Consider the following 72,089-nt stretch of genomic DNA (forward strand, 5'->3'; position numbering starts at 1 on the left):
GGACACAGATCTGTAGTACTTGCTTAGATTAATTAATCAAATCAAACAAGAAGAAACAAGGGCAATAAAAAATCTGCAACAAATTATGCTAAAAATAAAAGATGTTAATCATGTATTAGGATTCCGAGAAATGGAGGCGAAGCTCCATAAAAGTGCCACCATAACAACTTGGAAGGTAATTAGATACGAAAAAACATATAAATAACGGAACTATAAGTGTAAATAGATGTCAGATGTTTAAAAGAATGGCCAGATTTCATTCCACAAGGGACTTTTTTTTTTTTTTAGTGAATGATATAAAGTAGAGGAAAAAGAGTTTAAACTAATAAAACAAAAAAATAAAAAATAAAAAAATATGTCATTTGCGCAAACCCTAGTTTTAGTTTGGGGAATCTAGAAATCAAAGAAACGGACACAGATTGTGGTACTTGCTTAGATTAATTAATCAAATCAAACAAGAAGAAACAAGGGCCATAAAAAATCTGCAACAAATTATGCTAAAAATGAAAGATGTTAATAATGTATTCGGATTCAGAGAAATGGAGACGAAGCTCCATAAAAGTGCCACCATAACAACTTAGAAGGTAATTAGATACGAAAAAACATATAAATACATACCTTATGCCTGCTGAAGGAAGAGGTGAGGGAGAGGGAGAGAGAGACTTCTGACAGTCGAACGAGAAGCTGCGATTTGGAGATTTGGAGAGAGAGAGAGCGAGATTAGTTGACCGAAAGAGAAAATTAGGAATTTGGATGACAATGGTATTAGTAGGAAATATTAAATTTTCAGGTGTTTTCTACTTTGGATTTATTTATAATTAGTTTTAAAGCCCATTTACATTATTACAATGATATGATATGTCTAAATTTGATATTGACGATGTTTTGCTCTAATTCTTAAAAAAAAAAAACAAAAAACAAAAACAAAACGAACAAAAAAAGAAACTTATTGTTTGTTATCTGTTGTATATTTATTTCTAAATTAAGAATAAGAAGAAGAGAAGAAAATAAAACCATTGTTTTGCTTTTGGCAATTTAAAAGTCTATATTGTTTTTGTTATTTCTTAAATTTATTTTCCATTGTGTATTATAATCGAATTAAAATTTGATGAAATCTTAAAAATCAGTTTACTAGGAAGGAAAGTATGGAAGACTCAAAATTGTAGTAAATATTATTTTACTAATAATAGTATGAGATGTTCATTGAGTCTCTTTGCAATAGTGAGAAACCCTCCTCCAATCCAATAGGTCCAGGCAGAGTAATGACTCGCAAATTGCATAGGAAGTTAATCCTCATACCGTAGTACTAACACCAATAAAGTATCTATCTAGTCGAGTGTAGGCGACATTAGGTTCAGTTTCTCTCATCCGGTCGGAACTCTAATATCTCATTTGTTGAGTAAGGTTTCTAAAGACCATAAGTTTTTTTTTATAATCTTCACAATAGAAAGTATGGAAAATCTTGATCAAATAAGTCCCATGAATTTTCATCTCAAGAAATCAACTCACCCTTTTGCACCACAAACTATGTGACACACCGAGGTTGGTTTTCTTATTGTGTTTGACTGAATTAAGGTTATTAATGCACTTGCAACCTTGGAGATACTTTATATATATATATATATATATATTCACAATGCAATTATGTTATTCGGCTTCAAATTAAGCCCAATCAAGGGTGAAAATCTACAAGGGTGTAAAGATGCAGAGATGCGGTAGCTGCCAATTATAGTCTGCTGTTGCCAGGCTAACATCGACGTGCAAGAGAATAAATTTGTTTGGTTCTTCTCAAATTTGTTTGTTTATTTCTATTGTCATGTCTCTTAATTGTTGATTGGCGTATTAGCACACAAGGAATAAAAATATGGGATGTTGCATGTTTTTATTGCTTTTTAGATTTGTTTGATGGGTTTGTTGCTAGTCACAAATTATGTTCTATCTCGTTCATTCTAGTTATGTTTATTCTTGTTGTAGTATTCTTAATTATTTTGTGACTATTGCGTTGTTCATTTCTTTTTGGTGATATGTCACATTGAAGACAATTGGATTCTTGATCAACTTGGTTAATTGTTCGTTTATTTCATAGGAATATACTATATTTAGAATATGCATTTGATCAGTGAAACTTTTAACACTTTTACCTGTTAATGTATTGTTTTTTTTGCCAAACCTCTCAAGGCAGCATGTCTTTATAATATTGTAACTTATTTTTAAATTACAGATTTATAGTATTTGTGCAATTAAGATCATCATAAATTGGTTTAGAGTTATTTATTTCTTCTGGCTTGTCATTTGTGCGATTAAGATCTTCATAGATTGCTTTAGAGGTATTGATTTTTTCTGGTTCTCTTCATTTACAGTTATTGATTTTTTCTGGTTCTCTTCATTTACAGTTATTTGGTTTGGACTGATTGCGACTGTTATCAAGGAGTTAAATGCAATTAATTATGGTAAATCAAATGCATCACATACTTTACTTTAGATATCCAACGATTAGCTTAGGGTCCCACTATTCATCATATTTGGAATGACCAAAAAAGGTGTTCACTACAATAATATTAATGGGCTTAAACAAAAAATAAAAATAAAAAATTTCAAACAAAACCCAAGCAGAAAACACCTCAAGAATATACCATTAATCCCGATTTTCTCTTTTTCGTCATCTTCTCTCCCTCTCCAAATCCCAAAAACTCAGTCGCATTTTCTTGTCGGAAGTCTCTCCCTCTTCTTCTCACTCTCCCTCTCCTTCTCTCCCTAGCGAAATTTCCCCGAATCCACCTGAATTTCACGAACAGAGCTCAGAGGTGTGTATGTGTTTCTGTGTATCCATCGACCTTTCAAGTTGTTTTGGAGCCACTTTTATCGAGCTACATCTCTATTACTCTGAATCGGAAAGAATGATTAAAAAATCTTTGCTTTGTAGCTTAATTTCTTGCAAATTCTTGGTCGCCCTTGTTCTTCTTGTTTGATTTGATTAATTTAAGCAAACACTACAGATTTGTATCCATTTCTTTGAGTTTTAGATTTCCACAAACTATAACTAGGGTTTCACTTGGTGAATTTTTTATTTTTATTTTATTTTACTTTTTTTTGAAAGAAAACTCTTCCTCTTGTACTTCATTTTATTTTTTATTTCTTTTAAAGTTCCTTCATTTTGATTTTGACTGTAACATACAAAGGGGTAAATATAATAAAGATTAGAAGGATTTTTTTTTTTTTTTTTTCTCAAAACAAGTCCCTTGTGGTATGAAATTTGGGCGTTTATTTCAATAACATCTATTTACACTTATAGGCCCCCTTATTGTTTGTATCCCAACCTTTTATGAGAGGTTTGTATTTTTTTTTTTTATATGTCATGCTACTGCATTCTTAGAACTTTTATTCCAGATTATATTATCCAATGGCCATTTCAATCTTTTTTACAAGATGTTGACGTTTGACTGCTTTTGCAATGCATATAATATTACAACGGCCGATTTTTTGAATTACCTACCAACGGAGATCGTTCTTACAATCCTTTCGCTATTGACTGATCGCCTAGACTGATTCGAATATCTTCCGTTAGTGGCACCTTGTACCATTTTGGTGAGTTATTTAAGTGCACACATTTATTTTTATTGAAGTTCTTAAAAGAAAAAAGACAAAACAAAGGCAATTGATCATTATATGTTACATACGATCTTCTTGTATGCTAGCCTTATTGATTTCAGCAAGTAAGAAATTAATTTTGACATGTTGCATTTATGTAATTATCATACAGTGTGAAGTTATGACCTACTTAACCTTTACATTTATTTTTGCAACACCTACTCAATGTTTCTATTACCATTGACAAACTCTAGTGTAAATATTCGATTTTCGCATGATCACTAATTCTTCACATGAATGTTACATGATTTAGAATAGAATTAGAAAATACTGAAACAAATGGCAAAGCATGACTGCCACGAATATTAAAATGAACGGTAAAATTACTATTGTTTAGATATATACAAAATTTATAGCCTATAGGCACTTTACTAGTTTCAGCGACAACATAATAAGATTTCTAATATTTTTATTGACCGTAACATACGAAGGGGTAAAGATCAGTAATTTCTGCGAACACAACAAGGGTTTTCTCTCAAAACAGGTCCCTTGTGGTATGAAATTTGGCCATGCATTTCAATAACATCTATTTACACTTATAGGCCCTGTTATTGTCTGTATCGCAGCCTTTTATCAATGTTTTGTATCTCTTATATTTATATGTCATGCTACTACATTCTCAGAAATTTTATTCCAGATTATCCAATAGTCACTTCAATCTTTCTTACAAGATGTTGACGTTGATTACTTTTGCAATCTATATGATATTACAATGGCAGATTTCTTGGATTATCTACCACTTGTGATTGTTCTTACATTTTTGTAATTTATTTATTTATTTTAGAAAATGAATTTCTATAGTCCTCCAACTTTTATTTTTTAGATCAAGTTTATTTCTCAACATGATCATGGATGTACTTTTTCGAACTTCGTCTCCTTTTTTTTTTCTTTAGCTGAATGAATGATTAATTTATTCATCGATGTTTTCTATCTCAATTTCTTGCAGATATTTGGCGGCATCGTGCTCTTCTTGTTTGATTTGTTTTTTATTTGGGTGATCTAAGCAGGTATACATATGTGATCTTCTTTCTTTAATCTCTTAGATTTTCAGAATTAAAACTTGTGTTTCAAGAAATGAAATGCTTATTTATTTACTTTTATATATATAAATATATAAAAAGAAAAACCCATCTTCCTTTACCTAATATTATATTCTCTTTCTTTTCAAAGTTCTTCGATTTTCATTAATGTTATTTTTTTATTATTATTTTTCAATATGTGATGTTTTGGAAGTTAAGTTTCACCCTTCGATCAACATAACTAAATTTATTTTTGCACATTGTGTTATGTTGACCTCTTTGCGCTTATTTTTTACTCTAGGAATATATTGTTTTAAAAGAAAATAATTTTTAGCTACATAAGTATCTCCCTGATCTTAATCTTATGCATTGAGTAGATTTTTATTGTATTGGTTGGAGTTATGACTCACTTAACTTTCATATTTGTTTTCTTTTTCCAACACCTACTCAATGTTTCAACAAATGTTTGATCAAATATTACATAGTTTGATAGTATTTTATTATTTGATGTAGTATAAACATTTGTTAACTTAGATTCTTAGAAAAGTATAAAGTTTCAATTACACATGTTCATTAATTTTTCATAACCATGTTTTGGATATGTAAGTAATTGGGATATGCTTCATTATCTTAAATATTCACATAAATGTCCCGTGTGTAAGAATATAATAAAAAAAAACATAGGAAAAAAAATCTTATTTTTTCATCAAAAGACATAAGTGATTTTGAAGCTTTTGCCATTGCTAAGTATTAAATTTACTAATACTCTATTATCTCCCAACATTGCGGCTATATTTTTTGAGGGAGCTTGCTTATATAGAAAGAGAGAAGGTTGTTGGTATTTACATTTTGATTTTATATAGTTACATATTTTGTTAAACATAACAAAGTACTTGATTATTTGATAGATGAACAACTAGGGCTGTTTGTATTTTATATTTATTTTTATTTATAATTTCTTGAAATAGTGTAAATGAAGCATTTGTTCTTTTAAAGGTTCAAAGTGAATGTTGTTATATATGTCCTTACATTCTGATATATCTTGCTTTCTATTATTGAAGTATTACTATTATTATTATTATTATTATTATACATATTTTTTATAAATGTCATATAGTAATATAAATATATAATTAGATTCTTCTGCCGGAGGAACTCTATCTGTCCTACGTGATATATATACACACTAGACATTTACATGTTCTTTTCACTTATGAAATGTTATTTTGCTTTGGAAGGACTTCATCTTTCTTACATATTATATAACATACACGCTTATAGTTGGATGTTTGTCCTTTGGTATGTAGTATACTATTTTGGGATCGGAGCCGATAAGTTTTTTGAATAAGTTTTCATGTGTATCTTCATGTTGTCAGAAGCAACAAGTAATGGGTAAATTCTGACACTCTAAGATATTGAACGCAATCTAAAGGAAATTAAAGATCCAAATGTCCATTTAATTTTTTCACGGCATCTAAGGAGTGCGGATTTATTGCTAGTAACATGCATGGTGTCTTTTTTTTCTTTTTTTCTTTTTAAGCATTTCACTATATTTAACCCCTCTATATTTTTATGTAGAATAATCATCAATCAATGGATAAGAGAAGGGAATTGCCATCTCCGTCAATGACCAATATGGACGACGGAAGGGCTGGTTCATTGAGCACTGGCAGAGTCCAAAGACATGACGAAAGACACATTTCTTTTGACAATAAGGTGCTAATAGATTAACAAAGTTTATAAAATGAGCTCAATGATTCAATTAGTACGCACAAGTAGATATTGAATGCCTTTTCTGAACAATTTCCTCACTAAATATGCATTCCGAATCTTTTATTCGATACTCAAATTGAACTTTCATGGCCTTCCGGTCGATGAAGAGCTTCAAACAGCTCAAACTGAAGGATGCCCGGAGCCCGAAATCTACACGGATTTGCAAAAGTGGCGGGGATGGAGAAGATATGCCGTATTCGCTTAAGGAGATGACGAAGTTTATGACGGGGGCTAAAGCGAAGAAGCTGAAGCCTAAAAGATTTGACATCTCCAAAATCCTGAGGGAATCTATTCTCGGACAACCGTCTCGATCAATGCATACTGGAGAAGGGAGTGGGGCGGCAGAAGCAGCTGAAGGCTACCCTCCTCTTCCAAAGAAGTTTCGGTTTGAGGACGATGTCGTGCCACTCACAGAAGAGGGACAGAGACAAGCTGAGCGGGCGGAGGAGATGGAAGACTTGTTTGAAGAGTACAACTTTAGTTGTGCTGTTGAGGAAATACGAACAACTGCCAGCCGTGAGGTAAGTAAACCATTTCCAGCACTTGTGTAGAATAATTCAATATTCAAACAATAGACAAGAACTGATTTGACATGGATTGAGAACTAAATCGGCACTATTATTATAATTATTCAGAAAGTGAAATGATCACTAATGATCAATTCATGGCCTGCAGGTTCTTGGAGTAGACGATGAGGAGGACGAAGAAACTCAGGAGCGCAGGTGTGCTCGAGGGCTGCATGAATTGATATTCGAAGACGATCGAGGATGGTTTTGTATCTACTGTCAGCATGTGGCGATTCAACCGAAGGATGTAATTCCTCCATAGGTAAGTATATATCAATTTCTTCCTTAAATAACTGAAATCAGAAAACCATCGGACTATGGGGAACATCAAAATTGTTCCTTTTAATTAATTATCCACCATCCCTAATTCTATACTAATTTGTTATCTGAATGTAGGTCAGTGCAATTTTAGGTTGATTTAAAATTTGTGCAGCTACCCTTATTCATACCACTTCTTCTTCTTTCTATCGCAGGCGATCAAAGCTCGTAATGCTTCCGGAAAGAAGAAGCAGGAGAAAGGGAAGGGTCTGGATCTTAGCGCCGTTAATCTCCCAGAAGCTGATGCAGCGGATATAAGCAGCTGGACTAGCGGCTCAGTGTGGAGCATCAAGGCTGGTGTGCGGGAAAGTATGTACGAACACCAGCAAGAAGGATTTGAGTTCCTCTGGAGGAACTAGGCAGGCAGTACCGATATTGCCGATTTAAAGAACTCAAATATAGCTGGAGTGGGCGGATGCATCATTTCTCATGCCCCAGGGACAGGAAAGACACGACTCATGATCGTATTCCTCGAGACATATCTAAAGATGTATCTAAACAGTCTGCCGATGATCATCGCCCCGGCTGGATTGCTTCAGAACTGGGAAGGGGAGTTCAGTAAGTGGAATTCCGGGTTTAATTTCCACAACCTGAACAATCTTACAATTATCGGTGACGAGATCGCGGCTGCTGATCATCTCCTTCAAGGAACGAGTATCAGATGGAGGGACATGGAGGCAATCCGGATTGTAAAGATATATTCATGGAAGAGAGGGGGAGGCCTTTTGGGGATTAGCTACAGTCTGTTTGAGAAACTGACGGCGCAGAAAAACGTGGAAGCAGATGCAGGCGAAGAGGGGCAGAGGTCGGGTGTTGAAAAGAACTTCGAAATTCTGAGGTCAATACTTCTTGAGATGCCTGGACTGGTGATTCTTGATGAAGGCCATACTCCACACAAAGTAAAATTGGACTTCACTGGTCCAGCTCAAGACCGAAAAGCGTGTTATATTGTCTGGGATTCTTTTCGAGAACAACTTTAGAGAGCTGTTCAACTCATTGAACATCGTAAGGCCTACAGTTGCAGAAGCAGCTATGCAGGACCCGACATTCACTGAGATTCTGCATTCAGATAGGAAATGCCGGAGATCTAGGCATGCTTTGCTTCTGGAATCCATCAACCATGCAGTGGAGAGGCTTAAAGTCTCAATGTCGCCGTTTGTGCATGTGCACAAAGGCTCTATCCTGCAAAAGAGTCTTCCCGGATTAAGAGAATGTGTCGTCCTCTTGAAATCGACTGGATTGCAAAAGAATCTGATCGACTGGTTGGAAAGGGAACGACTAAGGAAAACAATTAAGAGTTAAGATTTTGGATTTTCTTTGGTATCTGTTCATCCGGGCCTTATCCAACGATGCAAGTCGCAAGTGCCAACTGATGGAATTGATATGCAAGGCTAGAGAAAGAGCTGCTCTGAGGGCAACGCCAGAATGTGATCAACGCATTCAACGATCCAGAAAATGATTCGAAGATCATGCTGGCGTCGACGAAGTGCTGCTCTGAAGGCATTAGTCTGGTTGGGGCTTCCAGGGTCATTCTTCTGGACGTTCTCTAGAATCCTTCTGTCCAGCAGCAGGCAATCTGTGAAGCTTATAGGATTGGGCAAAACAAGTTTGTTCATACCTACCATCTTATGACTGCTGGCACGACTGAGGCGGACAAATATTGCCGGCAAGCTGAGAAAGAGCGGCTATCCGAATTAGTGTTTTGCTCTTCTTCAAATGAGAAAGCTATCTCAAAGCAGCCGATGCCGGAGATTGAGGACAAGATTCTTGAGGCGATGGTCAAGCACGGAATGACAAAAGACTAATGTTTCTTCCTCCTCTGTCTCTGAAAATTTTTTCTTGGATGGACTGTCGGACAGGTATAGTTATTTCATGAAATGAGAGCAGCCAAGACAACAGCAGTCCCATCTTGTTTGTGGACACCAAGCCTAAGGATGATATCCCAATGTGTCCACTTTAACATAACAAAGACTCCTCTCCTCGATATGTAGTAAGTACAAGTACAATATTTTTGTTTTCTTCATACATGCTCCCTGTCTCACTCTCTCTCTCTCACTATATATTATTTTCTTCACAGCAGAAACAATAAATGATGGATTGTAGTTCGTATAGGTTTCTTATATTTTTAAAATTTTATTTTTCGACGGATGGTTGGTCTAATTTTGCTAAATCTGTGTACCGGGAAAGTGATGCGGGTGAAAGGACAGTGATCCTTGTGATAAAGCAAAGAAACTTACTGGCAACCGCCTGTCATCTAGAGCTAACTGCAGACACCCGACGGTCTGTCTGTTTCTCTGTTTTTTATCCGTAAGTAGAAGTGAACACTAATGTTTTCTTGAAGCTATCCGGTTTCTCTGCTGTCGCTGAATATTTTCTTGGATGTAGAGGCATAGTTATTTCATGAAGACTGTGGACGAGAGCAGCCAGACAGCACCCAGTCCTATCTTGTTTGTGCGCACAAAGGCTAAGTATATTAACAAAACAAGGACTCGTCTCCTCAATACTTAGTAAGTACAAATACAATACTTCTGTTTTTCTACATACATGCTTCCTCTCTCACTCTCTCTCACACAATACATTATTTATGTGATGGGTTATATTGTTTCCGAAAGAAGTTTTGAATTTTTAAATTTTTTTCAACGGCAGAAACAAAAAATGGTGGATTGTAGTTCATATAGGTTTCTTATGAGTTCTAAATTTTGCTTTTCGACGGATGGCTGGTTTGACATTGTTAAATCTGTGTACCAGGAAAGTGCTGCGGCTGAAAAGAAAGTGATCGTTGCGATAAAGCAGGGAAATTTGCTGGCAACCGAAGGTGCGCTGTTTCTTGTCCTTAAGTAGAAATGAACTGTAATATTTTCTGAAGTTATTCCCTTCCTCCTCCGTCGCTGAATATTTTATTGGATGGACTGTCCGACAGGCATGGTTATTTCATTAAGATGGTGGACGTGAGCAGCCAAGAAAGCCGCGGTCCCATCTTGTTTGATGACACAAAGCCTAAGGATGATATCCCAATGTTTCAACATAAACAAAACAAGGACTCCTGTCCTCAATATGTAGTAAGTACAAGTACAACACTTCTCTTTTTCTATATACATGCTTCATCTCTCTCTCTCACACTATATATTATTCCTGTGATGGGTTATATTGTTTCCGAAAGAAGTTTCAATTTTTTTCATTTTTTTTCCATGAAAGAAATAAAACGTGGATTGTAGTTCATCCAGGTTTCTTATGAATTTTAAAATTTTGTTTTTTTTATTGATGGCTGGTTTGATATTTCTAAATCTTTGTACCAGGAAAGTGGACGGCTGATTGGATTCCAGAGTCCAGGTCCAAAATCCAAGAAGGCCCAAATGCGATTTATTTTTTATTTTTCCAGGCCCATATTAAAGATATGGCTGGTCCCGTCCAGGGAGAAAAAAGGCAATATGTTGTAACAACCTAGTGTTGTATTGTGATTTCTTGAAAAGATAGATAATCTTGCTGAAGGCCCAATTTAGTTGGATAGATAATCTTGCTGAATGGTGTTAGCAATTCTTGAGGGAGATGAACACAGCTATGTGTAAGCTTAACTTGTTTTCGATTTAGCTAAGTCGTGCCTGGGTTGGAATCCCCCAGATGTAGGTCTTTTATGACCGAACTGGGTTATCAATTTCATGTCTTTTATATTTGATCTCGTAGAGTGTGCCTGTATTCTTTGATCTGTTCATGAACTGTCCTTTGAAAAATCTATGTTGGTGTTGTGTTTATCTGCTTTTCGTTTTTTGTTGTGCTTTTAATTGGTTGCTGCTTGATTTTTGAACGAATTTGAGGCCAACAATAAAAAATTTGAGGCTGATGACAGCCGTGGAGGGAAGGGGAATCTGCCTCAAAACATCAATAACTGCTGAAGGTTGGTGCCTAAGTATTAGTCTGCCCCTTTCAACTGTCTCTATGTCGAAGGCCGGTTCGAGGGACTGGCCGCGGATGCTCACCCGATGCAGGCTGCAACAATTAACCAATATATAGTGGTAAGTGATGCCCAAATTTTTTGGGTTGAATAAGATTGATCTCTATTGTTCTCTGTGCACATTTACATGCAGTATTACAAAGGCAAAGGTTGTTTAAGTACCAATGATAGTATAAACTATTCCTTGGGTCTCTTTGCACCATCCCCAAGAGTTCGATCTTCAGAAACCCTCCCACACATAGAACTGGTTCAGGCAGTGTAAATGTTTGCTTGAGGAGACTCTGGCCATATGCAATTCATATTAGAGCAAATGTAAGTTATTATTTTCAACCAAAAATCATTTGGAATTAGGACAACTGCTAGTGCATAACCTGTTCCATGGGGAATTGAGGCGATGTATAACCCCAGACGACGTGGTCATCCTTTATATCCCCCGGCAAGTTAATGTCCTGGTGTGTTTGATATTTTGGCAACGTACTATGCCCCATGCTGAATTGGAGTGACATAGCAGAGAATATATATTGTCTATTACCATAATGTCCTGAAAGGGAATGCAAATAGGATAGAAGAACTCAGTTAGGATTCCCAACATAAAATAGGATGAACATAAATGTGTCGAGACACTGGAAAGTATAGAATACCAGGAGAAGGCTGGATTTGAATGTCTGATACAATGCAAACTCCGCCATTGAGTTTGAAAAGTATGGTCTCAGACACATTAGCGTCGGTGTGCCCTTTGCTCGACCAATACATTTTGTTTGGGAGGAGTGCATGAATGATGCTCTTTCCTATATAATGGCTTGTAGAAGAAGCTCCGATGACAAACCAATGCAATTCTTTGGATTAATCATACTTGCTTTCTACAAAAAGCAAGGAGGCTTGAGTACAGTTTGTGTTCCTTCCGAAGATCATTGAATCTTTGAAGATGGTGCTTCTTCTTCTGGTTCATAATTGGGTCGCAGTAGTTTGTATTCTTGAGCATTGGAGCTCTCCTTAGACAAGCTGTTTTTGCAATTGCATTTTGGACAACTGAAAAAACAAAACACAACGTGTGTAAAAATGGATAAGAGTAATTTTCCTAGCTAACATAATGATAAGCTGCGTATATTAAGTGTTTACACATTTCATTCTGCTTGAATATAATAATAATAAAAATAAAAATTCAGCAATAGACTTGAAAGTAAAGATAAAATAAATAATGAAAACAAAAATTTAGTATGTTGTATCTAACGGCCGTAAATTGCAATTAGGGTGTGCTTTTTGACAAACTTTACAAAAGTTTACTATTCCTCAAAATTCATATTTTATATATTCTTCTAAAAATCAAATTTATATTCAAAACACTATATCAATATCTATTCATATCATGTCATATAATTATTTAAATTAAATTTATAAATATTCAAATCGTAAACCAAAATCCAATGCCCCTCACAAACACACCTCTATGTGCATTGCATAGGACAGTAGATTGTTCAACAAAGTAACCATATCAATTGTTGTGACGCTTTTAAATATCAGAAATGTTATCATATTGTCTATGAAACTAGTAAAGTGCCTATAAGCAATAAATTCTTGATATATCTAAACAATATTATTATTATTATTATTATTACTATTATTATTATTATTATTATTATAATAACATGAGAACATGCAGCCACTACCTCGGGTGCGCTTTGGGTAAACCCCCGGCCGAACATAAAAGCCTACAAAATTGGCCCGACAAGGCAAGTCGCGCTAGACGAATCACGTGTGGTAGGCACTACATAGAGGCAGCGGGCTTTGATAAACAACAGTAATTCTGATTGTGTTATATATAGTTTATTTGAGTATTATTGTTAATTGTGTAACATTCATGTCAAGAATTAATAATCACGTGATAATCGAATATTTAGATTGGAATACATCAAATAATAATATATTACTAAACATATGTAATATTTGATCAAAAGGTTGTAGAAACATTGAGTAGATGTTCATAAAAAAATAATAATAATAATAATAAACAATTTAAAGGTTAAGTTGGTCATTACTTCATCCTACATGATAATTACATACATACATGTCAAAATTAAGTGCTTGGTTGATGAAATCAATAAAAAAATCTTGATCCCCAGCTACCCGACAAGAAGATCGTATGTAACATATAATGATCAAGTGTCTTTGTTGAGTCTATTTGACAGGAACTTCAATAACAATGAATGTGTGCATTTAAATTACTCACCAAAATGGTACCATGTACGAGTAACGGCTGACATTCGGATCATGGCCACGGGATCAATCAATAGGGTAAGGATTGTAATAATGATCTCCATTGGTAGATAATCTAGAAAGTCTGCCATTGTAATATTATATTCACTGCAAAAGTAGTCAACGTCAAAATCTTGTAAGATAGATTGAAATAACTATTGGATAATTTGAAACTAAAAATTCTAAGAAATCTATAGCATGACAGCATGACATATAAGTAAAAGAGATCGAAAACAATGACAAAGTGCTGCCATTCAGACAATAATCGAACTATAAGTGTAAATAGATGTCACATGTTTAAAAGAATGGCCAAATATCGTACCACAAGGAACTTTTTTTTGAGGAAATAATATAAAGTAGAGGAGAAAGAGTTTAAACAAATAAAAAAAAAGATGTCATCTACAGAAACCCTAGTTTTAGTTTGGGGAACCTAGAAATCAAAGAAACGGACACAGATTTGTAGTACTTGCTTAGATTAATTAATCAAATCAAACAAGAAGAAACAAGGGCAATAAAAAATCTGCAACAAATTATGCTAAAAATAGAAGATGTTAATCATGTATTAGGATTCCGAGAAATGGAGACGAAGGTCCATAAAAGTGCCACCATAAAAATAGAAGATGTTAATCATGTATTAGGATTCCGAGAAATGGAGACGAAGGTCCATAAAAGTGCCACCATAAAAATAGAAGATGTTAATCATGTATTATGTTCTATCTCATTCCTTCTAGTTATGTTTATTCTTGTTGTAGTATTCTTAATTATTTTGTGACTATTGCGTTGTTCATTTCTTTTTTGTGATATGTCACATTGAAGACAATTGGATTCTTGATCAACTTGGTTAATTGTTCGTTTATTTCATAGGAACATACTATATTTAGAATATGCATTTGATCGGTGGAACCTTTAATACTTTTACCTATGAATGTATTTTTTTTTGCCAAATCTCTCAAAGCGTGTCTTTATAATATTGTAATTTATTTTTAAATTACAGATTTATAGTATTTGTGCAATTAAGATCATCATAAATTGGTTTAGAGTTATTTATTTCTTCTGGCTTGTCATTTGTGCAATTAAGATCATCATAGATTGCTTTAGAGGTATTGATTTTTTCTGGTTCTCTTCATTTACAGTTATTTGGTTTGGACTGATTGCGACTGTTATCAAGGAGTTAAATGCAATTAATTATGGTAAATTGAATGCATCACATACTTTACTTTACATATCCAACGATTAGCTTAGGGTCCCACTGTTCATCATATTTGGAATGACCAAAAAAGGTGTTCATTACAATAATATTAATGGGCTTAAATAAAAAATAAAAATAAAAAATTTCAAACAAAACCCAAGCAGAAAACACCTCAAGAATATACCATTAATCCCGATTTTCTCTTTTTCGTCATCTTCTCTCCCTCTCCAAATCCCAAAAACTCAGTCGCATTTTCTTGTCGGAAGTCTCTCCCTCTTCTTCTCACTCTCCCTCTCCTTCTCTCCCTAGCGAAATTTCCCCGAATCCACCTGAATTTCACGAACAGAGCTCAGAGGTGTGTATGTGTTTCTGTGTATCCATCGACCTTTCAAATTGTTTTGGAGCCACTTTTATCAAGCTACATCTATCTCTATTTCTCTGAATCGGAAAGAATGATTAAAAAATCTTTGCTTTGTAGCTTAATTTCTTGCAAATTCTTGGTCGCCCTTGTTCTTCTCGTTTGATTTGATTAATTTAAGCAAACACTACAGATTTGTATCCATTTCTTTGAGTTTTAGATTTTCACAAACTATAACTAGGGTTTCACTTGGTGAATGAAAATTCTTCCTCTTATACTTCATTTTATATTCTATTTCTTTTAAAGTTCCTTCATTTTGATTTTGACTGTAACATACAAAGGGGTAAATATAATAAAGATTAGTAATTTTCATTAACAAAATAAGGGCTTTTTTTTTTTTTTTCTCAAAACAAGTCCCTTGTGGTATGAAATTTGGGTGCTCATTTCAATAACATCTATTTACACTTATAGGCCCCATATTGTTTGTATCCCTGCCTTTTATCAAAGGTTTGTATTTTTTTTTTTTTTATATGTCATGCTACTGCATTCTTAGAACTTTTATTCAAGATTATATTATCCAATAGTCATTTCAATCTTTTTTACAAGATGTTGACGTTTGACTGCTTTTGCAATGCATATAATATTACAACTAGTGATTTTTTGAATTACCTACCAATGGAGATCGTTCTTACAATCCTTTCGCTATTGACTGATCGCCTAGACTGATTTGAATATCTTCCGTTAGTGGCACCTTGTACCATTTTGGTGAGTTATTTAAATGCACACATTTATTTTTATTGAAGTTCTTAAAAAAATAAAGACAATACAAAGGCAATTGATCATTATACGTTGCATACGATCTTCTTGTATGCTAGCCTTATTGATTTCAGCAAGTGAGAAATTAATTTTGACATGTTGCATTTATGTAATTATCATACAGTGTGAAGCTTTACATTTATTTTTTCATTACCTACTCAATGTTTCTATTACCATTGACAAACTCTAGTGTAAATATTCGATTTTCGCATGATCACTAATTCTTCACATGAATGTTACATGATTTAGAATAGAATTAGAAAATACTGAAAAATGTGGCAAAGCATGACTGCCACGAATATTAAAATAAACTGTAAAATTACTATTGTTTAGATATATACAAAACTTATAGCCTATAGGCACTTTACTAGTTTCAGCGACAACATAATAAGATTTCTAATATTTTTATTGACCGTAACATACAAAGGGGTAAAGATCAGTAATTTCCACAAACACAACAAGGGTTTTCTCTCAATACAGGTCCCTTGTGGTATGAAATTTGGCCATTCATTTCAATAACATCTATTTACACTTATAGGCCCCGTTATTGTCTGTATCGCAGCCTTTTATCAATGTTTTGTATCTCTTTTATTTATATGTCATGCTACTATATTCTCAGAAATTTTATTCCAAATTATCCAATAGTCACTTCAATCTTTCTTACAAGATGTTGACGTTGACTACTTTTGCAATCTATATAATATTACAATGGCAGATTTCTTGAATTATCTACCAATTGAGATTGTTCTTACATTCCTCGCGCTATTGATTGATCCCCTACACTGATTCGATTGTCTTCCGTTTGTCGCACCTGGTACCATTTCGGTGAGTTTTTTAAATGCACACATTTATTGTTATTGAAGTTCTCATCAAATAGACTCAACAAAGGCAATTGATCATTATATGTTGCATACGATCTTTGTCTACTAGCCTTATTGACTTCAGCAAGTGAGCACTTAATTTTGACATGTTGCATTTATGTAATTATCATATAGTGTGAAGTTATGACGGACTTAACCTTTACATTGTTTTTTCAACACCTACTCAATGTTTCTATAACCGTTTGAGGTACTCTAGTGTAAATATTCAATTTTCACATGATCATTAATTCTTCACATCAATATTACATGATTAAGAATATATTAGCAAATACTAAAACGAGAAATAGCAAAGCATGACTGCCACAAATACTAATATATTCATGCAGACTGAAATGCTAAACACTAGTACAAACAAAAATAGCAAAAACAAAAACGAGAAACACCTGGAGAAGATTCCGCTGCAATATCAGTTACCTCTTTTACTTGCATTCGACTTTGGCTTCCTATTGTCTGCACAGCAGGGCACACCCGATCGAAAAACCAAACAGAAACGCAAATTTCATCGACAAGACCAATCAAACATAGGTAAAATCGAAGAGGAACCTGAACCTGAACCTGAGCATCCTTCCTAAGCAGGCGAAACCAGCAAGTCATTTCTTAACCCTTACCTTCCCCTCCAAACACTTTTTTCACCTCCAAAAACTTTGATCTCCAGCTCAAACCCCACCAAATTCATTGATTATGACCCAATTTCGGTTTTGGTCATGTTTCGGAAAAAATTCGAAACACTTTATTCGTCTTAGCCCCTCTCCCTTCCACCCTCTTATTCTCACCAGAATACCTTTCAGGAGCCCTCCTTCAAATCAACAATTTGTCAAAGGAAAGTTTGCAGCCGGTGCTGAAAGATTTTTGATTGATGATTAAAAAAGAAATTACAAAGCCTATTTATACACAATTTTTTCCTGGAGCTAATGTTTAGCCATGAATGTGTCTTAGACAAATCCAAAGTAATGACATGATATAGGCTAATTTCCTGCATGGGGTTACATTTTTGTAATTTATTTATTTATTTTAGAAAATGAATTACTATAGTCCTCCAACTTTTATTTTTTAGATCAAGTTTATTTCTGAAAATGATCATGGATGTACTTTTTCGAGCTTTGTCTCCTTTTTTTTTTTTGCTTTAGCTGAATGAATGATAAATTTATTCATCAATGTTTTCTAACTCAATTTCTTGCACATATTTGGCGGCATCGTGCTCTTCTTGTTTATTTGTGTTTGATTTGGGTAATCTAAGAAGGTATACATATGTGATCTTCTTTCTTTATCTCTTAGATTTTCAGAATTAAAACTTGTGTTTCAAGAAATGAAATGCTTATTTATTTACTTTTTTGCACATATAAAAAAAACGAAAAACCCATCTTCCTTTACCTAATATTATTATTGATTTTCGTCAATGTTATTTTTTTATTATTATTTTTCAATATGTGATGTTTTGGAAGTTAAGTTTCACCCTTCGATCAACATAACTAAATTTATTTCTAAAACAATCATCAAATTTGATTTTTACCATTACGATACTTACACTATTGATTGATTGATTCCCCGGATACGATCGCAACGTCTTTCTTAGTCGCGCTTGGTTCAACGGCGGGGTTATCTTGACATAGGTTTGCCTTGTTAGTTATTTAAATGCACTAATTTATTTTTATTACAGTTCCTATCAAATCCAATCATGGATTGTCTGGTAGCTTGTTGTCAAGTTTATTTAATTGTTTTTATTGATGTCATCAAGTGAAAATTTTACTTTTGCAGATTGTGTTATGTTGACCTCTTTGCGCTTATTTTTCACTCTAGAAATATATTGTTTTAAAAGAAAATAATTTTTAGCTACATAAGTATCTCTTTGATCTTAATCTTATGCATTGAGTAGATTTTTATTGTGTTGGTTGGAGTTATGTCTCACTTAACTTTCATATTTTGTTTTCTTTTTCCAACACCTACTCAATGTTTCAACAAATGTTTGATCAAATATTACATAGTTTGATAGTATTTTATTATTTGATGTAGTATAAACATTTGTTAACTTAGATTCATAGTAAAGTGTAAAGGTTCAATTACACATGTTCATTAATTTTTCACAACAATGTTTTGGATATGTAAGTAATTGGGATATGCTTCGTTATCTTAAATTTTCACATAAATGTCCCGTGTGTAAGAATATAATAATAAAAAAAAATATACGAAAAAAATCTTATTATTTCATCAAAAGACATAAGTGATTTTGAAGCTTTTGCCATTGCTAAGTATTAAATTTACTAATACTCTATTATCTCCCAACATTGGGGCTATATTTTTGGAGGGAGCTTGCTTATATAGAAAGAGAAAAGGTTGTTGGTATTTACATTTTGATTTTATATAGTTACATATTTTGTTAAACATAACAAACTACTTGATTATTTGATAGATGAACAACTAGGCCTGTTTGTATTTTATATTTATTTTTATTTATTATTTCTTGAAATAGTGTAATTGAAGAATTTGTTTTTTTAAAGGTTCAAAGTGAATGTTGTAATATGTGTCCTTACATTCTGATATATCTTGCTTTATTATTGAAGTATTACTATTATTATTATTATTACTATTATACATGTTTTTTATAAATGTGATATAGTAATATAAATATATAATTAGATTCTTCTGCCGGAGGAACTCTATCTGTCCTACGTGATATATATACATACTAGACATTTACATATTCTTTTCACTTATGAAATGTTATTTTGCTTTGGAAGGACTTCATCTTTCTTACATATTATATAACATAAACGCTTATAGTTGGATGTTTGTCCTTTGGTATGTAGTATACTTTTTTGGGATCGGAGCCGATAAGTTTCTTGAATAAGTTTTCATGTGTATCATCATGTTGTCAGAAGCAACAAGTAATGGGTAAATTCTGGCACTCTAACATATTGAACGCAGTCTAAAGGAAATTAAAGATCCAAATGTCCATTTAACTTTTTCACGGCAGCTAAGGAGTGCGGATTTATTGCTAGTAATATGCATGGTGTCTTTTTTTCTTTTTAAGCATTTCACTATGTTTAACCCCTCTATACTTTTATGTAGAATAATCATCAATCAATGGATAAGAGAAGGGAATTGCCATCTCCGTCAATGACCAATATGGACGACGGAAGGGCTGGTTCATTGAGCACTGGCAGAGTCCACAGACACGACGAAAGACACATTTCTTTTGACGATAAGGTGCTAATAGATTAACAAAGTTTATAAAATGAGCTCAATGATTCAATTAGTTCGCACAATTAGACATTGAATGCCTTTTATGAACAATTTCTTCACTAAATATGCATTCCGATTCTTTTATTCGATACTCAAATTGAACTTTCATGGCCTACCGGTCAATGAAGAGCTTCAAACAGCTCAAACTGAAGGATGCCCGAAGCCCGAAAGCTACACGGATTTGCAAAAGTGGCGGGGATGGAGAAGATATGCCGTATTGGCTTAAAGTCTCAATATCGCCGTTTGTGCATGTGCACAAAGGCTCTATCATGCAAAAGAGTCTTCCCGGATTAAGAGACTGTGTTGTCGTCTTGAAATCGACTGGATTGCAAAAGAATCTGATCGACTGGTTGGAAAGGGAACGACTAAGGAAAACAATTAAGAGTTCAGATTTTGGATTTTCTTTGGTATCTGTTCATCCGTGCCTTATCCAACGATGCAAGTCGCAAGTGCCAACTGATGGAATTGATATGCAAGCAGCCGAGGCATCAAAGCTCAATCCCAACGAAGGAGTCAAAACAAAATTCATCATCGAGTTTGTCCGCCTTAGTATGACACTGAAGGAAAAAGTACTCATCTTTAGCCAGTACCTTCCGCCCTTGGACCTGATCGAAGAGCATCAGACCTCGACCTTCCAGTGGAATGCCGGGAAGGAAATTCTGAGGCTGGAAGGAAAGCTAGAGAAGAAGCAACGCCAGAATGTGATCAACGCATTCAACAATCCAGAAAATGATTCGAAGATCATGCTGGCGTCGACGAAGTGCTGCTCTGAGGGCATTAGTCTGGTTGGGGCTTCCAGGGTCATTCTTCTGGACGTTCTCTGGAATCCTTCTGTCCAGCAGCAGGCAATCTGTCGAGCTTATAGGATTGGGCAAAACAAGTTTGTCCATACCTACCATCTTATGACTGCTGGCACGACTGAGGCGGACAAATATTGCCGGCAAGCTGAGAAAGAGCGGCTATCCGAATTAGTGTTTTGCTCTTCTTCAAATGAGAAAGCTATCTCAAAGCAGCCGATGCCGGAGATTGAGGACAAGATTCTTGAGGCGATGGTCAAGCACGGAATGACAAAAGACATGTTTGAAAAGATCATCCACCAGCCAAAAACCACAGACTTGATCCAATCCTTAGGCCTCAGAGGTTGAGAATGCTCCCGGAAGTATTAAGGTACGGCTTGAGTGAAATTGTTTTTGAAGAAACAAATTCAGTTGATTGTGTCATTTTTGTTTGCGAATTGTTTGGCTAATTTTCTGGAAGAAATAGAATGCGAAAGAAGCTTTTTTGTTTATTTTCTTATGAATTTTAAAATTTTGTTTTTCTTATGAATGCTGCAGCTGAATTGTTGCGATAAAGCAGGGAATCCTGATGGGAACTGACTGCAGGCACCCGATGGTCTGTCTCTTTCTCTGTTTTTTATCCTTTAGTCGAAACAAACACTAATGTTTCTTCCTCCTCTGTCTCTGAAAATTTTTTCTTGGATGGACTGTCGGACAGGTAAAGTTATTTCATGAAATGAGAGCAGCCAAGACAGCAGCAGTCCCATCTTGTTTGTGGACACCAAGCCTAAGGATGATATCCCAATGTGTCCACTTTAACATAACAAAGACTCCTCTCCTCGATATGTAGTAAGTACAAGTACAATACTTTTGTTTTCTTCATACATGCTCCCTCTCTCACTCTCTCTCTCACTATATATTATTTTCTTCACAGCAGAAACAATAAATGATGGATTGTAGTTCGTATATGTTTCTTATGATTTTTAAAATTTTATTTTTCGACGGATGGTTGATCTGATTTTGCTAAATCTGTGTACCGGGAAAATGATGCGGGTGAAAGGACAGTGATCCTTGTGATAAAGCAAAGAAACTTACTCGCAACCGCCTGTCATCTAGAGCTAACTGCAGACACCCGACGGTCTGTCTGTTTCTCTGTTTTTTATCCATAAGTAGAAGTGAACACTAATGTTTTCTTGAAGCTATCCGGTTTCTCTGCTGTCGCTGAATATTTTCTTGGATGTAGAGGCATAGTTATTTCATGAAGACTGTGGACGAGAGCAGCCAAGACAGGACCCAGTCCTGTCTTGTTTGTGCGCACAAAGGCTAAGTATATTAACAAAACAAGGACTCGTCTCCTCAATACTTAGTAAGTACAAATACAATACTTCTGTTTTTCTACATACATGCTTCTTCTCTCACTCTCTCACACACAATACTTTATTTATGTGATGGGTTATATTGTTTCCGAAAGAAGTTTTGAATTTTTAAATTTTTTTCAACGGCAGAAACAAAAAATGGTGGATTGTACACTACAAAAAAAATAATATATTTGTAACAGAATTTCGTCCCTAAAGTTCACGTAGCTAACGTAATTTCATTCCTATTTCCGTCTCTAATGTCATTAGTAACGGAAAAAATAGATTTAGAGACAAAAAAGTTTTTTTACAAAAATGATTTTTTCTTGTAGTGGTAGTTTATATAGGTTTCTTATGAGTTCTAAATTTTGCTTTTCGACGGATGGCTGGTTTGACATTGTTAAATCTGTGTACCAGGAAAGTGCTGCGGCTGAAAAGACAGTGATCATTGCGATAAAGCAGGGAAATTTGCTGGCAACCGAAGGTGCGCTGTTTCTTGTCCTTACGTAGAAATGAACTCTAATGTTTTCTGAAGCTATTCCCTTCCTCCTCCGTCGCAAAATATTTTATTGGATGGACTGTCCGACAGGCATGGTTATATCATTAAGATAGTGGATGAGAGCAGCCAAGAAAGCAGCAGTTCCATCCTGTGTATTGACACAAAGCCTAAGGATGATATCTCAATGTTTCAACATAAACAAAACAAGGACTCCTCTCCTCAATATGTAGTAAGTACAAGTACAACACTTCTGTTTTTCTATATACATGCTTCCTCTCTCTCTCACTATATATTATTTTTGTGATGGGTTATATTGTTTCCGAAAGAAGTTTCAATTTTTTTCATTATTTTTCAACGAAAGAAATAAAATGTGGATTGTAGTTCATACAGGTTTCTTATGAATTTTAAAATTTTGTTTTCTTTATTGATGGCTGGTTTGATATTTCTAAAACTGTGTACCCAAAAAGTGCGGCCGCTGATTGGATTCCAGAGTGCAGGTCCAAAATCCAAGAAGGCCCAAATGCGATTTATTTTTTATTTTTCCAGGCCCATATTAAAGATACGGCTGGTCCCATCCATGGAGAAAAAAAGGCAATATGTTGTAACAACATAGTGTTGTATTGTGATTTCTTGAGAAGATAGATAATCTTGCTGAAGGCCCAATTTAGTTGGATAGATAATCTTGCTGAATGGTGTTGCATAGAAATAATTTGCAGGTAGCAAATCTTGAGGGAGATGAACACAGCTCTGTGTAAGCTTAACTTGTTTTCGATTTAGTGAAGTCATGCCTCGGTTGGAACCCCCCAGATGTAGGGCTTTTATGACCGAAATGGGTTATCAATTTCGTGTGTTTTCTATTTGAGCTCGCAGAGTGTGCCTGTGTTGTTTGATCTGTTCATGAACTGTCCTTGGAAAAATCTGTTTCGGTGTTGTGTTTGTTTGCGGTTCGATTTTTGTTGTGCTTTTAATTGGTTGCTGCTTGATTTTTGATCGAATTTGGGGCCAACGATAACAAATTTGTGTGAGAGCTATATTGGTTTCTTGTGGCTTGTCTGGCTTTCCAATCTTTTGATTTGGGTTGATTTTGATACCCCAATATTTCAACATTAACAAACCTAGGTCTCCTCTACACAATACGTAGTAAGTACAAGTACAATAATTCTGTTTTTCAATATACATGCTCCCTCTCTCACTCTCTTTAGCTCTCAGTACATATAATTTTTGTGATGGATTGTACTGTTTCCCAAAAAGTTTCAGATTTTTTCATTCTTTTTCCACCGAAGAAACAAAATATGGTGATTTGTAGTTCATAAAGGTTTCTTATGAATTTGTAAATTTTGTTTTTCGACTGATGGCTGGTTTGATATTGCTAAATTGTTTATGAGTAATGTGCTGTGGCTGTAAAGATCATTGCAATAAAGCAGGAAATCTTGTTGGCAACCGCTTCTCATTCTGAGGAGAATGCAGACACCCATCGATCTGTCTGTATTTCTCTTTCTTATCCTTAAGTATAAATGAACACTAATGTTTTCTGAAGCTATTCCCTTCCTCCTCCGTTGCTGAATATTTTCTTGGATGGACAGGCATTGTTTTTTAATGAAGATGGAGGACGAGAGCAGCCAAGACAGCACCAGTCCTGTCTTGTTTGTGCACACAAAGCCCAAGGATATCACGCAAATAATAAAGTTATGGGATGTTGCATGTTGGCTGTTGCTGTAAAGATATTTTTGGTGGATTGTTGCTAGACACAAATCACCATCTATCTTATTGCTGCTAGATTTATTTGTTCTTTCTGTAGCGTTCCCAATTATTTGTTTTCCTATTATTATTAATTTGTTGTAATATCTCGTATTGATGACAATTTGATTATTTAATTGTTTCGCCGTTTGTTAGTTCATTGGGAACAAACGATATTTAGAACTTCCCTTTGATTAATGAAACATTTACCGCCACTGGGGTGGACGTACGAATTTAGGCAAAATCATATAAGTTGTATTTCTATAAAAATTTATTCTACTTTCAGAATAAGGTTATATAGTATTTTCACCCTTAAAATTCATAACAAATTTGTATAAGAGCTATTGATTTCATCCAGCTTCTCTGGCTTCCAGATCATTTGATTTGGGTTGATTATGACCGTTACGATGAAGTTAAAGACAAGAATAATTTTGTTTTTTTAATAACGTGGGAACCCGCAGCTGCTACCCAAAGTGCACTCAGGGTAAATCCCGGCCAAACCTAATAGCTTGTGAATTAGGTCTGACAGGGCAAGTCGCACTAGGCGAACCATGTGTAGCAGACAACAAAAATGATTTTGATTATGATGGATTAAGATGCATGCATGTTTCATTTGAATACCAATTAGGTAAGTTATACTAAATAATATCAATAATATATTTCCTTTTTCTATTAAGGTATTTTTTTTTGTTTTCACTTTTTTTTTCCTTTCCTTCTTCTATTTTTTGATATTTTCAGACAAATGTAGCAAATAAAGTAAAGAGATGAATTTTATGGCGTTCAAGTGAAGATAAAAGGATCAAATTCACAATGCAAGTTTGTTCATCGTTCAAAGTATCTTGCACAATCATCAAATATCATATTTGGTCACAATCAGCTTCTTGGATCTTTGACTATAAGTTGTGCTGGTTGATCATAGGCTTTGTGTATCCACCATCAAAGTATTTGAATTGATCAACTTTGAATTTTTCATCTTTTCGAACAACATTGCATCTTATTAGTTTCTTATTTTTCTTTGGTGTGCAGTTTAGTATTGAATTTTTATGATTCTTGAGCTCTTCTGGGTGCCAATTAACATCTTTTCTAATTATAAGATTATTTGCTAATTTGAAACATTTCAGTGCATAGAGTTCATGGAAACCACAATACTCGGAATCATTCGGTTATTGTAACAACGGTCGTGTCTACTCTGCTTTTTGGAAACTATTAGTATGTTTTCAGTTTTTAGCATTTATTTGGATCTCTTGTTATCTTCTGCTTGTGAGGCTTTTCTGGGATTCTTAGATTAGAGAGGAGACCACCATTGACAAATAGTGTAGGCTTTCTTCGAGAATTGTCACAGTATCCAAGTTTTTGTAATCACTGGATGCTTTTACGATGGATAGGACCTCATACAATTTTTCACTTTCTTTTATGACTCTATACATATTCTTATTTTAACAACAGAGTTTTAGCCTTTAGATCATCAATTTTCAGACTCTTTCAATGTGAAGCCTACTTCAATTGGTCAACCTCTACATCAACCTTTTTATTAAGAGATTCTAACCTATAAATGATGTCAAACAATTTTTTATTTTTCACAAGGGTCTGTTTCTGTTCAGCAACCACAACTTCATATGCTTTTATCAACTCATCAACATTAGATTCCTTTGTTTATTCAAAATTTTCTTCATAAGAGACATCATCATGAGCTTTCCTTGATTCAACTTCATATGCATGTTTTTCTACTTTCTTTATCGTAGGAGATTGATGTGTCCAAGTCCATCACATCAAATTATTTACTCTTGCATTGTATCTGGTTTAGACGACACATTAGATTAATTTCTTGAAGAACTCTTGAAAGTACATTTGGATTTGCTGAGATTTGAATGTTTCTGCTTTGTGTACATCCATTGTACCTTTTTTTTTTTTTTTTTTTTTATCATCCATATGATTCTAATTTTGGTACTTATTGAAGCGTTGTCTTGTCCGTTTTTCGCTTATCATATTTTATAGGTTTTTGGTAAGGAGTTGACATTATTTCATCTAATTCAATAAGTTGAGAATCTTTAGAGGATAGAGCAAATACTTTGGACTCTCTTTCTTCGAAATGGTTAATCTAGTATGACAAAAGCATTTTGTTCAAACCTTTTAAATTCATTGACCTGGCCTTATCCATCTCTTAAAAAATAGCTACTTTTAGAGCAAATGTTATTGTCACCATTTAAAGCATCTTCGTTACAAGCTTACTTTCATCGAATGCACTCTCTAAAGCATCCCATGCATCTTTGACTTCTTATTTCGTAGCTGGATATTACTTTGAAATGGAATATACCTACAACATTGAAAATAGGGTTTATACTATTTCAAATAATAGTAGTGCATTCTTTAACCCTCCATTCCTTCTTACGTGTCAGCATAAGTGTTGGAAGTTCTCGAATTCTTTCACCTTGAATGGTTTTTGTGAGATGCGGTCATCCATACTCAATAGCTTCCGAAACATCAACTCCTGGTGACATCATAAATTCTTCCATTTTTTTACAGAATTGATAGTTAGAATGATCGAACAAGGGAGCCTTGGTTGTCGAGGTTTCTTCTAAATTCATTTTTCCCTATGAGTTGTTCTCCTCTAGGGGTTGAGAACGCTGGTCTGGCACCCGATATTGGAAAATATACATCTGAAATCCACTTGAACCACCCACTAAGACACCAAATTTTTCGAGTGATGTGTAGCGGAGCTATGAATCACAAATGAAAATACACAAATGTTATCCCATGGTAAGCCCATAGTAATCACAACCTTATGTGAACGTAATAAATGCAAACAAAAGAAAATTAATAAATAACTAAATATATTTGTTGACTCAGTTCCGTTATAAAAATCTACATCTAAGGGATTTCAATCCAATTGTATTCATTATATACCTAATAAGGGAAATAGATAGCAATATCTTTTCCTTTAAACAACATATATTCTTTCCCTGTAATTAGCCTTGATTTGTGGCTATTATTGTTTGTATATTCATTGTAATTACACTCTTTATATACGAGTTCTCTGGATCACCACAATTACGGTGAATTCCATATCTTCTATTCTTCTCTACATGGTATCAGAGCAGTAGCGATCCCTACGCTTCTGCAAATCTGATCGTGATCTCTCTTCTCTTCGCCTTTCTGTTCTATCTCTTCTCTCCATGGCTAACCCTACCTCCGATTCTCTCCCAGTAAACACGATGATAAACATGGTTCCCGTCAAACTTGATCCTTCTACATATCTTGTTTGGCATCGCCAAATCCTCCACATGGTCGAGTGTTATGATCTCGAGGGCTTCCTCGATGGATCGACGGTTGCACCAGATGCCACCATTGCCGCCGCTGGAAGTAACCCTTCTCCAAACCCTGCTTACCAACTTTGGCGTACGAAGGATCGAAAACTTCTCTCCGTCATCTGGACCTCGCTGTCACCGGAGGCCATGTCTGAGGTAATTGATTGCACTACCTCCGCCGCTGCATGGAAAAATCTGCAAGCGGCATTCTCTGATTCTTCAGCCTCACGCACGCATCAGTTGCGTGAGGAACTCCTATCTCTTCGCAAAGCGGATCTCTCTGTTGATGAATACGGCCGCAAATTTAAAGGACTTTGTGATCAACTTTCTGCAATTGGAAAGCCGGTGGACTCCTCTGATCAATCCCACTGGTTTCTACGAGGATTAGGCCTGACTTTTGCCTCCTTTGCTGACACCCGCTTAGCCCTAACCCCGGTACCTGGCTTTCGCGACCTTCTCCACCAGGCTAAGCAATACGAGTCCATGGTTCGTGCAATGGAGGGTTCGGCTCCCCCAGTAGCAGTCTTCAACGCCGAACTTGGGCGTGTGCAGCACCATCCACATGGCGGCCGTGGGCGCAATCATCCCAGCACCCGGCAGCCAGGACCTGGCTTTTCAACCAGCCGCGTCGTTTTGACGACAACTCAGGCGGCCGTGGCTCTATTGGCGGCAGAAATCGACAAGGAGGCAGCCGCAGTCGTGGTGGTGGTCGGTCTTATACTCCACGGTGCCAAATTTGCCGTGGAGAACACTACGCCGACAAATGTCCTCAGTTTCTTCAAGCCCGAAATACTGAGCCTGCTGCCCATCTTGCCGATGCTTTTAATGCTTCCTGTCGCCTCAGTCCGTCGGATTGGTATCTTGACTCGGAGGCTTCTGCTCATATGACGAATCAACAGTCTACTCTTGCCTCTGCTACTCCATACTCCGGTAATGATTCAGTTATTGTTGGAAATGGACATGCTTTATCTATATCTCATGTTGGTTCAGGATCTTTAACTCGTGACATCAAACTGTTGGATGTTCTTGTGGTGCCGCATATCACTAAAAACCTGTTATCTATCAGCAAATTGACGGCAGATTGTCCTGTTAATATTGTCTTCTCCAATAACATGTTTGAAATACAGAACCGACAAACAAAGAGGGTCCTGGCTCAGGGCAGATGTAATAATGGTTTGTACCTGCTTGATCGGGGCACGCCAGCTTTGGTTGCAACTCTTCGAAATAATTCTCTAACAGCAAGCTTTTCTTTATGGCATTCACGCTTGGGGCATGTCCCTTTTGATGTTAATTTCTCATTTGAATAAATTGGGACACCTATCTGTCTCTTCTATATTACCGGATCCTACTATTTGCTCCTCTTGTCAACTTGCAAAGAGCAAAAGGTTGCCTTTTCCTCTAAATGAAAAACGTGCTGCTACTGTGCTTGAATTAATTCATTGTGATTTATGGGGGCCCGCCCCAATTACAACATCGGATGGATATAAATATTATGTGATTTTTGTTGATGATTTTTCTCGCTTCACTTGGATTTATCCTCTACGATCCAAATCTGAATTTTATGTCACGCTTGTAAGCTTTCACAATTTTGTCTGCAATCAGTTTTCAAGCACAATTAAGGTTTTTCAAAGTGATGGCGGAACAGAATTTGTGAACAACACTGTGCGTAATTTCATGTCTACACATGGAATTCATCACCGTCTTTCGTGTCCATACACTCCGCAACAAAATGGCCGTGCAGAACGCAAACATCGCCACATCTCTGAAATGGGCCTTACCATGCTATTTCATGCTCATGCCCCAGGTTCCCTTTGGTTTGATGCATTTAGCACAACTGTTTATCTCATTAACAGGTTGCCATCTTCCATTCTACAAAATAAATCACCCTTTGAGGTACTGTTTGGCACTACTCCGAATTATGCTCTCTTCCGCCCCTTTGGTTGTCGGGTGTACCCATACTTGCGTGATTATGCGGCCAACAAACTCTCTCCTCGGAGTAAGCCTTGTATCTTCTTGGGATATAGCAGTTCTTACAAAGGTTTTCGATGTCTTGATACAGATTCCTCCCGTATTTATATTACGCGGCATGCTCAGTTTGATGAATCTCAGTTTCCTTTTTATCGTGTCTCGGCCACATCTTCTCCACGAAATTTGGAAGTAGTTGGTTTTCTTGATGGATCAGCTCCTGCTTCGTCGGCTTCTTACCCGAGGACTTCAACTCCCATCTTTGATGATGATGCAGAGGACACTCCTCCGCCTAATCCTGATATTCCTGCTGCTATTATTCCGGATCCTCCCCTTCTTGAGGCTCCAAATAATAATACCGTTGTTCCGGCTGCTACACCACCAGCTCCCCTGGTTTACACTAGACAACGCCGACGTGCTCCTCCACTTGAGCCACATCCTATGGTTACTCGAGCTAAAGCCGGTGTCTTTAAGCCTCGTTATCCAGTTGATCTATCATCCATAGCCTTATTATCTGCTCTTACTGCTTGCACTGAGCCACGAGGCTACAAATCTGCCTCTAAATCTCCTGTATGGTTGTCCGCAATGGAAGAAGAAATTACTGCACTACGAGCCAATAATACATGGGATCTTGTTCCCCGTCCCATTGACGCTAACATCGTGGGTTCTAAATGGGTTTACAGAACCAAATTCCGTGCAGATGGCTCAGTGGAACGACACAAAGCACGACTTGTGGCCCAAGGTTTTACACAAATCCCTGGTGCAGACTTCCATCACACCTTTAGCCCAATTGTGCGGGCTGCTACTGTTCGTGTGGTTCTTGCTCTTGCAGTTCAACGAGGATGGTCTCTCCATCAGCTTGATGTCAAGAATGCCTTCCTCAACGGCCTTCTTGACAAACCCGTATTCATGGCCCAACCTCCCGGGTTTGTAGATCCTCGTTTTCCGTCGCATGTCTGTCGTCTTAAGAAAGCGCTGTATGGTCTTCGCCAGGCACCTCTTGCTTGGTTTCAAAGATTCAGCATTTACCTATTCACACATGGTTTCTCTCAGAGCCGTGCTGACACTTCTCTTTTTTACTTCCACAAAGGTGCTTCGGCAATTTTCTTGCTTTTGTATGTTGATGACATAATTGTCACAGGTGATGATGATATGTTGGTGCAGAAGTTCATTAATCGAACTAGCGAGGAATTTGCTCTCAAGGATCTTGGTCAGCTGAACTATTTTCTTGGACTCGAGGTCACATCCACCTCCGATGGTCTCTTCGTTGGGCAGGCCAAATATGCTCAAGACATACTTCAGCGTGCTGGACTGCTTGAGTCTAAACCTGTACACACACCTCTGCCTGCTGGTACAGTTCTTGTGAGTGATGGTTCACCTTTTCCTGATCCTACTCTTTATCGGTCTCTAGTGGGTGCTCTTCAGTACCTGACCATCACTCGACCAGATCTTTCGTATGCTGTGAATCTTGTGAGTCAGTTTCTGCAATCTCCCACTGACACTCACTTTGACACTCTGAAGCGCATTCTTCGGTATGTTAAAGGGACAATCCACTATAGTCTCTCATTTACACGCCGTCCTGACATTTCCATTGTTGGCTACTCTGATGCTGATTGGGCTCGCTGTATTGAGACGCGTCGTTCCACATATGGCTATTCCATTTTTGTTGGAGGAAATCTTGTCTCATGGAGCGCCAAGAAACAACCAACCGTCGCCCGTTCAAGCTGTGAATCTGAGTACCGTGCCATGGCCAATACTGCAGCTGAAATTGTTTGGATTTCAAATCTTCTACATGAGCTTCACTGTAATTCGCTTACTCGACCTGAATTACTCTGCGACAACAAGGCTGCTGTTTTTCTCAGTCAGAATCCAGTCGCTCATAAGCGAGCTAAACACATTGATTTGGATTATCACTTTGTCCGAGAACTCGTTTCATCTGGGAGGCTTACCACGCGATTCGTACCTTCACATCTTCAACTTGCAGATATCTTCACCAAGCGTCTACCTCGACCTGCGTTTGAATTTTTGAGATCCAAGCTCTGCGTACGTCTTCACCCCACGCATCTCTTGAAGGGGGGTAATAAGGGAAATAGATAGCAATATCTTTTCCTTTAAACAGCATATATTCTTCCCCTGTAATTAGCCTTGATTTGTGGCTATTATTGTTTGTATATTCATTGTAATTACACTCTTTATATACGAGTTCTCTGGATCACCACAATCACGGTGAATTCCATATCTTCTTTTCTTCTCTACAATACCTATATCCAGGTACAACATGAATAAATACACAAAGAAAAACACAATATTGACTAGCCTCTTCTACTACCTTCTTTACAACGCAACATACAAGAAGCTAACTGTAAAAGTTTGAATACACCATTAAAACGTGAAGCATGAGCGCTAAGATAATTTCTCTAACTAGAATTCCCTCTCAAACTTGATCTCTCTCTCAACGCTGCACACAATACTAGTTTTTATGTTGTATATTGACTGCGATATTAAGGGCATTCAAAACCCTTTGTATCAAAATGTCCATGTAGTGCTTTCTATGATATCAAACAAATTTTTAACTATTTTATTTTCTCTTTTTCTCATTTTTTAACCGAGTTGGAATGGGACAAAGTATCATCTGCGCCATAATGAATAATCTTCCACACAGTGCACAACCATACACACTATTGTTGCTCTTATATAACAAGCTTTGAAAAATTTGTATTATATGCCAAAATAGGGCAAAAATAATTTCTATCAGTCTCGGCATTGGCCAACAAAACTTTTACTTATGGTACAATGATAATTAAACCTTTTTTTTTTTTTCTTTCCAACTACAATTACACTACTACAAGAAATTATCAATTTTGTAACGAGATTTTTTCGTTCCTAAATTCACTTTTTCTGTTACTAACGATATTAGAGATGGAATTAGAGATGGAATTACGTTAGCTACGTGAACTCTAGGAACGGATTCCGTTACAAATATAGTATTTTTTTAGTTCAAACTTTATATTTCTATATTTTTTAAAAAAATTTCTGTTATGTTTAGATATACTATTCTATTTTTTATTTTATATTTTTATATATGTATATATTATTTCTTCTAAGTATTTATAGAAGCAATTATTTATATTTTTTAAATATTTTTTGTATTAACAGTTAAATATTATCTGATTTACAATTTAATATTAAATTAATATAAAATATATTATTTAATAAATATAATATTTCTATTACAAATTATAATAATATTTAAGTTAATTAAAAAGATCTAAAATAATTTTTTAGTATTTAAAATTTTAAATTATATTAAAAATTAGTAATAATTTTATAAAATGTGTAATATTTATCTTAAATTTATTTTACATATTTTATTTAAAAAAATTATTAAAAAATTTGGGCAAAGAAGTATGAAATGGTGAATATCATGAATGCCTAAAGTCCAAAAAAACAAAAAAAAATTTTTTGGAAATATTTTTACTTTTACTTCCCAGAAATATATATTACTTAATTTAATATGAAATATTTTAAGATGTTGTACCATGAAATTTAATTTAGTTATCATATACTATTTTAAAAATATATATAAATATTTAAATTGCATAGATCATCGTTTTTTTTTTAATAAGATACTTTCAAATAAAAAAAATATATATAGTAGATTTACTAAATTTATTAACATATTTATAAAATTATATAATTTTGTTCATTTATATTGCTGATAAAATATATTCTACCATTCTAAAAATATGTAATTTTTTACTTAGAGTCTGCCATATCACCTTAATACATTTGAGAGGACCAAAACCAGTGACATTATCTAGGACAAGAAGGTTACGCACGGCTCGGGTATGAAAAACACAATTTTTGAGAATGAACCACATATATTTTGTCAACGAGATAAATAATAGCTAAAAATGATAATATGATATATACCGATAATATTTTTTGTAATTTTCCAAAGATGAATATTATGTGGATAGTAGTTAATTATCATTTCATGGACGTGCTAATCAAATTTAGGAAAATTGAACTAATATATATATATATATATATGGAACAATGTTATGAAAAAATATTTTAAAACTTTATATGAAAAGTAATGGTATCCATATAGAAATAAAATGACCTAACTAGGTTTAGTTTTTTTCCACATACTTGTTTTGCTATGCACATAATAATAATAATAATAATAATAATAATAATAATAATAATAATAATAGATGGTAAGTATGTATTACAACTATCTATAATAAATGGTAAGTGAGTCGCATAAAAAGCTCTTCTCTTCTTCAATCTTCAATCTTGCAAACTCAGCCTTTCCAATTTGCAATCTCTTTCTCAATTTCTCTAAATTTTAATGGGAATTCAGTGCACTACTACTGCAAATCATGTCATCCTCCGTCGAACAGGCCAAGCCCGAATTAAGGCTCCACAAAATAGAAATCATTAAGAGAAAATGTCGGAAATAAGTATTATCTCTTATTCCTCTCCCTGTATATGTGTATTGTTAATATATATATATATACATATATACATATATTTGCAGTATTAAGTGTTGTGCCATCTTCCCTTCTTCATTGCAGATTTCATTTTTATTGTTTTTATTGCATATTGTAATGTATTTTGATTTTAACATTTGTAGGATCATTGTCCTATCTCTTTATTTTTCATTCTTGATTTTGTCATGGAAATTATATTTCATTTTTTATTATTTTTATTAGTTATATATACCATGTGATGACTTTCCATGATAATCAAGCCAAAACTTGGTGTGGATATTAATGTAAAAGACAGAAAACTATACGTTTTATACATGAAATAGGAAATTTCGTTAGCTAACAGTTTTATTGAATGTAAGATGATGAAGTCAACATATACAAAACAAAATAGAAATATCATATCGTCCAATATACATATAAGTATGAAATTGCACATGTCTGTAATAACTATTTTAACATTTCCGATGCTTCAACATGCACACAAAATGCACAAATTACTAATGAATGAACATAAAAACAGAATTTATTGAACTAAGAAAAAAAAAAAGAACATCTATTGAACAACTATATAAACACATTAAACATATACACCATGAATATTACATAAACATTATATAATAATAATAAGGTGCTTCAGCCTCTTCTTGGGTCGCCAGGAGGGCCTCCTGTCGTCAAGATATCCTTTTCCACGTCCTCTTTGCTCATTGGAGCGGAGGCATTCTGTTTGTTCTTCTTCCACTGCAGGTCTGGTGGGAGAGTAAATTTATGGAGCTGTAATCGAGGCTTGACCTGCTCCTCCATGGAAGACATTGGAAAGAAAGAATGAAATTGCAGGAAAGGTTGAAGAACAAAAATACGAGAAGAATTTTGGGGAAGATGAAAACACGAACAAATCGAAGTACCCAATAACATTCACCCAAACTGCAATTAAGGACTATAGCATGTTCTGATTTGTTGGTTGAGTGTGTAATTTGTGTACATGTTGAACTTTGTAAACGTAACCTGCAAAATTAGTTATTGTAGTGATAATTAAAAACTCTTTGCTATTTTTATATCTATTCTCCTCATTTGTACGTCGCACGTGCGTTGTCTTTAATATATTTGTTATCAACTTTGGTACTTCATGTATAACAATAAATTTTTGTCGTTTTTAGTAAAATTTGCATGCAAGTGTTGGCCTGCAGTTGACTTATAGTGCTAATTACTAGAATAAGCACCATGCTCATACCATCTGTGCCTTAGATTGCAAGATTATATCAATAGATGAGATTGGAGTTAGGGATTAAAATATAACTATATATTATAGAAATTATGGAAGTATTTTATTATAAATCTCTCATCGGTGTTTTTAAGGAATATGTTTTATCATTTTTGTCCGTTCAAAAGTAAAATTTGATATCTACGTCACAATTCAAATCAATTTTCTATCAAATTTTCAGCATAAAAAATGCATGAAATCCATCCATTCTACAACATGAGAGCTTTAAATGATAGTTTAATCCATTGTAAAATACAAAAATAAAAATCAAAGCATAATACAGTGCATTAATTCTTATTTATTCTGTCTTTAGCTTATTTGTTTGTGTATAAATAGGTGCTAGTTCATAGTTCAGCAATACAAAGCCAAAGTCTTTTTTAGTGCTTCTCTGGCCTTATCTTCTTATTTGGTTCCTCGTTTACTTTTTGGGTTTTGCTTTCATTAAAGCTCTAAATAAAAATTAAACAACAACAACAATTACCAATCCCAAAACAAAAGTGCTCTACTAGTTTAGAAGTATGTTCAAACCCTTTTCCATCCCCCAAAGCATAATCTTACACCAGACTAGCTTCATCTAAATCTGCACATATATATCATACAATCATATAAAATGAACTAATTACAAAATTTTGATTAAAATGAATGATACATTAATATATATATCATGGAAATCATATCTTCTTTAATCTTCTTTCGATCAGCATATGCAGCGTCAGGTTCCAAGTCTTCACTTCTTCATCGGTGTCATCGGTCAGTTTTGGGTCCTTCTGCAGGTCTCAATGATGAGTAGATCTGGTCTGGTTCACATTTCCCTGAGAGAGGGGTGGACAAAGAGGACTTACTTTCCCTCGGTTTTATTGTGCGGCGACGGGGCTGGATGTCTCTTGTGACAGAGGTTCTCTTCCATTGATCGCCGGGTGGTGCCATCTCTGAACCACCGAAGCAATAAGGAGATTTGATTATATTAAAAATTTAATCCAAATAAAAATTGCAGTGAAATAAAGTAGTGAAGATATTACTTATAATAGCTCACTTACCTATTTTCTTCTCCTTGTTATTATTACCATTACTATAACATACATATTATTATTACACACATACCTTCTATATATTATTATTGATGGAGATTGTTTGTTATTTTATTGAAATACTTCTTTTAGATGTATATTCCCTCAGTCTTTAAATTTATGTTTCTTTTTTATCTTTTAGATTGTTTGTACTTTTTTACTATAAAAGACAGAAAAAACAGTAATCATTATTAATTTTATATTAACTCATGCTCAAATATTTGAGCATTTTGGATACACAATTGGATGGCAAAGGAATTATAATCTAAATATTTATTTAAAATTACACAAGTAGCTAGGTACAAGGAAATGAATACATATTAAAATAATATCTAAAATTTATTCAAATCGCGAAACATTAAAATATATTTTTGTCTGTGTATTTTTATTATACTAGTTTCTTTGAGTGAGTAATACTTGTGCATGATGGGTTTGGGTAAATTTTGGTTTCGATTTGGTATTAGTTACTAATGTATGATGGGATATTTTGTAAGAGAAAAAAAATGTATTTTATTCGAAAAATGCACAGTTCAAATTGTAGAAACTGGGGTTTGGCCTAAAAAGAAATTAACCTAGTAGGGAATGTTATATATTCATCTCTTTGTTAATGAAAATTAACAAAATATAGAATAATTGAGGGGGAAAGATAAACTTTATTTCTGGATTCTTTCTCTTTGCAAAACTATTACAATATATATAAATTTATCATGGATAAACACAAATATCACTAATTTATTATCCAATATTCAGTCAATCAAAATATATATCAAAATTTATTATATAATCACCAAATTAATATAAGATTATTCTCGGCTAATATCATAATTAAGTTCTAACACCCTCTATTAATTATGATATTCCACCAAAGTCATCCCAAACATTTTCCTCAACTTCACAAATGATTTATGCTTCAATGGCGTCTTCAAAACATCGGAAACTTGATCTTCAGATTTACAAAACCTCTATTCAATCTTTCATTCATTCACGGCTTCCTCAAGAAGTGGTAACGAATGTCTATATGTTTGCTTCTCCTATGCCCTATAGGATTCTATGCCAAATTAATTGACAAAATATTATCGACTTGCAACTGTATAGGACCTTCAACCGGAATGCCAATCTGATCTAACACATTGCTCACCAAATAGCTTGACAAGCACTCTTGGACGCACCAGTATACTCAGCTTCACAAGTTGATAACGCTACAATACAATGTTTTTTCGAAGACCGGGAAATAATAGTAAAACCATAAAAAAAAGAATTTTTTTTTTCGATAGTACTCTTTTGATCTTCAACATTCTCTCCACAATCGATATTGGAAAATCCAACAAGAGAGTTGCTAGATGAATAAAAAAGACCATAATCACGAGTGCCTTTTAAGTACCTCAAAATCCTTATAGTAGCTTGAAGATGCGATTGGCATGGAGATTCGATGAACCTGCTAATTAGCCCAACACCATAGGCAATATCCGGCCTCGAACATGTAGGATATCATAAGTTTCCAAAAATCGGCTTAGAATATGTCAGATCAACGTCAGATTAATCTTCACTTTTATCAATCTCGTGCCAACCTGCACTGGAGTTCATAGGCATTGCAATCTTGCATGTTAAACCTTTCTATTATTTTAGAAAGGTACTTCTGTTGTGCAACAAAGAACCCACCATTTATTTGAGTAATTTTGATGTCAAGAAAGTATGACATCAAGACCATGTCGGTCATATCAAACTCGCACTTCACAAACAATTTGAAAACCTCAATCATGTGAGGATTGTTCGATGTAAAAATAAGATTGTCAACATATATACACAACACCAACTCATCTCCAGTAGGAGTGGTTTTAACATAAAGAGCATGTTCGCTTGGACATCTGTGAAATCCAATTATGGAGAAGAATGAATCAATCCGCATATTTCATGCTCGTGAGGCTTGTTTGAGGCCAGACAAGGCCTTCTTCAATTTATACACCTTGTGCTCACTTTTATATGGTTGAAATATGGGAGGTTGTTTCACATAAATCTCTTATTGAAGTGGGTCGTGCAAAAATGTGGACTTTACATCCATTTGATGTATATTCGAACAATTTTGTGCAGCTAAGGCTATCAACAACTTAATCATCTCCGTTCGAGATATAGGCACAAATACTTTTAGAAAGTCGAATCTGGGCATTTGTTCATAGCCTTCCGCTATCAGCCTCACTTTATACTTTTCTACTTCTCTATATTCCTTCAACTTTCTTTTAAAAACCACTTGACATTAATGGGTGCAACCATATGGAGCATCCACAAGCTTCCATGTATGATTTTTCTCGATGGAATTCAATTCCTCCTCCATAGCTTTCATCCATTTTTTATCTTTCATTGCATCGTCACCCGAGGTAGGTTCACAATCTGCATACATAGTCATCACAATTTCTTCATCATTAGAAATGACATCATCAGAGGTTATGTCATAGTTACGTAGGGCAAATTCGGCTTGGCGATGGCTCTGAAGTTCAAATTGAAGGTAAGATTTTATTAAATTGCAAAAATGGCATGCAAGGCTTGGCCATATTAATTTTCAGATCATGGAGTCGATGGTCGGAAAAGATATTGTGCGTGGTGTGCCAAGAGTGAAACACCCTCCTCAGGTATGTGAGGGGTGCTTGGTAGAAAAACAGCCCCGTCGTCCTTTTCCCAAGGAAGCTGAATAACATGCATCGAGCCCATTGGAGCTAGTACACGCAGATTTGTGTGGACCAATATCACCATAAACATTGGGTGGAAATTACTATTTTCTCTTGATCGTGGATGACTTCAGCAGGTTCATGTGGGTCTTTGTCATCAAAAGTAAAATGAGGCGCTACCAGCATTTAAGAAGTTCAAGGCACAAGTCGAATCTGAAAGCATTAACAGGGTGAAAATGTTAAGGACTGATCGTGGGGTGAATTCACACCGCAGAAGTTTGCAACCTTAAGGTGTGAAAAGGCAACTCACAGCACCATACAGCCCACAGCAGAACGGAGTGGTGGAGCGTTGTAACCGGACTGTTCTTGAAATGACGCGATCACTATTAAAGACAATGAATGTACCAGAAAGCTTATGGGGAGAAGAAGTCCGTCATGCAGTGTACATTCTAAATCGAGTGCCAACAATAGAGTTGAAGGGCATGACACCCTATGAGGCTTGGAAAGGAAAGAAACCATCACTTGCACAGGTCAAGATTTTTGGTTGTGTAGCTCATGTGAAGAAATCAGCGACACATAAAACAAAATTGAGCGATCGAAGTTCAAAGATGGTTTATTTAGGAGTTGAACCCGGTAGCAAAGCATATACTACAACCCCTCTCAAAACAAAGTATGTGTGGCATGTGATGTGGTTTTTGAGAAGAAGACAAAATGGAATTGAGCAGATGCAAACTGTGATCAATCAGCAGCAAGTTCGGAGTGGTTTACTGTACAAATTCCTAGTGGAGACGTAGGTGACGATCAGATTGAGTTTCGAGTTGATGAGGAGAGGGGAAATCGGAATCCTCAAGTCGAAACAGTCACAGAGATGCATAGCAGAACCTTTCCAGGTAGTTCGCCTCTTGCCGCTGATTGTTCGACTGGAATACCTTCAAACAGCCGAGAAGAAGGTACAGCAGAATATGATCACACACCCATTTGTGGGTTTCGTTCCTTGTCTGATATTTACGGAGATTGGACCAGTCATTGGAGAGCAAGAAGAATTGATGTTGGCTGGGAAAGAACCAAGAACATTTCAAGAAGTGGCAATCAATCGAAATGGGGAAGAGACCATGAAAAAGGAGACTGAGTCAATAAACAAAAATCAGACCTGGAAATTGACGACTCACCCACCTGGAAAGAAACCTATTGGACTGAAATGGGTTTTCAAATTAAAGAAAGATGCCGAAGGGAATATAGTGAAACACAAGGCAAGATTAGTGGTGAAAGGGTATGTGTAAAGAAAAGGAGTAGACTTTGAGGAAGTTTTTGCGCCAGTGGCTCGACTTGAAACCATACGTTTGCTGTTGGCATTGGCAGCTTCGCAAGGATGGCAGGTTCATCATATGGATGTGAAGTTGGCATTTTTTAATGGCATAATACAAGAAGAGGTATATGTTACACAGCCTGATGGTTTTGTTATTGCAGGAAAGGCGCTCTTTGGATTGTGATAGGCCCCGAGAGCGTGGAATATTCGTCTTGATGAAGCACTTAAGGGTCTTGGATTTAAGCGCTGCCCCAGGAGCAAGCTGTCTACAAGAAACAAAATTCTAAAGACTAGTTAATAATTGGTGTGTACGTAAACGACTTGATTATGACAGGAACTAGTGAAAGTCATATTCGGTCATTCAAAAGGAAAATGCAAAGTGTGTTTGACATGAGTGACCTTGGAACACTTTGATACTATCTTGGAATTGAGGTCCATCAATGTGGGGGTGAGATAACGATTGATCAAAGAGGGTATGCAAAGAAAATTTTGCACGCAGCAGAAATGAAATGTTGTAATCCCTCAAAATATCCAATGGAACCAAAATTAAGTTTTTCAAAAGATGAAGAGGTGTACCAGTCAATGCTTTGAATAACAACATTTTAATGGGAGCCTAAGATATCTCACTGATACTAGACCAGATCTCGAATACTCAGTTGGAGTTGTGTGTAGGTACATGGAATAGGCAAAAGAAAGTCAGTTTAAGACGCTCAAACAGATTCTAAGGTATATTGCTAGGACGATCAATTATGGACTTGTTTATCATTTGGGAGGTGATGGATATTGATGATCGTAAAGGTACAACAGGTATGGCATTTTATTTCTCTAGTAATATTACACTTGGTGTTCACAGAAGCAACGCATTGTGGCACTTTCCTCCTGCGAAGCTGAGTTCATAGCTGCGACATCAGGGGCATGTCAAGTTCTCTGGTTGCAAAATTTGTATGTGGAACTGACTGGTTGGGAAGCTCAATGTGTTAAGTTGTACATGGATAACAAATCCGCTATATCCTTAATGAAGAATCCAGTATTTCACGGGAGAAGTAAACATATTGATACAAAATTTCATTTCATTCAAGAATGATTGAAGATGGCTGTGTCTGTGTGCACCATGTGAGTGGAGAAGTACAAAAGGCTGATATCCTAACGAAAGCATTGCCGAGGCTGAAATTTCTGGAGATGAGAAACTTTATAGGAATTAAAGACTTTGCTCACATAAATCAGAACTATGGAGAAGAGTATTAGAAATAATTCTAATGCGCTGGAATATATATCTAGGATTTTAATTTACATTAAAATAGGTATTGCACATTTATTTTTTAAGTGGATCAGTTTTCTGTAAGTTGAGCTTTGATCGCCTGGGAAAGAAACAAGAAGAAGTGGTATAACTAAGGGTAGCTGCACAAATTTTAAATCAACCTAAAATTGCACTGACCTAGATTCAGATAACAAATTAGTATAGAATTAGGGAGGGTGGATAAATTGAAAGGAACAATTTTGATGTTCTCAACAGTTGGAGGATTTTCTTGTTGAAACAATAATTTGTAACTTTCAAAATAATTAATATGAACTTTAAGTTCTAGTAATTGCCAATAATAATAACACCCTAAAGTAATCACATGTAGATCAAGAGTCTCATGGAGTTGTCTAGAAAGTCTCTTGGTTATACATATGGATGTATTCCTTACTTCATTGATGAGAAAATAAAACAAACTTATCTTCAAAGCATAGTGAGCAGCACATAGTTTTTCTTCTGCAAATCCTTCTACTATCTATCATACCCAACAAATTTTGTGTAAGAGCCTCAAAACAATGTCCAGTTCTGTTCCTACCATGTTTAAATATTACCTGAGTGAGGTTCCAATCTTTGAAGGCGATCATTACAATTATTGGAGTAGTGAAATGCAAGATTTCTTTATTTCACATGATCTTTGGGACATTGTAGCATATGGATTCGAAGAGCCACCTGTAGAAGGTGCGTCTGCAGCCTGTGTTAGAAATTAAATTCACAAAGATCGGGATTATGCAAAACAAATCTAAATGATTTTTATGATCAAAAGAAACAGACTGATACACCATGTGTATACTATTACATCCTACAAAACCAATGCATACAATCTTATAATTCTAATAGACACGACCTTTCAACACTAACAGACACAATTTTAAATTTGAATTCTAAATAGACATAACTGCCTAGGAAATTAATGGAATTAATAATGAAAAATTATAATATATAACTAATTATATAATCAACCAAACATATAATCAGAATTACTCCCAACACTCTCCCCCTTAATTCTGCTTCATGTGTTTCAGATCTTCAATTCCGATTAAATCTCTCATCTCTAAGAACTTTAGTTTGGGTAGTGCCTTGGTCAAGACGTCAGCCTTTTGTTCCTCTCCACTGATATGCTCTACATAGATCGAACCCTCTTCAATGCATTCTCGAATGAAATGAAATTTGGTATCAATGTGTTTACTTCTTCCGTGAAAGACCGGATTCTTCATCAAGGATATGGCAGATTTGTTATCCACGTATAATTTAACACATTGAGCTTCCCAACCAGTCAAGTCTACCAATAAGTTACGTAGCGACAATGCTTAGCATGCCGCTGAAGTTGCAGCCATAAATTCAGCTTCACAAGAGGAGAGAGCGACAGTGCGCTTCTTCTGCGAACACCAAGTGATAAGGTTGCCCGAAAAATAAAATGCCATGCCGGTTGTACGTTTACGATCATCTAGATCCATACCATGGCTACTATCGCTATATCCATGTAATCTTCCATTGCCTCCCTTATGATAAAACAGTCCATAACTCATCGTTCCCTTGATATACCTCAATATTTGCTTGACTGCTTTATAATGACTTTCTTTCGGTGATGCCATGTACCTGCTCACAACTCCCACCGAATATCTAAGATCCGGTCTAGTGTGAGTGATATATCTTAGGCTTCCGATGAGTCTTCGATACTCCATTGCATTTGCTGGTACACCTTCTTCATCTTTAGATAAGTGTAACTTTGGTTCAATGGGATATTTCGACGGATTACAATCTGCCATTCGTGCAGTTTGTAATATTTTTTTAGCATACCCACTTTGATCAATTGTGATCCCTTTCTCACTTTGGTGAACTTCGATTCCCAAATAGTATAAGAGTCTTCCAAGATCACTCATATCAAACAGATTTTGTATCTCCCTTTTGAATGTACAAATCAGACTTTCACTTGTTCTGGTCACAATCAACTCGTCTACATACACGCCAACTATCAACAGATCTTTAGACATGCATTTCTTGTACACAGCTTGCTCTTGTGGGCACCGCTGAAAGCCAAGTCCTTTTAGTGCGCTGTCAAGACGAATATTCCACGCTCTTAAGGCATGTCGTAATCCATAAAAAGCCTTGTGTAATTTATACACAAATGTTTCCTTTCCTGTGACAACAAAACCATCAGGTTGGGATACATACACTTCTTCCTGTATAATGCCATTCAAAAATGCCGAGTTTACATCCAAATGGTGGACACGCCATCCTTGCGAAGCTGCCAACGCCAATAGCAACCGTATAGTTTCAAGTCTAGCCACCGGTGCAAACACTTCCTCAACATCCATTCCTTGTCTTTGTACATATCCCTTTGCCACTAACCTTGCTTTGTGTTTCACAATATTGCCTTCAACATTTTTCTTTAATTTAAAAACCCATTTCAGTCCGATGGGTTTCTTTCCTGGGGGAAGTGTTGTCAATTTCCATGTTTGATTCTTTTGTTTATTGAGTCAAGTTCCTTCTGCATCGCCTCATTCCAATTTTCATCAGTAGACGCGTCCTGGAATGATGTCGGCTCCTCTCCAGCAAACATCAATTCTTCTCCTTCATCCTCTACAACATCTGATTGTGTATAAACATCCAACAGAGAGCGAAACCCACGAATGGGTGTGTGATCGAATGCTGTCTGACTGGCTTCTTGGCTACCATCAGATGTCTGAATCAATGGACTATCTCGAGAGGCTGAATTCCTTAAGGAGTCTGCACTTCTTGTCACTGATAACGACGGAGTCTGGTCATTAGTTGTTTCGAATTGATGTATTGGACTTCCACCTCCATCACCAACTGGATCTCGATTATCACCTTCATCTCCACCTGGAACTTGCTCATTAAACCATACAAATCTTGTGCTTGATTGAGTGCCATGCTGTTCACTCCAATTCCATTTGGCTTTTTCATCAAAAATTACATCACGTGCAACACATATCTTATTTCGAAGAGGATCATAGAGACGATATGCTTTGCTACAAGGTTCGACTCCCAAATAAATCATTTTTGAGCTTTGATCACTTAATTTTGTTAAGTGATTCGCTGATGTCTTCACATGCGCAATACAACCAAAAATTTTGACATGTTCAAGAGATGGTTTCTTTCGCTTCCAGCCCTCATACGGTGTCATGCTCTTCAAACATTTTGTCGGAACTCTATTTAAAATATACACTGCATGTCGGACTGTTTCACCCCACAAATTTTCTGGTACACTCGTCGACTTTAACATGGATCTCATTGTTTCAAGAACAGTTTGAGTTCGACACTCCACAACCCCATTTTGTTGTGGGCTGTATGGCGCCGAGAGTTGCCTTTTCACGCCCTCTTTATCACAAAATTCGTTGAATTTTTGTGATGTGAATTCACCTCCTCGGTCAGTCCTTAGCATTTTTACCTTATATGCCCTTTCACTCTCGACTTTCTGCCTTGAATTTCTTGAATGCGGGGAATGCCTCATCTTTTGTTTTGATAATGTAAACCCACATAAACCTGCTGTAGTCATCTACAATCAGCAGAAAATAATTATTTCCTCCCAATGTTTGTGGTGATATCTGTCCACACAAATCTGCATAGACTAGTTCCAATGGGGATGAAACACGATACTCAGTTTCCTTTGGAAAAGGTTGGCGAGTTTGTTTAGCCACCAAGCACCCTTCGCAGACTTGTTTCGGGTGCTTCACTCTTGGCGCACCATGCACAATATTTTTCTCAACCATCGACTCCAATATCCCGAAGTTTATATGACTGAGCCTCGCATGCCATAACCATGCTTCATCATCGAGACTCAGGGCACGACAAACTGCTTGTATGGTCTGAAGATTAATATTGTACACACGGTTTTTCGACCGTTGCACCTTCATGATTAATTTCCCATGTTCATCATGAACCTTCAAGTGTTCGTTCAACATTTCTACCTTGTATTCTTCCTCTGTTAATTGACCTAAGCTTAGAATATTACTCTGCAAGGCTTGAATGTAGTACACTTCATAAATGACTTTGTGTTCGCCATTTTTGCACTTCAATAAGATGGATCCCTTTCCTACAATCTGTACTTTGGACCCGTCACCAAAACAAACTTGACCCATTATCTCCTTGTTAAGTTCAGCCAAAAGATTTCGTTTCCCTGTCATATGGTTGCTTGCACCATTATCTAAGTACCATACATCATCATCATCTCTTTCACTCTGATTTGGGAGCACTTTATCTTCATTAAGCAATACCTTAGGTACTGTATTTTCCCCGTAAACACTTAAAAGTAGTGCAAGTTCCTCCTCTTGCGCTTGGGCTAGATTTACTTCATTGTTTTTATCCTTCGACGATGACTTGCATTCTGACGCATAATGCCCAAAATTATCACAATTAAAACATTTTATGTGGCGCTTGTCTCTGCCCTTTTGTTGATTATACCCGGAATTTCGAGATTGTACAGAATTGCCATGTTCACTTTTTCCTTGTCCGCCTCCTCTACCATGACCACCATACCGGCTGCCTTTACTGTGATGGTAAGATCCACGTCCCCTTCCACCTGATGCCCAACTTCCTCCCGAAGTATTATGATTTTTTTTTGGAAATTTGTCTTAGTGAGTAATAAACTTCCATCATTACTTGTATTTCCACTGTGAAGCTTCAACCTATCTTCATAAGCTTTGAGTTGGCCAATAGCTTCTTCGAATGGCATGGTATCTAAGTCGCAACATTGTTCAATTGAAGCAACCAATTGTAAATACATGTCCGGAACTGAATCAAGAAGTTTCCGAACAAGTGTATTGTCTTCAATTGTTGAGCCAAGATTATTAAATTCCACTAGTTTGCACTGGCGATGAACTGTAGGTGCTCAGATATTAGATAAACTTCAAAGTCAGTCTTAAAGGTTCTCCTAAACCCTTCCCCCTCGATCAATTTCTTCTGCAAATTCAGTTGGTTTAAGAAGGACGATGCGGTCTCTTAATCCATTTTGATTTTTTGTAGGATAGCGCCTTCGTGCACTTCGGGGCTATGCAGCCTTTCATGGTTCGGGAGGCAAAGCAGGCCGAGAGCTTTGGCCTTTCTTGGAGGACCTTTTAATCGAATGTTTAGAATTTTAGTGAATGTTCGGTCCGTGTTATATTTTTAGCGTGTTGCACGTCTATTAATTCAAACTTGTTCTGTAAAGGTGCAAGTCCCGAAAATATGGCGTGCTTTTCCAAAAATATGTGTTATTGGATTGTCTTTTTTGCGGTGTTATATGTGCATTATCCATATATATAATTATAATTGTAAATGTCTTTCAATAGTGCTCTTTCATTTTTATCCGTGTAAATTGTTATTATATTGTCCTTTGTCGTATACAATGTTGTTGTCTATATGTAGTAAGAATGATTTGTTGTCATCTTTCTAAATGTATTTTTATTATTTTTCATATATATGTAATATGTATAGCTAAATTATTTTCTTGCTCAATATGTTCTGTATTGTGAAATAAATTTATATTTTTTTATGCTAGATGAATTTTAATTTATTTGTTAGATTATATCAAATAAATTTTAGAATATATATGTATCTTTAATATTTACAAAATCACAATTCATCGTATAATGTTTTTGCATTTCAAAATTCATCATAAACCTACACAAACTACAATTCATTATATTTTGTTTATGTTATATAGAACAATCTAAAATTTCCAATTGATAAGAAAAAAATAACAAACTAAAAAAATTCCAAACTTGTTCAAAAACTATACAATCCATCATATTTTGTTTCCTGAGGGAAATAAAGCAAAAAAATCACGAACAATATGTTTCTTGCAAAAAATTTTAAGTCAACATTAACATTGTATTCTGAACCATTGATGCGTTAGGACTGGATCAATGCGTTAGGACTGGATCAAGTCGACGCTCTTCGGCTGGTGGATGATCTTTTCAAATATATCCTTGGTCATTGCGTGCTCGACCATCTCTTGGAGAATCTTATCCTCAATCTCCGGCATCTGCTGATTCGCTATGTCCTCGTTCGAAGAAGAGCAGAAGACTAACTCTGATAGGCGCTCTTTCTCAGCTTTCCGGCAATATTTGTCCGCCTCAATCGTGCCGGCAGTCATCAGATGATAGGTATGGACAAACTTCTTTTGCTCAATCCTATAAGCTCGACAAATCGCCTGCTGTTGGACTGAAGGGTTCCAGACGACGTCTAGCAAAATGACCCTCGAAGCCCCAACCAGACTTATCCCCTCGGAGCAGCACCTTGTCGACGCCAGCATGATCTTCGAATCATTTTCTGGATCGTTGAATGCGTCGATCACATTCTGGCGTTGCTTCTTCTGTAGGCTCCCTTCCAGCCTCAGAATTTCCTTCTTGTCGTTCCACTGGAGGGTCGCGGTCAGATGCTCTTTGATCAGGTCCAAGGGTGGAATGTACTGGCTGAAGATGAGCACTTTTTCATTCAGCAGAGTACTGAGGTGGACAAACTCGAGGATGAATTTCGTTTTGACTCCGTCGCCAGGATTGAGCTTCGACTCCTCGACTGCTTGCATATCGATTCCATCGGTTGGCAGTTGCGACTTGCATTTTTGTATGAGGTAAGGATGAACAGATACCAGTGAATATCTAAACTCACTCGTAAGTGTTTTCCTTACCCGTTCCTCTTCCAACCGGTCGATCAGTTGCTTCTGCGATCCAGTCGGTTTCAGGAGGATGATGGAGTCTCTTAATTGGGGGAGATTATTCTGGAGGACTGTCCCCTTGTGCACGTGCACAAACGGCGCCATGGCGACTTTCAGCCTCTCCACTGCACGATTGATGGCCTCGGGAAGCAAAGCAGGCCGAGTGCTTTGGGCTCTCTTATCTGAATGCAGAATCTCAGCAAACATTCGATCCTGCATAATCTCTTCCGCCACTGCCGGCCTGACGATCTTCAGGGTGTTGAACAGCTCCTCGAAGTTGTATGGAACAGCATCCCGGACAAGATGACGCGCTTCTCCGTCTTGAGCTGAACTAGTGAAGCCCAAATCTTACTCCGGTGGTTACGAGGAGTGTGGCCTTCGTCGAGAATCACTAGTCCAGGAATCTCAAGAAGGATCGACCTCAGAACTTCCAAGTTCTGTTCAAGCCCCGTTCTCTGCCCCCCCTCCTCGCCTGCATTTGCTTCCGCCTCCTTCTGCGCCGTTAGCTACTCGAAGAGATTGTAGCTAATCCCCAGAAGACCTCCCCCTCTCCGCCACGTGTACATTTTGACCATTTGGATTGCCTCCATATCTCGACGTCTGATCCTCCCCCCTTGAAACAGATGGTCTGCAGCAGCAATCTTGTCGCCGATCAACGCCGAATTGTTCAGGTTGTGGAAATTAAACCCCGGGTTCCACCTTCTGAACTCTTCTTCCCAGGTAGCAAGTATGTTGGATGGGACGATGATCATCGGCAGGCAGTTTGGAAACATCTTTACATACGTCTTGAGGAAAACAATCGTCAGACGTGTCTTTCCAGTCCCTGGTGCATGGGAAATAATGCATCCGCCAACTCCCGGTAGATTTGAGTTCCTCAACTCGGCAATTTCAGTGCTGCCCGCCAAGTTCCTCCATAGGAACTCAAATCCCTCTCGCTGGTGCTCGTACAGTGTTTCTCGCACACCAGCGTCGATGCTCCAAACTGACCCGCTCGTCCAGCTGCTGCTTACAGTAGCTGCATCGGCTACCGGGAGACTGATTGCGCTGAGATCGAGAGCCTCCCTTTTCTCCTCCTTCTTCTTCTTTCCCCCAGCACGATGACCTTTCATCGCCTGCTAAAAAAGAAAGAAGAAGTCATATAAAAGGTAGCTGCAAAAATTTTAAATCAACATTAAAATTAGAAGTAGCAATTTTGATGTTACTTACCCATGGAGGAAGTACGTCTCTTGGTTGAATCGCCACATGTTGACAGTGGCGACAATACCATCGCTTATGGTCCTCTAATATCATCATCTCATGAAGACCTCGAGCGCATCTGCGCTCCTGAGTGTCCTCTTCCTCCTCCTCATCCTCCGCTTGAACAACCTGCAAGTCGTGAATAGATTATTAGTTCTCATATCGCTTTCTGAATAATAAAAATAATAGTGCCGAATTAGTTCTCAATCTGTGTCGTTTTTGTCTATTTTTTTTAATATAGAAAGTAATCTACACAGGTGCTGAAAGTGATTAACTTACCCCACGGTTGGTCATTGTTCCCATTCGCTCCACAGCACAGTTATATTCCATTGCTTGGAATAAGTCGTCCATACCCGTCTGCCACTCAGTTTCTCTTTGACCTTCTTCGGGCACTGGCGCGACATCGTCTTCGAACCGGAATTTCTTGGGAAGAGCCGGGTAGTCGCCAGCTCCATCAGCAGCCCAACTCGCTCGTCCGAGAACAGATCCCTCTAGGATGTTGGAGATGTCAAACTTTTTTGGCTTCGCCTTCCTCGCTTTGGCCCCCGTCATAAATTTCGTCAACTCCTTGAGCCAATACGGCATCTTTTTTCCCTCATCGCCGTTTCTGCTGGTCTGTGCAGCTTTTGAGTCCGAGGCGGGGCGCGCTGGTGCATTTTCCGACACCCTCCTCTCCTTCGTCTTCCTCCAAGGAGAGGTCACTGCAGCCCTTCATTTTGAAGGTCTGATGCTGCGCTGCCCTGAAGCCCCTGCAGGCGAGCTGTCGTCTGCAGTGTCAGTTCTCTATTATTCCTTGATTTCCTCCTCTTCCTCACAGTGAAGTCTTCATCCTCGGAGGAGCTCTTGATGTTGTCGCCGGACAAGCCACTCAACTCATCCTCGACATAAACTGGCGGCGGGCCCGTATTGGTCCTCCTCCTAGATCTCACCCGACTAGCAATGCTCCTGCAGACAGCTTCTCGCAAATCTCCCTCTGCAACTTGGTTGCACACTTCTGCGGGGGTGTCGGCATTGTCCCGGTCGGAGTGGCAGTCGAATTCAGGGACTGTTTGCTCAGGTCCAAAAATTTGAGCATAAATACCTTAGTGAAGCTTTTCATGGACCTGCAAACCACGGAAATATTAATTTGAGAGGTTGTTCATAGAAAGACAATCAATATCTAATTATGAAAATTAATTGAATCTCATTTTCTGAACTTTGGTAATATGTTAAGTAGCACCTTATGGTCAGATCTGGTCATAATGGTAGTGAGAACATCCTCGCCCTCCATTTCAGAATCTGCACTCAATATCAGAGAAATCAAATTTTTTCCTTTGAAGTTGTTGCTGATAAACAAACAACTTGAAGTTGTAACCCATAAACAAACAAAACAATATATATATATATATACAAAAATTAAAACATCACCTTGTTGTGGTGCAGCAATATTATCTCGTTGCTGCCTTGTGAGAAATCTCTCCACTCTTCCCGCCTTTGGAGTTATCTCCGATGGAGGAACGTTGCCGATCCTCCCGAATGTCGACGGAGCATCCATTGATTTGTGATTATCCATTTCGTAATAATTGAGCAAATGATAGCAATTTGCAGATTCTTCTTCCTCTGTGGATTGATGACAGTCTGAGTAATTGTGGGTAATTGCTGGGGCTGATTTGGGAATTTAAAGACATCTAGAGGGGTAGATGAGGTAGACGATAAGTAGGTTTACTTATAGACCAGTTTGTTAACTTATATGTTGTTGATAATGATAGGATGTGTATCACTTGGAATCTGTGTAAATGGAGGAAATCTTTGTTCATATTTTGTTTGTTTGAATTTTAAGATTATTTATCATTTTTTTTTGCTGTATAATTCTCACATTTTTATAAATAAAAATGTATAATATTTTATCTAACTATTATAAAAATACAAGCATGAAAGATTTGTTACTAAAATATAAATTTTTTCATTTAATAATGTAATTATTTTGTCTATCAAAAGTATAAATTTGTAATTTAATAATATAATTAATTTTTTGATGAAAAACTATAAATGTGTCGTTTAATGATCCAATTAATTTATCGATGAAATATAAACTTGTCATTTTAAAGTTAATGATGTGGTTACTTTGTTAGTTTATGTATTGTTTTTTCGATAATAATATAACCAATTAATTTGCCGTTTTAAATTTAATGATGTGGTCTTTTTTTCGGTTAGCGCATAAATTTTTTGTCATTTTAAATTCAAAGACGTAGTAACTTTTTCAATTAACATATAAATTGTTTAGATAACAATATAATAAAATAATTTTTAGTTTTAAATTTAATGATATGATAATTTGTCAATTAACACCCATAAACTTTTGGGATAATAATATAATTAATTTATCAATTAAAGTATATAATTAAATCATTATATTTGTTGAACTAATAATATATCTATTAGTTTTAAATCTAATCATCAGCTGTCCCCAACTCTTCACAATTTTTCTTGATGCATATTTTTCAGTCAAATTGATTTTTCTCTTCATGGTTTATGATAATATCTTGAAGACGTTAAAATTGCATACACAAATTAAAAGACAGTGCATCTACCTCATCTGAGTCTGATTTGAAATAGCTTAAGATGAGTTTGATAATTTTTGTAACAAAATTATTTGTTACAAATATTTTTTTCTTTTAAAATGAAACACAATGTAGAGGTTTTGCCAATATAGAGTATTTATAGTTTATATTATATGAAATGAATAATATGATAGTAATAATGATGTGAATAATAAAATATACTAAAGTATATGTAAATAAGTAATACAATAATAAATTTATTGAAAACAAATTCGATGATGCACATAATAATGATGCAATAAAACAACGCAAATATTTTCTAAGCTATATAGTACAATGATAAAATGTGATATGATATAAAAATAGTTACAATAACGTTCAATAAGACAAAAATTTAAATGATTAATCACCATTACAATGACATGTGAATTTAACACTACAATTAATAAAATTCAACCAGACAAAAATTGAAATGATTAATCACTTAAAGTGACATGATTTAACAATCTACTCTCTCTGTCCCAACTCAAATACTATTTTTACCATTTTCGTCCCCCCACTCCAAAGTATCATTTTTCTATTTTAGTAAAAATAATCATACATCAATACAAAAATACCATTAGCTTTTACATAAATTACAAACATATCATTACACATACAATTACTTTTTACGTAAAGTCAAAGGGCAAGAATGTCAAAATCTCTTATACACTTCCACTAACTAATAAAATACTATTATTTCTTAATTTACTACAAAACTCCAAATGGTCCATTTGGACCGAGACTGAGAGAGTAATTAACAAAGTTCATCAAAGAAAAAAAAAATAAAAATGATTGATTACTACTAAAATGATATACAATTTAAAATTGATATGATTTAACAATGCAATTAAGAAAGTTCAATAAGACAAAAATTGAAATAATTGATCACTATTACAATGATACACAAATATTCCAACATATAATATACATAAATAATATAACTTAGTGTAATTTTTTCTAAAAATGTACTTGCATTTTACATATAAAAAAACACAATCATTTCAAAAATCTTTTATTTTTTTAAACCACATTATTTTTTTATATTCAATATTCACCTTCAAGTTTCAACGAAGGAACCAAACTCTCAAGAATCTCCCACTATAAATATGTATGTATATATATAAATAAATTCTGGCTAAGGATAATTATTATGGAATTCATTTCATTGCAAATCAACTACAACAACTTTTGTTACAAATTATGTGGTTGGTCACATTTCATATAAATTGTGAGGAAATAATTGTTATGAAATTTATTCATCACAAAACTGCTAGAATAATTATTATATGACCATCCCGTCACAAAATTGCTAGAATATTTATTAATGAATTTATCTCGTTACAAAAGTATTAGACTAATTACTCTATTTTTTATTGTCACAAAACTAAAATCCTACCTAAATAATTATCCAAATAATTATTTAAATATTATTATTATTTTAATTGAAAAGATATTATTATTATTTTTTAAACTAAAATCCTACTCAAATAATAACACCAAATATTTTCTCACATATCAAGATTTCACTGTTCTTCTCAAGTGATTTCACTCATCTTCTCAAAGTATGGTAGTGTGGCGGAGGTCGACGATGGGGGCAATGTGAAGATTTTGCTCGGTAATTAAGAGTATTGATGTTGGTGTTTCGTTCATTTTGCTTGTTCGGTAGGTTAAGTAAATATGTTCTTTGATTGATATTTGAAATTCTTATGTTGTAAGCACAGAAGTGGTTTGGGTTATTAATTTACCGTTTAGGTTGAAAATCAAAAAAAAGTTTGGTGTTTTGTTCCGGTGCGTGGTAGCCAAGAAATAGGCAACCTTATTTTGATCCTTGTTTGTGTGTTGCTCTGGTTCTATTTGAATTTCTATTGAATGTCGTTCTACTGTGATTTTTTTATCTAGATATGTGATTATTTTTTTCCAGAGTCTGAAATAAATTATTTTATTTTCTCATTTAATATTCAAATTCTTTTTACCTATTTGTTTTAGAGACTATAACCCAATGTGTATTAAAACAGTAGCAGACAAATAATACAAATACTAGTAGAAATTCATGAACATAGAAGAAAAATAAAAATAAATATTGTTTTACAACCTAAGAAACATAAAAAAGCAAGTAGATAGAGCAAAGGTATTGAAAAACCAGTCCAAAATGACGAGATGAAATATTATGTTGTTTGATTATATGCTTTTATCATGCCTTTTACATTCATTGTTTTGCTAGTAAATTTGATAATGAAGTTTTAAGAATGAAGATAGCTCAAAACTTTTTATCATAACCTGAAGGAACTAACTTGATCAGTTGAAGTATATTTTATTACGACTTATTGTTCAAGCTTCCACACCGATTTTATAAACTTCGTGCTCATTCATTAGATGATGTATTTTTTTTATCATGTATGACACATTTGAAACTCTCAAATAGAAGCTCTTTTCCGGCTACTAGAACTCCAAAACTGCCTAAGTACCTCTGCTGAATTAGGACAACTATCTCAACGTCTCGAAATATTAATATCACAAGGTAATGCATCCATTTATCTTTGATGTGATAAAATAGGATCCGCTATTGAATTACTCCAACCCCTAAGGTATATATAAAATGAGTAAAAAGATGATCAAACATTCGACATAGTTACACGTATTAAAGTATGATTATAAAGTATAAGTCCACATCTGCACACAAAATATCTAATAAAACTAATAAACACACACTACTTATATAGTACAACTATTTTATTTGCAGTGTCATTCATTCTTCATTTGACGTTGTAATGAACATAAATCTAAAGTTAGTCGGATGTATTAAATTATAGTCATTTTCATTTAGAAAGAAAACAATAATAAGTATTAATAATATTCAAAACAAAATCAGGCTTGACTTTACAGAAGCAAAACTGAGTCATAAATTACTACCATCACAGGCACAAGTAGATTTTGTCTGTCAATTATGCATAGATCCAAGGCTAGCTATCTATGTGTTGATCTCATTTCATTTCCCATGGCATATTGATGTGTCAATCTTGACTTCACCGATGTAATAACCTCTAAAAAGATCCCTTTTTTATTTCCATTCTTAATTAAATCAAAATTATTAATTCCCCCGTCTATCTATAGCTAGTCAAAATACATGCAACACCTTAAATAGTTTTTATTTGCACTGCATATGTATGTGCGTATGACATTGCAATGCAAAATTATGTTACTTGGGACTCTTCGATTGAAGGAAAAGTAAGGCATTACTATGAGTTGAAGGCCTCGGGTGCCTATACTCAATGAATATATGGTATTCGAACGAATCGGGGAAGGAAAGAGGATGGGCATGTCGATAAAACGGTCTTGGATGAATGGCGTAGATTATGGGGTTTTGATAAGCAAAGGAAAAGTATTAAATTGCCAAAAAGATTAGGCGTCGAGGTAATTCGTCTGCACCCGCTGAGTCAACACATACTGAGGGGTCTCGATCTTTTGTGGAGACATCATAAAAGTTGGTATGTAATCATTTACTTATTTATTTTGATTTACGTTAATCCGACTTAACAATTAATATATCATTTGTCCTTCTAAAAAGAAGTTCAATAAGGTTGAAACATATACATGGACCAACACTAAGGAACACAATCTAAAGAATTACATAAAATCGCAATGAAGACAAGTTGTTGTAAGTTATTATGATATCAATTTACCAAAATTTGATATTTTATTCAAGTAGTCTTTTTTTCAAAACTAATATTTGGTGTCTTACTTGAACTCGTATTAGGAGAACTTTGAAGCCGTAAAAAATGATATGACCTAAGAAGGAACAAAATACGATCAAGAAGAATTGTTTCTCAAGCTAGTACAACGCGATAAGAAAAATTGCATTTTTGGATTGGGGTCATTGGCTTCGACAGTCCGTCATGTACAGTCATCTTTTAGCACTAACGACGGGGACGTTACAGGTTCATTCGCCAATGATGATCGATTAAAGAAGGTAGAGGACGATGTTGGGAAGATCCGCGATCACGTATCTCATGTGGACCATTGTGTGACTAACTTGGATGTTCAATATCAAACTATAATAAATCAGGCTATCATGCAAGAGCGTAGGCGGATGAGAGGAGGTGACTTCTACCTACATAATCCTAATTCGGATATGGTGGCGATCTGGTTTTGTGATTCTTTACTCATTTGGGATGATATTTCTTTTCATTTTCCGTATATTGATTGCTAGACTTTTTTCATATTTCTAGGAAAATATTTTATCTAGTTTTTTTATATAGTAAATATTTTGATACATTTGAGTGATAATTCAATATTCGATCAATGTTAACATATATTTTGTTATTGTTACAAGTTTGTTTATTATTTAGGCTTTATAAGTTTTGGAAATGGCATGTATTTTAATGTTGAAATTGGATTGCATAATATTAAGGTTTTGAAAATGAAAAAATTAACAAATGATGGGAATAATTTTTGCTACAAAATTTTGTTACAAATACCACAATAACAATTTGCTATAGAAATTTGTTACAAATACCACCTTAGTAATTTGCGCCAAAACCATGTAGCAATATTTGCTACGGAATGCTGTAGCAAATATTGGTAGCAAAAAAGATTGTCACGGATTCCATCACAATTTTATATCGTAAATCTTTGCTACGAAATATCATAGCAAATAGTTGTAGCAGATAAGATTAAAATCCTATGATAAAATAAAATATGTCACAGTTTTCGTAGATGATTAGTGTTTGCTACGCCCATAGTCATATTTGCGACGGAAATATTTCCGTAGAATAAACTAACTTCTTGGTAGTGTCAAATTCAAAAAAGTCTTTTACATTTCAAAGTTTTATGGACATACTAAGATGCAGCATCATCAAAAAGGGCCCTGACTCGGTCTTCAATATGAGAAATTTCAGAGTACTTAAAGCTTTCCATTGATTGGAGCACTACGTCAACCTCGTCCTTAATCGAGGAAAGAGAACGAGCTGGTGTCATCAAAAGTTTGCCCCAAAGATCCGATGATACTTTTCCTACATATTCGCGTTGGATCGCCTTCACAAAATCCGCGCCACAGAATTCTGAAACTGTGGGTACAACGGACTGAACAACTATGGGCTTGGTTGGAGCATCCTTTACTTGCTCATTGAAAACACCTTTGCTTTCTCTAATCACCTCGACAATGGAATCTTGGCTCACCATTTTTTCATTCATACACGGGATTTTTTGTTCCAACTGAAAAGGGGATAGAAAAAAATGTGTCAAAAAAAAAAGTTACCTCTCTCGCGAAGTTGCTCGAAGAATGGTGTCAGCTCAAACGAAGACTTGACGGGTTGATGATATTAGCATCTTGATGAGCTCACTTCCAATGGACATCATGCTCACTACTGCTTCGCTCGGAGACAGAAGGTCCCGTCCATTTTGAAGAACTGACATTGAGAGTACTTGAATTTCCATTGTTCTTCTCAAGAACACCCGGAATAAGTAGTGGCATCTTTTGAGCTTTATCCGATAGCTTGGTCTGATCGGCGGTCTTTTGTACTGGCGGGATATACTCATCCAAGAAAGACCGCAAACTTGAGTCCACCACTTTTGTAGACGTCGGAAGAAAATCCCCTCGGAATCCCAGGAATACGTGGAAGTACAACTTTGGTTGAAGATTTCAAGTGAGTGCTTTGGTGCCAATGTTGATAGCCTTCCTCAAAAGCGCAGCAATGGACGTCTTTCAAAAGAAATCCGGGAATCTCTTGGAAAAAACCGAATTGACGGCAAAAACGGTGGGGACTATACGGCTCCAAGAAGCATCGAAATCCATCCCGCAAAGTCAGAAAACAAGAGCGAATGGAGATGAAGTATTCTTGCTTATAGTCTTCACGCTTTCCATTATCAACGAACCGTACGTCGAAGTCTTGTGTCATCCGAACTTTCCTAGGACAGGATAAATCCGTGATCAGGTTCAGCCCTCTATAAATATTCGTCAAGACTGGAAAGGCCAAGCTTATTGGAAATCCTGATGCTAGGACACTTGCCATCTTGAAAGTTGAAAGACGTAACAAACCAATATCGTCAAGCGGAAGCACAAAGATGCAAAGCCAACAAGCAAGGAATGCTGTGAGTAAAGTCTCCTCAAGGTGCTCCCGTCCAAGTTTGAGTTTGGCAAAATATGACTCTTGCGCCTTCGACCATGGCTTGTGGGCACCAATCTCTCCAGAAGAATTGTAAGTCGCATCAGGCCGAGAAGAACGAGTAGACTCCTTGCCGCGACGGATTGAAGGACGCTCGTATTTGACGGTCCTCTTGCACCAAAAAGAAATCCAGTCGGTTGCGCTGACGCCACGTCGACCTTTGTCACGGCTGCGGAGAAGGTGGTAGGCCTGCAATAGGTATCGGCACGAACGGGGAACCAACTTCCTATCCTTTTTACTTTCTTATAGCTCTTTTGCGTTTGGTACCACGTCGACGTAAAAAGAGCCAAGTATAGGGAGACCCACCAAGGACATCAAGTCATGGAGAGAGATCGACACTTCACCGGCGGCAGTCAAAAGGGTGTTGGTTCTGGGACACCACGCCTCGCAAACGGCCTTGACGATCTCCGGAGAATAGTCGTAGGAGAACAAAGAAGCATAGACCGCATCGTAAATGAATCCTCTCTTTAGCGGAATCTCGCATCGATCCACCACGTCCTCCGCCTATTCCCAATAGCCGGCCACATAAGAAAAGTTGTCATCAAAAGAAGGAAGACCATTCCAAGCGCACGCCCCCTCCATGATTCGGCGCCCCAATGTTAGAAGTGGGAGAGTATCATTCGGCATGTGTTGATAGAGTGAGGATTGCAGGGTATGCTATCCGCCAGCGACATTCCGAGACCATGTCTTTCAAAAATTTGGAACCTCCAAGCGAGGGCGAGCAGCTCCGTGTCCTACGAGTGGTGGATGCACCAATAGACGGGTCGCCTTGTCCAACGGTTGACCTTCAAACTCGCAACTCACAAACTCGGCATTTCCATAGGGGGACGAGACATCCTTGAAATAAGCCATCTTGCCTAAAAAGAAAAACCACAAATAAGGATCAAAAGATGAGAAAAAAAAAAAAGAAAAAAGACAACACAAGAGAAAGAAGCCTACGCTAGAATGAGAGAAATCAAAGTTGTGAGAATTTGAGAATGACAAAGTTCTCTTATGGTGAGGGTTTTATATAGTATCTAAAAATTGAGAAATATGGAAAGAGATGTGTAAGGAAGGATGAAAATAAGGAAATAAAGAGAAAATAAAATAAAAAAAAAGGAAGAAGATAAGGAAATAAACATAAAAGGAAAATAAAAGAAAAGGAAAAAAAAAAGAAGGAAAGAATATATATATATATATATGATATATGTGTGTATAAAAAAAATAATAATAATAAAAAGGCAAAAAAAATCTGCCATAAAAAAATTGCAAAAAAAGAAGGGTAAAAACGCCAAAAAAAAAAGATTTGCAAAACAAAAAAAGAAATGGCAAAAACATCTTAAAAAAAAAATTGCAAAAAAAAAAAAGGCAAAAAATGCCAATAAAAAAAAAAGTTTCAGTGAAAAAAAAAAGACTGACTTGATGTTTCGATACTCGTCCACGCCTTAAACGCTTTGTGTCGGCTTAAACAAGTCTCGAGGGGGCATTTTATAGGCATTAAAAAATTATCTTAAATATCATATATATTAGAATAAAATAAAATTCTTTTATAATAAATAATATTTAATTATGCACATATGTCAATTTTTGTACAATAAATATCAACCATTAATGCATAAATCTGTTCAAAATGGAAGATATTGTACAAATATTACTTGTATAAATAAAGCCATAGTAAATTTGGTAGCAAAATTAATTAATCTTGTCAATAAATGAAGTATATAAATTAATATAGTTCAAAAAATGAAATAATATAAAGATCTTGACAAGATAGGAAGGCGTGCAATCAAATCTTTCAAAAATGGAAAACAACATCCGATGAAAAAGAAAAGATTATAAAATATTTATGTTAACCATTCAGGACGCGCTATGTGGCACCATCCGAAAAGGAAGCCAAGGCCACCCCTCTCCTATAAATAGGAGCCTTGGTCAATTCATGTCACACCGAAGTTCATTTGAAGACTCGCGCAAAGGTAAGTCTCTCTAGACTCTCTGCAATGTTCTTCATTGTTCTTTGTGTCCTTCGAAGCGTTATCGTTGAAAAGTCACCGATTTGGAAAAATGATCCAATATTGGTTGACAAATCGATGGAGTTAACGTTTTTCGTCGTATGTCCAAGCCGGAGGAAGGATCAAAGCTCCCAAAGCCATTGAGGAATCCATCAAAGCCAAGGAACAACTTCCCAAAGTCCCTCCCAAAACTTCAAGATGTTCGTCGCGTTCATCATCAAAAGCATCAACTCAGCCCTCTTTGATCTAAAAGTCAAAGAGACACGCCGCCAAAAAGCGTTATGGAACACCAAATCTACCTTCTCAATGATCAAATTCCCTTGGATCATCCAAAGGAGACTTTAATCCAAAGTCGCTGATCAAAATCGCCAACACAGATACCAAAGCCTTCCAAAACCCGGAAAAGCTATACCGAAGACCAAATCCCTTCGGATCAAAGAAGCCATCCAAATCCAAGTTGAAAAATGAATCCACCCGGGAAAAGAATCAAAGGATCCAAATAGAAAATAGGACCCGCATATATTTAAATTAAATGTAATTTGTACAATTTGTGTGCTTATAAAAATATAACACAAATTTTTTTGTCTACAGTAACTTGTAAGAATTATGATGTTAAAAACTTCGAAACTGCTTTAAGGTAAGAGCATTTGCTTGGATCAATTTGGGGTATCAACATTGAAAAAGAAAAATGGAATGCCCTAATATATCGTCTTTTTTGGAAGTTTATGATCCGATTTTCATAATTTGCAGGGAACAAAGAAAAAAGTTTGAGAGGGAAGTAGGATTCCAAAAAAACCTTAATCTTGATTCAAGAGCCATATAATTTTTGTTTTTTTGTTTTTGAAAATGCTAGCATTGCTATGTATGAGATTTACTAAAACTTCATTCTCTTACTTTGGTTCTATATGTGTTTTATATTGGATGGAATTTCTATATAGAAAGGAGATACGCTTGATGATTTTTACATATTGTTTCAATATATACATGAGGTTTTGGTAAGATAAAAAACTATTTGTTTATTTGATCGATGAACTCTAGGGTGTCTTCTGATTTAGCTTTATTTTGAACATTTAGATCTATATGTTTTTGAGGATAAAATAATTTTAAAAATATATTTGAAGCCACAAGTAAATATTGAGGATAGTATAGGAATTTTATATACTTAATTATTATTTCTCTTTCCCGCATATATGATTTTATTTTGTATTTTCTCTGTATAAAAAATGGACTGTTTCTATGTTTATGAAACCTAGAATTGAGTGATTACTAGGATATATCAAACTACATCTATATCTCGGAGAGTCAGACATAAACTTATGGTGATTATTTTTCAATCTATTTTCAGATTCTTTATTTCAAGGATTAGTTATGTATATTGGTTGTTGAAAAGAATAAAAAAGAGAGGGAGCATTCGAAGTATTTTTAAGAATTTTATTGTTGATTATTTAGTGTGATTAAAAAAAATAAGTTAATGATTAGTTTATAAACTAATGTTACAAATAAAGGACTTATGTCTTATCTGAAGATTAAAGTGGTACCTGTGTATGCCAACAATATATAAGGTGATTTGTGGATTGACATAAGGGTATTTCAGTTACATCAATTTGGTGGTGTGAAAATTTAAGATCATCATCATCTATGTTGCTCTTTTGGAATTTTACCATTGGATTCATATGGTAAAATAAAACCATAGTCGTGAAATCCTCATAACAAAAGGAGAAGAAGTGTTTTAAGGAAGCGTAAATTTGCATTCAGGCATAGTGATTTCGAAAATGTTGCAATTTTAAAGCATGAGCTTTACAAAACATTTAAAACTTCATCAGTTAGTTAGATTGATGTTTTCTTACGTGTTATAAATAGTAATATTTTGGGATTCGATAATATATTTTGTTTGGAAGAATTTTTCACGCACATCATCATGTTGTTAATTGTTAGCGCTCAAGCATATTGAATGGGGTCTAAGGAAAAGATTGAGATGTTCATTTAATATTTTCATGTTCCTTGAGGAGTATGAATTTCTTGTTACCTTACACTAATCATGAATCACAATGAGTTTCATTGCTTCATTATTACTAAGTATATTCTTGCAAGCATCTCTCAAGACATATGTTATTTTCACTTTACCAATTTTCTATTATTCCTGCGTATGCATTATATGTTATACTAACATGGATTATCTAATAATCATCATTACAATTGGAGAATTTTTTCACCCTTTCTTTCTTTTTCATTTCTGTAAAATTTTCATTAAAAATGCATATGGAGATATTTCATTAAATCATTTTGATTGATTAAGCCAAAGATTTTCTATCCTTGGAAGGATGACAATAGGTTTATTATATATATGGCATATCAAATCTAAACTTAAATATTTTAATTGGGCTCAGGTCTAATTATTCAAGAAGGAGATTGAACATCAAATATAACTTCGGAGTTTAGTGGGTTTAGGATTAAACCTTGGAATTGTGATTTAATTTTATGTTAAAATAGTTGAAATATAGTTTGAAACTACTATTGTTAGTATTTAATATGTAAATTTTGAATTTATGTTAGCAATATTTAATATTTATATTTCACTTTGATAAAACAAAAAACAAATTGAAAAAAAATTAAAATGTTTAGTTGGTCATGTCTAAGTTGCAGCTCAAAACTTGATCTGTAACACCCAGCCGGCTCAAACCAGAGCGTCACCGCCATGCCACACCGTAAGGCTTGTTCATTAACCAACAAGTCCTACGCTGTGGTGCTAAGGCTTAAATAATAAATACGAACAACTAATAGAGACTTAGAATTAAAGTGCACTGGCTTATCAATTAAATAAATAAAGTTAGAGTCAAAAGCATAAGTTGGAAATAGTTCAAAAGGCATTAGTTCTTAAACATTAATAATGGATTTCAAAAATATTTTAGAAGATAAGGTAGTTATAGTTCCCCCCGATGGATCATATGACGGGGATGCATCATTTAGGTATAACAGAAACATGATCACCTACAAAAACGTTGTAAGAAGAGGGTCAACACAACGGTTGAGTAAGCGCAATTAATCGAAGATAAATTAATATGATATAATGCCACAAAATCATTTGAAGAAGATAACCGAATAAGATGACACGATCACGTAAGGGGAAACTCACACACACGAGTCTTTTAGTGCCTCCCTTATATCTCCTTTTCATTCTCAAATAATAGTGGTGAGCACATCCTAAAGAAAACTCCACTAGGACTTAATCAGGGACGTCTCAACCCGGTTCTCCAAACTTATTACTTTGTATGACACATCACATAGTTTCACATATCTAGGTTAGGGAAAAACTAAGGTTTCAAACCCATTCCATAAATTCTATGATTTTCGATTTAAAATACAGTAATAATTTTCACATAAGCCTTAGATGACATTATAATAAACTTTCTAGAATAAATTGGCAAAACCTAACACTTTTAAGGCAAACCCATTTGACAATAATTTTGAAAACAATATCAATAGAATGGGTCTAGGGATTAGAACATATTATCTATCTAAGATTAATCCCACTTATAGTAAGAGAAGAGACTAAAATGAAGAGTTTTGGAGAAAAAGAAATCCAAGGAAGAAGGGGGCCAGCTGGCTGGCGGTGTGTTTTGCTGTGCTGCCTCTGTTCTTTTCTTTTTTTTTTTTATACTTTATTAAACATAAAAAGCTTGGGTCTTTATTATTTATTTTACCCTATTTGGGCTCAAACTCAATTTTTACTCCTAATTTAAACCCAATTCTTTAATTTCTTACACTAAAAGCCCAAAATAAAATTTGTCCTACTCCGGCAAACTTCCTACGATTATTTTACAGGGTATTACATGATCAAACTGAATTCATAATTTTAAATGTACATATCTCGGGTTTGATCTAAGTATAGTCAAGCTCAATGAAAACTTTGGATTTAATATTTGTATTCACTTCAAGTTTTGTATCTATCCGTACCTGATTTATATTTGACAGGCGTTCGTCACACGCTGAAAAATTTAAATAAAATAAACCTGCTTCTGAAATAAAAATAACGTAGTATAGATAAAGTAGGGTCGTCTCCTCAAGGAATTAAAATTTTTTTACCTTCGATTGTTTAATTTATAAATATAATAAAAAAAGGGGATTTTGGAAGTAGGAAATAAAAATAAAATAACAAACTAAAACCTCTACGACTAAAAGATAAATTCAATAAAAATAAGTTTCCAGCCTATGAATAAAATTGACAACTTGGGTAGTGGATTTGATCATCAATAAATATTTAATTATATTGGTTTCTAAATAAATTAGTTATAGTTACCCACACGCGCCTAATAACCAACTCTTCCTTAATTTCTCAATAGTGTAGGTATGCCCATCAACTGCTTCCATAGTTAGACTAGAACCCTAGTGACGCCACAAAGAATTTACTAGCCTAACCGCCTTGCGAACTAGAAGAGACTAATTCAATTTAACAATTACCTATGCGTGATTGTTTAAAATTGATTCCATGATTTCCTAATGGTACTTGCCACTAGTTGCTACTTGAACCAAATTAAAACACAATTACGGACGCCTAATTTAGTTTAGCAATTAATCTTTAATCCAATTGAAATACCTGGCCACAAAACCCAACCAAATAAAAGATTATAACTCAAAAAAATCAGAAACCACATAAATACTTAGAAACCAAAAAAATATCATAAATAAATAAGTCTAATCTCCCAAATTCATACCAAGATGTTTTTCACACATAGGAGGAAGAACAAAGAAAGCAAAGATAAACATCGCTTGAGAATAATGTTGTTAGGGGTACAACATGAAATCTTCTTGGAAGAATCTTTCTCCTTCTTGCCCTTGCACGGTTTCTCCCTAGGACTGTTCTGCACGGTGTTCTCCTCCTTGGCATCTAAAGTGGCATAAATGGCATCTCCCCATTCTTTCTTTCCTTTATATTTGCCCTAATGTTGTAACAATTGGGCTTTGGGTCTTTTTTTTCTCTTTTCCCTATAATTCTATGAATTTTATTATTTTTCTCCTACAAATCATAAATAAATAATATATACCCAAATAAAGTAGAATCTTATCAAAATCAACCAAATATCGCAAAAATAATAAATATTTAACCCATGTGATTTATGGCTATAAAATCTCCCCACACCTAGATAATGCTTGCCCTCAAGCATAAATTTGAAACAAGCCAAAAGAAATCACAGACGACTCAATATGACAAGAAAATCTAACTCAACCAAATCAATCGGAAATTCAACATATCAAGTCAAGTCAACCTCACAGGATAAAGTATATGCGCACATGCTCTCTGAAAGAAATAAGTATATATAATCACCTAACGCTCAAGTACTTTGACAAAAGAATATCCCATAGGCTTGAATGAAAATCAAATCTCCCTTCCTTAAGATATTCGAATCTAACATAAAGAATCAAAGGGACTTTTTATAAAGGTTGCTACGGGGCTGATGGGTAGGGGTAGAAAAAAGGACATGCGAAAGCTAAAATATGTCAGAAAAGAACACAATAAGAATACGATGCTAACACGTGAAAAATGGTTCCACATAAACAATGAAACCCTTACTTTATTCACTACCCAAACTTCAATAACATAATTATATCAATAATACTTCATCAAGATGATCTTCTTTTTTTTTTTTGTTTCTTTTTTGGGGCCTTTTTCTGTTTTATTTTCATTTTTCTTTGGCCTCTTTTTTTTTTAATATATATATATATGTACACTTTTCACTACCCCTTCTCATTGAAGCAAACACTTTTGAATGCATTATTTATTTATACTCAAACTTCGTTCTAACTGGTGCCGAACAAATAACGTGCATCATAACGTGAACTTAAAGTAATTCTTTCTAACATAGGGTTCAAATCGGAGAAGGCTTAATATCAAAAGAAGGGTATGAGGCTAAAAGACGGTTTAATATAGAAGAAAGATAGGCTAAAAAGTCTCAAAGGGCTAACTAGGGGAAATATATTGTATTGGGTGATAAAAAAAAAAAGGTTAATGGGTTACCTAATGCCGTTATCATTTTCAAAATGCAAGACTCGATTGTTCCAAGTTCAACATGCATAATCTCTCAAGTTCTAGGTCATCTAATTGAGCACAAAAAATCACCCACGAAAGAATTTCCAAAAGCTTGATAATATGTAGTTTATTTTCTAATGTAAGCTTTTTTGAATATATACTCCAATTCTCACAGAGTTCAAATGTCAACCTGGCTCAACATATTTCAAATCCAATGTCATCAATCATGTCAGACTAACCTATCACACAAGCCACATTTGACTCACTTCAGACAAATCTCAAAAATATGTGAAAGGACAACAAATCAGGCATCAAAAGTAGCACAAAATGAAAAATTTGCCCAAAAAATCTGCATTTCTCTCTCCCCACACCTAAAGCAAACATTGTCCACAATGTAAAAACAAAAGTAAAATAAGAGAGGAACTTCCCTGGAGTCCTTAGGATTGGTCTGACTGCATGTTTTTGCTTTGAATTCCAATACCAAAATAGATGGCTCACCGAGGTCGGATAAGCTGAGTAGGGAGGAAAAAGAAGAAAAGCGGCGGTTTGGTGGATCGCCATTTAGAAATTAGGTTTTTCTTTTTTATTTCAAAATTCTCCAAGAAGTTCCCTACAAAAAATAAGGAATCCAAATCAAATAGGCGATGTTTAAAAATTTAAAAAAAAATAAAACAAAAACTAAAGAAAATAAAAGAAATAAAGTTAGAAAACTTAGGTTGCCTCCCAAGAAGCGCCTCTGTTTAATGTCTTTGGCTAGACGCAGTTACCATGTTAGCCATTAGGTAGTACTACTTCAGACCGTCTTACCCACTACAGTTTTTGTCTTTTACTTACATGTTTAAAACGATGATTACTCACAAAAAAATTTCTCTTAAAGATTCACATCATCATTATTTAAGTGAGCAGGCTCCAATTCCAGCTAATTCGAAGGGGGCTTCGATTTTATATCCAAAATAGATTTATCAAGCAATCCCAAGACTTTTTGCATACCTTTGTCAATAACATTCACGCTGCACAACACATTAGATTTTTCAAGGTATTTCATAGTATTGGAAATATTATATTGCACTTTCTCACCATCAAATTCCATAGAAAGCATACCTTTTTTCACATCAATTTTAGTTTGGACGGTGCACATAAATGGTCTACCTAGTAAAATTTGTGCAGGATTTGGAGAATTATCATCATGCATATCGAGCACATAAAAATCAACCGGAAATATTAATTTGTTAACTTACACTAAGACATCTTCAATCATTCCTTCAGGGTAAGCATTTGTCCTATTGGCTAGTTGAATAATAATTCCAATTTCCTTTAAAGGTCCAATATTCAAAGATTTGTAAATAGACTTAGGCATAACATTAATTTCAGCTCCTAAATCTAACATTGCTCATTTAGTCTCCAACTTACCTATCTTACAAGGAACCGAGAACATACCTGGATCTCCACATTTAAGAGGAAGCTTACGTTGTAAAATGGCAGATACGCTATCGCCAACAATAATGCATTCGTCTCCACACAGTCTCTTCTTGTTCGCACAAAGATCCTTCAAAAATTTTGCATACTTCGGCACTTGCTTGATTGCATCCAGTAAAGGTATGTTCAATTCCACCTTTCGAAACATCTTCATCATCTTCTTATTTTTGTCATCCTTCTTTGGTTTCGCCAACCTGCAAGGAAACGGTACAACATAGTTTTAGTTTAGTAGGTGTATCGAAAGTTACCTTGTTTGATGTTTCAGTGGCGGCTTACTCTATTTCTTTTTCAATGTCTTTCTCATTCTTGCCTTTTGGAACTCCCATCTTTGATACTTCCGAATCTTTTCCATTTTGTATAACAATCGAGCTCACATTCCTCGGATTGGCGTCGGGTTGTGAGGGCAATCTGTCCTTTTCTCTTGACTTCATCTCGCACATCTCATTCGTTATTTGATTTGTTCTTCCAAGTTCCTTATGTTATTCCGAGTTTCCTGTTGAAATTGCAACATGTTAGACACTATAGTTTTCATCATATCCACTAAGGAATTACTCAGAACCATTTGAGCGGGTTGTGGAGGGTGGTTAGGTGCTGGTAATGCTCTCGAATGATCTACAAAGTTGTCTTGTTGATTCCCATACTTTAAGTTCGGCTGATCTTTCCATCCTGGATTGTAGGTATTCGAGTAGTGGTTGTATGCTCTTGGGATGAATCCTGCAGCACTGACATCTACTTCTTGACTCAAGGTAGGACAAATATCCGTAGGATGTTCTGAACTTGTGTAGATTCCGCAAGCCTTAACTTGTGCCTTTCGTACAAAAAATTGTCGAACAAATGAAGTCAGTTTCAATCAATTGTTGTTTAATAGAACTCACCTCGGTTGCTTCTTTAACTGCTACTGCTTCTCTTGGCCCGAACTGTTGTGACTTCATCGCCATATTGTTCAGTAAGTCCCACGCCTCTCTAGGAGTTTTGTTCATCAAGGCCCCCTCTACTTGATGCGTTTATGATTCTTCTGTCGATGGAAGTCAAACCTTCATAGAAATATTGAATTAGTAATTGCACGGGGATTTGATGTTGGGGACATCGAATAAGTAAAGCATTAAAGCGGTCCCAATAGTCAAATAAAGACTCCTTGTATGTTGTATCATTCCACATAGCTCTTTCCTCATGATCGTAGCCCATGAAGCGGGAAAGTAATTTTCGAGAAACTCTCTCTTCATGTCAGTCCATGTAATGACGCTTCCAGTAGGTAGATTGAATAGCCAATCTTTTGCAGCATCTTTCAGTGATAAGGGAAAAACACGAAGCTTGATTTGATCTTCTGTTACTCTTTGTGGTTTCATACTTGTGCAGATGACATCAAATTCTTGAAAATGCTTATGTGGCTCTTCTCTTGACAACCCATGGAAAAAAGGCAACAACTGTATTAGTCCTGATTTTAATTCAAAAGCATTGTTACCATCTACCGTCGGGTATGTGATGCAGAGATGCTGCTGGGTCAAGTTAGGAGCTGTCAGCTCCCTTAATGTCCTTTAATCCATCTTTTCTTCTAGTTCGATCTCATCAGAACTAAAATCGATAGATGATTCTGAAACTAAATGTTTTTTGCGATGCTCCCTAGTTTCTTTTCTCAATCGATGCGCAGTCTTCTCAATTTCGGGATCAAAACTCAAGATTCTTGTGCGATCAGATCTCGACATAAACCAGAAAAAGTCAGATTTTTTTTAAAAATAATATAAAACAACCAAAGGTAAATTGAACCAATTAGAATTCCCCGGGAACGGCGCCAAAATTTGACAGGCGTTCGTCACACACTGCAAAATTTAAATAAAATAAACCTACTTCTGCAATAAAAATAATGTAGTATAGATGAAGTAGGGTCGTCTCCTCAGGGAATTAAAAAGGTTTTACCTGCAATTGTTTAATTTATAAATATAATAAAATAGAGGATTTTGGAAGGAGGAAATAAAAATAAAATAACAAACTAAAAACTTTACGACTAAAAGATAAATTCAATAAAAATAAGTTTCCAGCCTAGGAATGAAATTGACAACTTGGGTAGTGGATTTGATCATCTATAAATATTTAATTTTATTTGTTTTTAAATAAATTAGTTATAGTTACCAACACGCGCCTAATAACCAACTCTTCCTTAATTTCTCGACAGTCTTGGTATGCCCGTCAACTGTTTCCCTAGTTAGACTAGAACCCTAGTGATGCCACCAAGAATTTACTAGCCTAATCGCCTTGCGAACTAGAAGAGCCTAATTCAATTTAATAATTGCCTATGCGAATTGTTTAAAATTGATTCCTTGATTTCCTAATAGTGCTTGCCATTAGTTTCTACTTGAACCAAATTAAAATGCAATTACGGATGCCTAATTTAGTTTAGAAATTAAGCCTTAATCTAATTGAAATACCTAGCCACAATACCCAACCAAATAAAAAATTATAACTCAAAAAAATCAGAAATCACATAAATACTTAAGAACCGAAGAAATATCATAAATCAAAACAAGTCTAATCTCTCATATCCATACCAAGTTGTTTTTCACTCATAGGAGGAAGAACAAAGAAAGCAAAGATAAACATCGCCTGAGAAAGATGTTGGTAGGGGTAGAACTCGAAATCTTTTTGGAAGAATCTTTCTCCTTCTTGCCCTTGCACGGTTTCTCCGTGGGACTGTTCTGGACGGTGTTCTCCTCTTTGGCATGTAAAGTGGCATAAGTGGCGCCTCCCCATTCTTTCTTTCCTTTATATTTGCTCTAATTTTGTAACAATTGGGCTTTCAGTTTTTTTTTCCTTATAATTCTATCAATTTTTTTAGTTTTCTCCTGCAAATGATATATAAATAATATAAACCAAAATTAGGTAGAATTTAATCAAAATCAAGCAAAGATCGCAAATAATATAAATATTTAAAGCATACGATTTATGGCTATCAATATCCTACCCGTTAATATAGTATAGTGAAATAGAATACATTTCATTTTTATATAAGATATTATTTGAAGAGAATATGCTAATATTTGTCTTTTAGTATTTATTGTGAAATTTTTTAAAACTATTTTAGGCATTTATTATTTTTCTGGGTTAATTTTTTGTGGACATAGATTCAATAATTTTTTTGTTATCATATGCCATAGCTTTTATATGAATTTTGTTAACTTAACCCGTCTATGGTCTATCGAATATATGTTTTGTATAAATTGAAACTAGAATATTCTTTTTAATCTTTTGTCGTGGATTTGAGTTCATCGTCAATTTATATGTTTTGTACATGTAAAATTATAGTATCTTGATTTTTTTAAAAAAATTTCCAATAAAGATATAGTTTTGATTTTATTATGTTTGTTGTTATATATGAAGTTAGTTAGTGCACAAAAAATTATATTAGATGTTGGCTTTTTTTTGAATGATCAGTTATGAAAATTATGAAAATTGAATGTCAGTACCATTATTTTTTATAAACAAAATAGAACGTAAGCCCACTTATTTTTACACAAATTATCTATTATAATTTATTTATTTGTTTTAAAAAAATGCCAGCACAACTATTCTTACAAAAATGATTATTTTTTATCTCACAAATTTTTAATGTTTGCACTGATGATAATCAAAGTGTGTTTTGAGATTGTTCTAATTGGATTCAAAATAGCTAAAAGAAATGATAAATTTGAATCAAGAGATGATATAATGAACTCCGAATCAACAATGAAAATGTACGATGGAACTATTGTGGTTAGAAGCGAGAGAATGGATTCTCCATTTAATCACAAGGAAATGACAGAGCCATCGTAGTAAGAGATGAGAGAGGGGAGGAGGAAATTCCACTTCGAAATAAGATTGCTGCCATGTTCGAGCGTATATTTGGAGGTGATGTTTTAATTTTAGTTTTCTTGTTTGCTAATCAGTAATAACTTAATGGGAAAAAAAAATTAACGCTAAGATTTCTCAAAATGAAGGTTGCACCAATGGGAACCATGACCTCTCCTATATGGGCAGCCGAGGACTAATTTGTACGTCCTGTGCTCATGCGGAGCTTGATGCATACCAAGTTTTGAGCTCATGGGTAAGTATATCATCGATCTTGCTTCCATTTCAAGAAATACAATCATCATCTTATCTGTAATTGCCTTTTGGTTTTGTAGGTGGACATCGCTTATTTCAAAAGCTCTGAAGAGGTAGAGGAAGAAGGTAATGACTGACTTGAGAAAATTCTAAAATTA

General features: G+C 35.3%; 1 long non-coding RNA gene and 2 pseudogenes across 1 annotated transcript; 2 read left to right on the forward strand and 1 right to left on the reverse strand.

The window, feature by feature from the left end:
* The first annotated feature begins 4,593 nt into the window (after positions 1-4,593).
* LOC127243714 (uncharacterized) lies at positions 4,594-6,664 on the forward strand. Its single transcript, XR_007837022.1, has 3 exons — positions 4,594-4,655; positions 6,246-6,383; positions 6,548-6,664. It is a non-coding gene; the product is annotated as an uncharacterized LOC127243714 (long non-coding RNA).
* Positions 6,662-21,155, forward strand: LOC127243791 (SNF2 domain-containing protein CLASSY 3-like; annotated as a pseudogene).
* A 26,448-nt stretch (positions 21,156-47,603) lies between these two features.
* On the reverse strand, positions 47,604-50,210 carry LOC127243792 (SNF2 domain-containing protein CLASSY 3-like; annotated as a pseudogene).
* Positions 50,211-72,089: the final 21,879 nt, after the last annotated feature.

Source organism: Andrographis paniculata, unplaced genomic scaffold (assembly GCF_009805555.1).
Source record: "Andrographis paniculata isolate CXL003 unplaced genomic scaffold, ASM980555v1 Contig98END, whole genome shotgun sequence".
NCBI classification, from domain to species: Eukaryota; Viridiplantae; Streptophyta; class Magnoliopsida; order Lamiales; family Acanthaceae; genus Andrographis; species Andrographis paniculata.